The sequence below is a fragment of the Chionomys nivalis genome, chromosome 1 (genome assembly GCF_950005125.1).
Source record: "Chionomys nivalis chromosome 1, mChiNiv1.1, whole genome shotgun sequence".
Taxonomy (NCBI): Eukaryota; Metazoa; Chordata; class Mammalia; order Rodentia; family Cricetidae; genus Chionomys; species Chionomys nivalis.
Genome location: NC_080086.1, coordinates 180397997 through 180470085, shown reverse-complemented (window position 1 = coordinate 180470085; position 72089 = coordinate 180397997).

The window sequence follows — 72089 nt, the reverse complement described above, 5'->3', positions numbered from 1 at the left end:
CCAGGACCTTCTGGCTTTCATGGTTTCCATAGAGAAATCTGGTGTAAGTCTGATAGGTTTACCTTTATAGGTAACTTGACCTTTTTCCTTTGCAGCTCTTCATATTCTTTCTTTATTCTGTATGTTTTGTTTTGATTATTATATGACGAGGAGATGTTTTTTTTTGATCCAGTCGATTCGGTGTTCTATATGCTTCTTGGACCTTCAAAGGAATATCTTTCTTAAGGTTGGGAAAGTTTTCTTCTATAATTTTATTAAATATATTTTCTGGACCATTGAGCTGTACTTCTTCTCCTTCTTCTATCCTTATTATTCTTAGGTTTGATCTTTTTATTGTGTCCCAGATTTCCTGAATGTTTTGTGTTGAGAATTTGTTGGTTATGCTGTTTTCTTTGATCAGAGTGTTTATTTTCTATGGTATCTTCAGTGTCTGAGATTCTTTCTTCTATCTCTTGTAATCTGTTGGTGGTACTTGTCTCTGTAGTTCCTGTTCGTTTATCCAAATTTTCCATCTCCATCCTTCCCTCAGTTTGTGTTTTCTTTATTACTTCCACTTCATTCTTCAAGTCTTGAACTGTTTCCCTTACCTGTTTGATTACTTTTTCTTGTTTCTCTTGGTTTTCTTGGGTATCTTTGAGAGATTTATTCATTTCCTCTACCTTTTTGTTTGTAATCTCTAATTGATTATGGCAGTTTTTCACCTTCTGTTTAAGGTCCTCTATTATTTTCATATAATTCACTTTTGAGTCGAATTCTTCTAATTTTTCTGGATTAGGGTGTACACTTCTTATTTCGGGATTCCTGGATTCTGGTGATGTCACGTTGCCTTTCAAGTTGTTGGGGGGATTCTTGCATTGGCGCCTGCCCATCTCTTCCTTCAAATGGAGCCAGGAGAGGCCTGGTGTCTTGGACCAGTCTTTGCTGTGACTAACTCTCTGGGTGTATCTCCTCAGTGTAAGGGCAGGAACCGTTCCCTACCAGATGAACTCCTCAACACCAAAACAGGGATGCCTGGTATTCCAATGACCCGCGGAAAGAAGGGCAAATGCAGGGAGTAGGGCGGGCTTGAGTAGAACACAGGCGACAATGCAGTACAAGCTGGAGGTGTCTGTGTTCCCTTTTGGGGGTTGCTGAGGCCTGCCCGCTAGGCAGGCACTCACTGCTCTGGTTGGGTAGCCTTAGTGTAGGGGGGTTTGTGCTCTCTACCGGGACAGTCCGCCCCAGGATAGCACACACTCACCTGTCCAGATGGAACTTCTCAGCACCTACACAGGGACTCCTGGTAGCCCCAATGAGCCAGGGACCAAGGGAAGTAGGGCGCAGGCAGAGCTGCAGCAGGAGCCGTCCAGGTGGAACTTCTCAGCACCTACACAGGGACTCCTGGTAGCCACGATGAGCCAGGGCTCTCTCTCTCTTTCTTTCTGACTTTCTCTATCATTTTTCTTTTCTTTCCCAAGTCCACATATATTTTTAAACTCACTTTAAATCATTTAGAGGTTTTTCTCATCTGAATCTGTCTTTATGTATATCTCTCTTTTTCTGAGCCTTTCATTTGCTAAGCGAAATGGCTAGGATTAAAGGTGCTGGCCAATTTCAATATGTTTTAGTTTGACATGAGACACTTAACTCAAGTGACCATTCTGGCTTGCCTTGTTCTGCAAGGGCTTAATGTAGGAGGTGAGTTAACAAAAAAAAAAAAAAAAAAAAAAAAAAAAAAGAAAAAAAGCCTTCCTGAACTTTGTTAATGAATCTATTGAGAGGTAGTGACAAGGGTCAATTGTTTGAAAGCTAACAACCAGGCATATTTAAAGGCAGTGTCTTAGGCTAGGCATGGTAACACATTCCTATAATCCCAACCCTCAGCAAAATCTTGAGTCCCTTTGTAGGGAGGATTTGGATATAAAACAGAAATATTCATATTAAAGACTGAATTAAGCAGGGCGGTGGTGGTGCACGCCTTTAATCCCAGCACTTGGGAGGCAGAGGCAGGCGGATCTCTGTGAGTTCGAGACCAGCCTGGTCTACAAGAGCTAGTTCCAGGATAGGCTCCAAAAACCACAGAGAAACCCTGTCTCAAAAAAAAAAAAACCAAAAAAAAAAAAAAAAAGACTGAATTAATGAGTCCGAATTAAATTAAACTCTGACAGTGTTCAGCGCCCATGGATTCAAGCCTCAACGGATGGTAATATTTTATCATGCAGAACTTCTGGCTGACCTCTTGGAGTGAGGTGGATGTTCTTGATGATGATGCTGGGTCTTGGTGACTTTCATGTAAAGAGCCATGCAGCATGGAACTTTGCGATGAATGGGGTTAGTGAGCATGACAATGGTGTATCCTAGGGTAAATCCAGTCATGTAAGCACAGAAACCGCAATGGGTGGTGTTCGTGACCATGACAAAGGCTTATCCCAGGGTAAAATCCTGTCCTTGTTCTGGCTTCTGTGACAATGAGTCAGTCCCTTGGGCATGTATTCAGTCAGCTGCATTTTGTTTCCACGGCTTCTTCATACCATATCTCTGGAGGTGAAAGCCCCTCCATGAGGCGACCTAGAGATCATCAGAGCTATTTGTGTAGTCTTACTTTTGTAAGACGCTGAGGGGTTCCTGGGAAATAATTTGTACTTCTGAGATATAGAAAGCGGGCATTTTCAGTTTCAAAAACAGCTTATATTGTGTTGGTGCATTTATTCTACCAAATAAATGTGGAGGGGGGGGACGGAGTGGGGGAGAGGGGAAAAGGTGGGAGGGGGGCAGGGGGTGACGGGACACGGAGGGACACACGACAACTCCAGCGGCTAAACACCCAGTGCCAGGCCCACTCCACTTCCTCTTTAGCAATCTGTGTAAGGGAAGTATCTGTGGCAGTGACCCTTCAGTTAGTACATGAACATGAACGAGGAAAGTACGTCCTAAAATTTGTTCTGTAGACACGTGGAAATCACGAACTGACAAACCTCGTCTGTTTGAGGGAGGGCCTCAAATCTGGAGGTGAGAGGCTCTTTCCCGAACAACAGCAAAACAAGGACTCTGCTTTGTTTGAGGTTAAAGTTTTTAAACTTAACCCATACAGTCAATGTTAAGGGGCAACTACAATTTAAGGACTCCCAATCACACAGTCTGGAAACCTGGGCTCCATGCAACAGGTAGCTTGTTTCTCTGCCTTTATACAAACACGCCCCATCAGCCTCTATTTCAAATTTTCTTTCAGACATTTATAGAATACGAGAAAAAACTTTTTCGTTTGTTTGCTTACTCTTGAAATTACATTGTAATTACAGTATGTCTCTTTGCCCTTTCCTCCCTCCAAACCCTTCCACAAACCCCCTCCCTGATCGCCTTCAAATCCATGGCTTCTTTGCAAAAGAGCTTTTGAGGTCCCATAACGCAGCCTTTTCATTTCGGCTGAACACCGCTGGCCTGAGTAATCATCAGAGACAGTTTACAAGCAGAGAAGGAAAGTAGCTTTGAAAAAATACACGACTTAAGGTAGCAAGTACAATTTCTATTGAAAGTCTATGTAGAATTAAAACATTTAGGGAAAAGTGTTTTTTTCCAAAAACTACCAAAAGTAATTTTAAGAAAAAAATATTTTTCTCTTTTAAAAGTAAAATGCTCTGCAATTTAAGGAACCGCTGACAAAGATGCTTCAGGACCCATGCGCCACGACTATTTTAGATTCTTCTGGCACCATCTAGTGACGCAGACAAGCAATAGCATCTGTATTTGACTCAACTATTTTATGCTGCCGCTGACAGTTCCGCTGAGCTTTCTTCAGGGGTAGGTAGAACTCTCTGAGTTCTGCTCTGTGATACTGAGAAAAACCACTTTATAACCCTGATGTGGTTTCAGAATCATTTGAATAAAAAGATGTGGGTCTCAGCAAATATTTCATTTGCGTTTCTATCTTGAAATGCTTATCAATATAGTACAATTTTCCTTTCGATATGTTTTGCATAACGTTTCAGTTCATGTTAGCAGAAGCCTAGAATACACGTTAAATTTAGTATTGAAAATTGAAACAGGATGTTGTGTTAGTGTGGAAAGTTACAAGATGTTAACGAAGTCTTTAAGACTGCTGCACATTTCAATTAGAAAAGGGTACTTTCTTACGAAGACAAGGATGGGGAGTATATGCAAGTGATATTTTTATTGGAGCAAAGGCATGCTAAAGAAGGAGGATGCAGTTGCCTTTGCAAAGGTTGAAAAGCATGAAGGTGTGGGGTGCTGAATACCAACCGCTTAGCATTTTGATTTCTAGTGTTGCAAATATCCTTTCTCAAAGGAACTGTCAAAAGAAAATACATATATCTACCTATTTCCTGATTAAGTAGAGAATGACAATTGTTTGTGAAGACAAAATGATGTGGAGGTGTTAGATACCCAGGGTCCTTGATCGATAAGCTCTGCCAAAAATCACTGTCAGATGAGGCAGAGTCTGAGCAGTGGAACAGCAGGAAGATGTCTGAGAGTCAGCCTGGTCCACTTTGAGACGGGGTGAGTGAGATGCTGGGTCAGACGCTCGGCTATTCATTAGCGATCTCCCACTGAGCTCAAATATGGCTCTTCTTCCTGATTAAGATTTGGTTATATGGGAACTTGGGCATGTGTGTGTGTGTGTGAGAGAGAGAGCATGTGTGTATATGTGTGTATAAAACAATGTATAATTTATATCTATATCTATTTAAATTTAGATGTTTCCCTTTCTTAGTAGCAGTACCTGAGGGTGGAGTGAGCTTTGTGAGAGTAAAGCAAGCCATTAGAGATAGAAATTTAAGCCCAAATTTTAAAAAGTTCAGTTTAAACTCTTACAGTGTTCATAGTTTATAAAACAAACACCTGAAACCTGACCAAAGCTTGGAAATCTGACCCTGTGTGTGTGTGTGTGTGTGTGTGTGTGCGTGCTAGCAATATATATCCTCAGCTATCCCCCGCATTTGCAAACATTCTAGTTTACATGATGAGAACAAACACCTCTTTGGAAAGGCTTGCTATTTTTAAAATGTCTTGTTAATGGCAGGCGTGAAATTTACCTATGAACAGAAGCTTCAGAACTCCAGAAATGTGTCTGCCATTTTTAACCTGATGTTCAACATTCTTTTGCCAGAAGAATGTTTGCTCTCCTTAAAGAAGGTTGACAAAATAAGAACCTTTCAGGATGCATTACTAACCAACAAAAGATGTACTACCGGGCGACTATGACATTGCTGTATATTATCCTGAGAACGGATTTGAAACTACAGCAATTGAGTTCCTACGGAATGAGCCAGAGGCTAAGGTGGGCAGAAAGAAAATTCCGAAGATGCTTGAGCCCACTTCTGGCTGACTACTGTACCAATGAGCAGCAATTTGTTCGCATCAAATTAGGGTTGAGTCTTTTTATTGATAACTTTCATAATTCATGATTGACTTCAGAACTATATTTTTATGTGTCACTTCAGAACGGTGACCACACAGATTGTGAGTTGGAGGTCCCAGAAAGAAGACACCTCATATCAAACATTCTTCAAAAGCAGATTTACTGAGTAAATTGAAGGAAAGCTTCAATGGCTATGGGGCTGATGGAAAGTCGCAGATCTGGAGACTGATTACACTGTATCCTGGGCTTTCTTTAGCTCCTTACAAGCCATTAATTCCCATCTGTGTGTCTGAACTAACATCTCTATGTGTATGAAGTGAGAACTTTGGAAGGTATTAACTTAGCAGACTCCTGGCTTCTAAGCTGACCATGTCATCAGATAGCATCTACGGCTGACAGCAGAGGCTTCTCAGCTTTTCTGTGACCTCCGTACTTGATGGTGTTTTCAACATGGGTGAAAGCTCTGTAGCCACTTTTTTTTCTATAAAGCTTCAGGAAGTTGCCTCCTCATGGGAACATGGAATTTAGATTCACTTAAATGTATTCTGGGCTATGGTCACACATATTTGATTCTAGACCAAACCATCTCTTAAACTCTTTGGGGGTGAAGACTGAATTATTATTATTTTTTTTACATCAAAAAGATATAGCTTGTGGCCAAGTGAGATAGCTCAGTGGGACAATACTTGCTACCAAGTCTGCTACAGTGACTTAAGTTCTGTCCCCATGTCCCTCATGGTAGAAAGAGAACTAACTTTCCCAAGTTTTCTTCTCACCCACACACTCACACTACGGCATGCATGAGACACACATTGGAATGTATATGGCATAATATGTACAATACCTAGATATAGAAAGATGGAAACAAGTCTCTGCTTCAGTTTCTGATTAGCTAATTGGACCATGTGAACAATGGATGGGTTCAGACTTTTTTCAGCTTCCTCAACCAACACTGTTATGTAGTAGACAGAGCATGGGCCACTGAGATAATATAAAGCATACACTTGAAAGTCTTTCCACACCCCTGGGAAGTTGTCTGACTTCTGATTGCATATACTTTCATGTCTATAAAACAATACACATACACACACACATTTAATTTAAAATATTTATTATTTAGTGTGTGTGTGTGTGTATACCACAATCATGTGGAGGTCAAAGGGCAGCCTATGGAGCCGATTCTCTCCTTCCACTATGTCAGATCCAGGGATTGAACTCAGGTCATCAGTCTCGGCCCCTCTACCTGCTGAGCCATCCCTCCTGCCCCAAAGTTCACTATTTTAACTGCAATCTGTTATGAATCCTGCTTCTCCACGGTGACTTCTTTTTTGTCGTTCTGCTTCTCTGTCAAATGGCTATGGTATGTTTGAGATCAAATTGAGGAGGAGTTGAGTTAGTCTAGACTTAAGTACACTTTCATGGTTTTAGTCCTTGCTCTGAGTACAGCTTAGATAGTCCCAGCCATCTTGCACAAGGGTACAAGGTCATATCATAAGGAGCATGAGTCCAACCTCTGGCTCCAGAAGTTTGTGGGTGGTAGAGGAGAAGGAACAAGCTTTAGCAGGTAGAGACATAAACTCCAGCAGAGGAAAGCACTTCAGAGGTGTGCCAGGAAAATGCTATATTTGTTATCACTTTTGTGATATTTATTCCACTCAAATTTGTGATTTTTTTTGTATATTAAGTAAAAATTGATTTTTGTGTCTCATGTTCCATCTGTAATTTTGAATGATTTTATCTATCTATCTATCTATCTATCTATCTATCTATCTATCTATCTATCTATCTATCTCTATTTTAAGGATCCTCTCTCCTCTCTGCTAGCCCCTCTGGCTTGAATGGCACGAATTTCAGATTGTAGAGAATTAGGATAAGCCTTCCACTGAAGACTGAGAAATGATGCTGAGGCTGGCACCATGGCCATCAGAATCCCCATCTCCATTCATTCAGCACCAGAGTTCCACATCAAACCTAGCTTATGCTTGCATAGCAAACATAGCTGCATCATCTTCTAAGCCTTTACTTCCTTCATTCTCTTCTTCTTTCATTCTCTTCATCTTTCCTTTCCTTCCTTTCTTTGTTTCTCTTTTCTCTTTCTTCTCCTCCTCCTCCTCCTCTTCTTCTTCTTCTTCTCCTCCTCCTCCTTGTCCTCCTCCTCCTCATCCTCTTCTGCTTCTGCTCCTCCTCCTTCTCCTCCTCCTCTTCTGCTTCTGCTCCTGCTCCTCCTCCTCCTTCTCTTTATTCTTCTTCCAAAACTTATTTTGTTTGTATTTAGACTATGCAGCTTTTGCTTGCCTGGAAGTTGCTACATAGACCAATCTTGTCTCAGACTTACAGAAATCCATCTGCCTCTTCCTACTAAGCATTAGGATTAAAGCCACGCACCACCAAACCCAGCAAGGCTTATTCTCAAATGTCCAATGAGCTCTAAGACAGCACTTTTTTTCTAGCTCTAAGTGGCATAAAATGTCACCACAGAAAATGAAGCTGTTCAAACAGAAATAGAACCAAAACACTTGGCGTCAATTTACTCTCTATCACACTTCTTCATTCTACCTGTGGCCTGATGTGGGAGTTTCCTCTGGGTGTTGCTTGTATTGACTAATAAATAAAGAAATTGCTTTGGCCTGATAGGGCAGAACTTAGGTATGTAGAGAAGACAGAACTGAATTCTGAGAGGAAGAAAATAGAGTCAGAGGGATGCCATGGATCTGCTGGAGACAGATGTTGGAAGTTTTACCCAGTAAGCCACTGCCATGTGGTGATACACAGATTAATAGAAATGGGTTAAATTAAGATCTAAGAATTAGCCAATAAGAAACTAGAACTAATGGGCCAAGCAGTGTTTTAATAAATACAATTTCTGTGTGGTTATTTCGGGGCTAAGCTAGCCAGACTGCTGGGATGAACAAGCGGGTCCTTCCACTATCAGTGGCCAGGAGAGAATCTTCTCCTTTTGTTTTTGTTGGTGTGGTGGTTTAAAAGAAAATGATCCCCAAAGGGAACAGCCCTATTAGAAGGTGTGACCTTATTGGAGGAAGTGTGTCACTGTGGAGATGGCCTTTGAGGTCTCTTTTTCTCAAGGTTCCCTCGATGTGACAGTCAGTTCACTTCCTGTTGCCTTTGAGTCACCATGCAGGCCTGTCAGCTCCGGCACTACATCTACCTGCACGCCACTATGCTGCCTGTCATGATGACCTCTGAAACTAGTTAAATGTTTACTTTATATGGGTTGACGTGGTCATGGTGTCTCCTCACAGCAAGCAAACCCCAACTAACACAGTTGGAAAGCCCTACTTTCCACGTCTATCTCCTTGGCACACGGTTTGGCCTGTTTCAGGGGCAGCTTCTTGACACCATTTCAGCTGAACATGATGCTTAGCACCTAGCTACAGAAACTGCTTCTTAGTCATTGTCTTTTGGCAACATTTACATTTCCTGCCATCTTTGCCATTCATTATTTCTTTTCCTACTTGATCTGGTCCACTGTGTCTTTTTGTGTCGGTGGTTATTTGATAGTAGCTAATAAGTAATATAAATAAAAAGCGAAACAATCATTTGGATAAGTTGTGGTCAGTAGCAGAGACTCTTTTAAATTAATTCTTGTGTTGTAGGACAGCTTAGATTGAAGAAGGTAGCATATATATTTTGCATATGGATTTTACTATTCACCTCTTACATAAGTATGACATACTTGTTATAATAAATAAATTCTTGTGTTGTAGGACAGCTTAGATTGAAGAAGGTAGCATATATATTTTGCATCTAGATTTTACTATTCACCTCTTATATAAGTATGACATACTTGTTATAATAAATCAACCAGGATTTATAAATGCTCTAGATTTCAAAATTTATTCAGGTTTCCTTAGTTTTTAACTGATATATTTTTCTCTCTGAAGGTCTTTCTAGAATATTTCCTTACTCCAAGCTATTCTTTCCCCTTAGGCTCCTCTTCAGTGCAAGTATCTCAGACTTTCCTTGTTTCTGATGACTTTGACAGTTTTTGAGGCATGTTGGCAGATTTTTTTTTTTTTTTTTTTTTTGTGAACTCCTTCTTGGACTGTGCCATCTTTTCTCAAGATTAGACTCAGACTAGGGGTTCAGGGAGGAAGTTGCAGAGCTAAGGCGCTGTTTTTATCACATCACACACTGTATCTGCCGGATCTCTCTCCTTCTGCTCCCTGCTGCCCTCTACTAACATCTGAATGAACTCCCACTCCCGGGCTCTTTACTGGATGAATGCATGGACAGAAGACCACAGTTTCATTGTTTTCCTATGGTGATGTTTGGTCAAAGTCACTCAGGGATTACCTACAATCTTACTGCTCTTTGACCGTCTCTTCAATCTCTAGAAAGAACAGGTTTTTTATGGACCTTACTCCCCCTCCATACCCATTGGCATAACCAGCTTCTTCAGGTTCACACTTGGGATATATGAAGGGGAAAAGTAATAAAATAACACACACACACACACACAAACACACATATACATACATGTATATATTCACACACAATACACTTAGTCATACATACACATATATGCACATATATGCATACACATTACACATATATACAGACACACACACACACACGCATATCCTCAAACCACACATTGTTAGATTATATAGCTAGATTCTTCCCTTGGGTCCTAAGGTCTCTCTTTTGCCTGACTTCTTTCAGCCCTCCTGTTTCCTCTACTTTATGATTAGCACTGAGGATCTTAGTTGTGCTTAGTGAAGGAATGAGTATCTGCCTGTCTGGTTTACCCCTAGAACTCACTGTCAGCTCTAATACTACCTGAGAATGTTCTCTGTCGCAGGGTGACACTACATTTTTCCATGGAGAAATTACTAAACATTTTTTTTTTATTGGACACATGAGGGGCTTTCGGGCTTGCTTTCATTTATAAATTCTAAAGGGGAAAACTGGGAAACTAGTCTTCCAGGGAAGATGGAAGGAGGGTAAGCGTTCTCTTAACCATTTTAAAATTACAGTTTCATGTTTAAGTCAATGACATGCACACCACTGAGCAGATTAATGAGGTGGGTTTCGTCCCCCATTAGCTGGAAAAAGAAGCCAGCACCAGGCTGGGTAGTTAAAGGATCGGGTTTCTGTGAAATGAAGTACAAGGCTTTACTTCCATGCAACCCTAATGAGAAACTGTCTACAACCATCCAGAAGCAGCCCAACATCTGGCAGAACTCAGAAAATTGCCAGGGACATTACATGTGCCAAGCAATCTGCAATCAGCCATCACATTGCCAACTAAGTAAAAAGGACTCAACTGCCCTCAAATCACAGACTCTTGTGGGCTCTGCGAAACAGCTGACCAAAGCCTCAACATCATAAACTATCACATCTCTCTCAGAAAGTGTAATCGCCAAATTCAGCCAGAGGCTCGGCTTTAACCATGCTTAAAACATCAAGCTTTGTATTACATGAGGACTCAAGATTTTTCCTTTTGAATTACAAAGATTAAATGATTTTATGCAAATACTTGGAAACAACCTTGAAAAGAATGAAATTCTGCATCCAAATATTGCAGCATCTAAATATGCAGACATTAATGTTGGAAATGAGCTGATATTGGGTGAAGTGTTGATACATTAAAGACAGAGTTTCTACTCCTGAAAACAAAGAGAAATAAAAAGAAAAACAAAATTACAGTGTTTTCATTAAAAGTGTAAGACAATTCTTCTCGAAAAGCAACAGTTTTAAAGAGTTTATTATGACGATAACAAGAAATATCGATGAAGAAGAGATTCTCAGATTATCTCAGACAACCAGCTGCTCTCTGAAGGTGGCCCCTGAACCGCTGGTATGCAGTTGAAGTAGAACAGAAAGAACTAACTAGATTGACAAGTTCTCATCCCACCCCTCCCCCATGCCACTGATTCCAAGTCTCTGGGGATGCAGTCTCACAATCGGTGTTTTGACAAGCTCTGCGGGTGACTTTACATCTATGTACATCTCTGAATATCAATATTTCATGCCAAAATAAGAAAAAGTGCAAATATTTTACGTGTGTGCATATAATTCATTTCTTTTTTAAAAACTCAAACAATCTAATAATCTCATTACTTTAATACTTCTATGTTTTCTTAATGAATTGTTATTTTGGTGTAAACTGGATTTCCAAATGCATACTTCACTTTCAATCACACTAATTTCTCTTGATTTCATTATTCATTTGTAGGGTCTTTAGATTTCAACATTTTTTGATTTTTAAAAATTTATTTAATGAATTAAGGTATGAAAAGGAGTTTCCCTTCAAATATGAAATAATAGGAAATACGGAATTTCTAATTGGTTTTATTGACACATTTCAAAATGTCTTTGTAGTAGCAGTCAAAATGGTACAGCGTGCACAGGGTCCTGGCTTCCAGCCTGTCACTATACTAAAAAGACAGACATATAGTTCGTGTATGAGAACATATGACAATCTGCAGAGCTATGGGTGGGACCCAGGCCCTCTGCATACATGTTACAGTTGTGTAGCTCGATGTTCTTGTGGGACTCCTGAGATTGAAGGTGGGGCTGGCTCTCGCTTGCTTTGTGGACCCCTTCCCTCCCACTGTGCTGCCTCCTGTAGCCTTAACTCCAGGGGATGCGCCCAATCTTACTGCATCTTGATATGACATGTTTGGTTGACCTGCCCTTTTCTGAAGGGAAACGAGGAAGAATGGATCTGAAGGAGAGGGGTGGTGGTAAGGAGAGGTTGTGAGAAGGGGGGAGTCCTGTTGGGGTATAATATATAAGAGAAGAATAAACAAAAAAAATTAAAGAAAATGTGTCAAAATAGAGAAAAATGGCACATACATACCAACTCTGCCTCTCATTTCAGTAACACACGCCTTGTGGTTCTTTCCACTGGTGATTTAGAAGTCATCAGCTCTTCAAGTTCACTGGGATCAGAAAATGCTGGATAATGTTTAGCTCTCCTGGGAAAATGAAAGTTAGGGCTGCAGCGCATGACGCCCGCCTGCACTCTATGTGCCACCATACAGTTCGTGAACTGGGCAAGGGGCTGGAGATTGAAATACACAAAGGCTCACAGAGACAGAGACACAGGTCGTCCTTGATGCCAGAATGCCCCAAGAATGCCCCCTTTATTGTGTCTAGGGGCAGCTTACACAGGGATAGCCACTTCCCAGACAAACATACCAGAAACCATTCCCCTGCTATGAGGAACTTCTGAGGGTCTTGTGCTCAGAGCAGCTATAGGCACTCAGATCATGGGGAAACAAGTTGTTTACAAGAAATTCAGGATCTGGGGGTTCACAGCTCCCAACAAGGGCAGTAGAGGAAAGATGTGGACGGGTTGCTGAGCGCTTTCTTATGGGAAAACACAAGACCGAGTGTGGCTAAGCAAAGACCTAAGCTTTCCAACTTTATGTATTCAGGACAATGGATAAGAAGGTGGTCTTGTTAGGACTGTCAGTCAGTCCTCTACATCACATGGTATTGTTCTTTCTATATTTAGAAGAAAAAGAGAAAGGAGGGGAAATACCTCCTTTTAAATGCCCTTCCCAAAACAATCACTTGATTTTCACGTTCTATAAAGGACTTTTTGACAAGAAGATAGACTGTTCAGGTTTTCTTCTCCGCGAACAGGTCTCCTCTTCTCTCTTCTCTTCTCTTCTCTTCTCTTCTCTTCTCTTCTCTTCTCTTCTCTTCTCTTCTCTTCTCTTCTCTTCTCTTCTCTTCTCTTCTCCTCTCCTCTCCTCTCCTCTCCTCTCCTCTCCTCTCCTCTCCTCTCCTCTCCCCTTCCCTTCTCTTTTCTTTTCTCCTCTTCTCTCTTCCTTCCTCCGCCCCTCTCTTCCTTCATCTTTTTTTAAAGAAGCTCACAAACAATTTTATTAAAGTTTAAAAGATAAACCCTAGGTGTGCAAGCTGTAAAGCTCAGCAGCTGCCTGGAGGAAGCAAACTCTTTGAGTTGAGCTGGTATGGGTTGAGCTGGCATGGGTTGAGCTGTTATGGATATCAGCCATGTGGCCACAGGCAGCCACATGATGGGTAGGGAAGCTTTACAGGGAGAATAACAAAGCACAACATATCAGAGAAAGCATACCTAGTCCCGGCCAGACAGAGAAAAGTAAAAGGAACAGTTACACTTCTCTGACTCAGGATCCAGTGGACAGACCCAACAGAACTTCATGGAGTCTTATAGGGACCACACCGCCTAACAAGTTTTTTTTTGTTTGTTTGTTTGTTTTTGTTTTTTTTATCATTTGGAAATTAAGAAGGATGAAGGTGATTAATATTTTAATTCACTAAGACTAATTCTGCCTGATAAGTAAGGAATTGGCTTTTGAGAAAATTATTTAGTTAAAAAAAATAAGCAATGTTTTCTTGGCCATATCAATCATTCAGCATACTTTTATGGAGCCAGCACTATGTGCCATGCCTGATAATAAATCCTGGAGCTAAAAGAGTGTCCAGTGTTTTAAGAAACAAACAACCTAGGAAAGAAGGTTTGCAGACAAATAAATACTGCAGTGAGTCAGTAATGATTGGAAAGGTGTTCGTCCATATATCATGTCTATATACTGGTGAGTGTGTGTGTATGTGTGTCCTTGAATGCACACAGGGGAATGAGGTCATTCACCATACAGTCTGAAAATCTTTGCTGTCTTTTCCTTGCTCTTGCTTTGAGTGACACAAGGCGGTGGCGATGAGGCTAAACTTCTGAGGCAAGGTCCTCCGAGGCCTGGAGGCTCTCTCTAGCTTCCTTTGCAACTCTCACCTCCAGACAGTCCTGTTTTCGTGGTTCCTTTCAACCCTCACGGACATGAAAGAGTGGGAAGTCAGGGTCACTTGGAGAGACCACATCAGCTTCTTGGTTCTTACTGAGTAGAGCCTCCATCTCTGTCACAGTTACCGTTGCTGTGCTGAACAACAGAAGCTACTTCAGGCAAAAAACATTTGTTTTAGCTCATAGTTGGAGGCTAAAGTCAATTGAGGTGGGGAAGTGACAGCAGCAGACTCCTGAGGTGTCTCCAATCAAGAAGGCAAAGCTCTGGATGCAGGCACGGTAGTGCTCAGCTCACTTTCTCCAGCAGTGTAGGATTCCCTTGCCCAGGGAAGAGTACTGCCCCTATTTTATTTACTATATAAATAAAGAGCACTTTATTTATATAGTACTGCCCAAAATTTATATAGCTCTTTCCATGCCAATTAAAATAACCAAGATAATTCTCACAGGCACATTCAGAAGCCCATCTTCCAGATGATTCGAGTTTCTATAAAGCAGACAGTTAAAAATACCACCCCTAACCCAAACAGACTTATGTAGCCCTGTCACTAGGCATGTGCTAAAGAAGCCATTAGAGGATTCTAGCCCGAAGGATGGAGTGCTTCTTAGCTGAAGTCTCAGTTACCATACACAGACTTGAGACGTCTAGACTGAACTGTGTGCAAATGGACTCAGAGAAACCATGATCACTATGAACTCACAGCTGCCTTATCACAGCAGGAGTCCAAGCAAGGATGGCCAGAGCGTGCAGACTCTGATCACTGCTAAGAGCATGGGTTTAGCACTCAACGAGAATGTCAAGTCTATAATCAAGTAGAAACATGTCACTTAGGTAAGCAGGGAGGGAAATTAGTTATGCCACTTAAATATCTGGAAAATTCATTTCTGTGGGCAACACTAATAACTGAAAGTGCTCTTCACAATGTTAACAATAGCCCATCAGTGCTTGCGTAAGAATCATTGAAGCAAAACAAAATCACTCCCCCAAATAAACAAACGGTAAGTGGCTGTTCTGGTAGTCACATGGCCTGGCTTGCCCAGGGTAATTCCACTTATTTCTATTGTCAAAATATCTTTTTTTTTCTTAGCATATATCCTGTATTTCTGTTTCTTTATGTATTTTAAACAAAGAGCATTAATATTAATATCAAATAAGCTATTCTGTTTGGCAGACCTTTGCTTAGGGTTTCTGGTGCAGTGAACAGTACTGACCTAAACTTGTGCTTTATGCGAGTGATTGCCATCTGTTCATGTTTTCAGACAGAACACACAATTACTCTCTTTGTCTCATGATCAGAATGAAAGACTCACTGATAAAATAGAGTGTGATAGATATAAGCAGCAAAAGACAGCTTAGCCCCAGGGTGGAGTGGGACAGAGATCATGTGAGCCTGTGCTCTGTGGTCTATCAGCATCCGAGCCCACAGTACACAGCCTCGACTTCAATCTTCAGAGACACAGACTCTCAGAGCTGATAATCTGCCGTATTCCTGGGAAACAGGAAGTTGTTAGTTACATCGATGAAGGAACTGGGAGAGGGCCTTAGGGTTTTCATTGCTGTGAAGAGACACCATGGTCACAGCAAGTCTTGTAAAGGAAACATTTAACGGGAGTTACTTGTTTACAGTTTCAGAGATTCAGCCCATTATCATCAGGCAGATGTGGGTGCTGGCTCTGAGAGTCCTACATCTTGACTCGGAGGCAACAGAACATGGACTGATTGTCACATTGAGGGAAGCCTGAGAAAAAGGGACCCCCAAGTCTACTCCCACAGTGATACACTTCCTATAACTAAGCCACACCTCCTAACAGTGCCACTCCCTTTGGTAATCATTGTCTTTCAAACCATCACAACAAGTCTTAGCTGTCTATAGGTGTCAACTGAATGCCCTTGCTATAGTAGCTTTGTTATTTGTTATACAGAAACCAGTTTGGCAATTTATTTATACATTGTATTCTAGTTAACTCTTTTGAATTTTTCAGTAAACCTTTCTGATTTCAATAAAATCAAAATAAAACAAACAAATAGCAAATCATTGTGCTGGGCAAAGTGGTGCATGTTTATAGCTACATGGGAAGCTGAGTCAGGATGGCTAGTCAGGGAACAGCTTGGGATACATACCAAGACACTGTCTTTCTTTTTTTTTCTGAGACAGGGTTTCTCTGTAGCTTTGGTGCCTGTCCCGGAACTAGCTCTTGTAGACCAGGCTGGCCTCCAACTTCCAGAGATCCGCCTGCCTCTGCCTTCCGAGTGCTGGGATTAAAGGCGTGTGCCACCACCGCCTGGCTTCAAAACACTGTCTTAAAGTAAAATAAAAATTAAAGTGAAGTGAAATAATGAAACAAATAACCAGTTTGGAATCAAGTAATAGAGTATTTACCGAATTTGGGAAAGGCCCTGGATTCAATTTCCAGTATCACACAAAAAGGAAAACAGGAAAACAAATCAAAGCACATGTGTACTGGCTGGTTTTGTGTGTTGACTTGACACAAGCTAGAGTCATCAAAAGAAACGTCAGCTGAGGAAATGCCTCCTTGAGATCAATCTGTAAGGAATTTTCTTATTTAGTGAGCAATGGAGGATAGCCCAGTCCATGGTGGGTGGTGCCATCCCTGGACTGCTCCTGGGTTCTATAAGAAAGTTGCTTGAGCAAGTCAGGGGAAGCAAGCCAGTAAGCAGCTCCCCTCCATGGCTTCTACGTCAGTTCTTGCTTCTGGGATCCTTCCCTCTTTGAGTTCCTGTCCTGACTTCCTACAGTGATGAGCAACAATGCTGAAGTGTAAGCCTAATAAACCCTTTCCTCTTTAACTTACTCTTTGGCCACCGTGTTTCATCAAAGCAGTAGAAACCCTAACTAAGACAACATGTTTAGTGGAAAGGTAAGTAATTAAATCTGTTTGTCAATAACGATGAGGATGAACATAATGCGTAATTTTTGAAGATGTTTATCATCAACCTTAGATGCAATTGCAGCATCACTGATTATGAAAATCCAGAAGATAAAAATAGTCTGAGGAAACATCAGTGTCTACTGGAGTCATGGACATCTTAAAATAGAGCACATAACTAAATCACCTAAATCAAACTAATCCCTTGAAATTAGTTCCTCTAATTTTTTTCCCTCACAACATAGCCTACTATGTAGCCTAGACTGGAATATATTGTATATCCTATCCTGGCCTTGAATTGTGATCTTCCTCTCTCGCCTCTTGAATGGTGAAACTGTAGGAATTACATGAACCACCATGACCAGCCCAGTTTTCACATATGCTAGAAATGAAGCAATAGCTATTAATGTGCTATCCCATTAGACCATCAAAAACCCTGAAGCTTGCCTATATAGTTGGCATCATATATGTCACATAGAAGTTCAAATAAATAAGTTCTAATGGTTTCATTGTAAATCATCTGGGTATAGTGTCACTTGCCTTTAATCCCAGTACTCAGGAGGCAGAGGCAGGCAGATCTCCGGGAGTTCCAGGCCATCCTGGTATACATAGTGAGTTCTATGACAGTCAAAGCTACAAAGTAAGACCCTGTTTCACAAAATCCAATAAATAAGCAAATAAAAATAAATAAAAATTTAATCCAACCCACAGGATCAGTGAAAAGCTTTTTCAATTTCATTTGTTAAAACTGAAATATCTTACTGTATTAAAGTTAACCCCATAAATTAAGTCTAACATTTAACATTAAGGATCATATATATATATATATATATATATATATATATATATATATTGATGTGGATAAAATATCTGTGTATTGACAGGGTCATAGAGAAATAAGACTGTCACTGCTTCAAGAAACATATGGATGCTGTAGAATAATGCTCTTGTACACTGTAAAGATTTCGTTTAATAAAATGCTGTTTGGCCAATAGCCAGGTAAGAAGTATAGGCAGGGCAACCAGACTAGGAGAATTCTTTGAAGAGGAAAGGCAGAGAGACAGTTGTCAGCCAAATGCAGAGGAAGCAAGATAAGAATGCCTTACTGGGAAAAGGTACCAAGCCACACGGCTAAACATAGATAAGAATTACGGGTTAAGTTGTAAGAGCTAGTTAGTAATAAGCATGAGCCAAAAGGCTAAACAGTTTGTAATTAATATAAGCCTCTATGTGTTTCTTTGGGGCTGAATGGCTGTGGGACCAGGTAGAACAAAAGCTAATGTCTACAAAATGTCTACTCATCATGAGGCTTGAACCCACGATCCTGAGATTAAGAGTCTCATACTCTACCAACTGTGCAGTGAGGTGCATTATATATTGTATTTGTAAAGACTTATGAGTTGCTGGTGCCTAATATGATTTTATTTTCTCATCACTAAAAACCTGAAGCTAACACAATTATGACAAAGTGTTGAATGAGGAGTGTACATCACCAAGGAAGTGTGTGCCTCCATCCTGCTTATCATCAGTGAGACTGATCATCCTCATAAATCCCCTTCAGTGCTTTTACAGTGTTTTTAAACTTAAAAAGATGAACCTTTTATTTTTTTTTTTATACTTCATTCAGAAACCATTGGAAATGCTTAATGGAACAATTACATGGAATGCCAACAATCTCTTGACATTTTTTTTTAATGCTGCAGTATCAAAAATCTTTCCCAGTTTTAGGTCATTCTAATTATAGATTCAAACTCTGCCAAGGGAAAAGCATTGAACTTTAATATGACAAAATAACTAGAAGGGAAAAACTGAACAAAGTCAATGAAAGAACCCAAATGGTGTAAAAAATGTGAAATTCTGTGATTTTGTTTTGGAATATCTTGGATATGGCTTAACTTTTGATATTTTTGGTCTGAAATTCCTGTTAAATTCATCAGTATCGTTTTTCCACCCCAGGTATTACATTTTCACTTTTTAGAAGTTCACTTTGTGTCTTGCTTGTTTTAAAATCTTCCATAACCATCTTTGGGGTTTCATGATTTCTTTTATATTATTGAACAATAACTACATACATGTGATTTTGGAGACTGTTTCTATTGACTTAATTGGACAGTTTTGCTTGGAAACCCATATTAAGAACTTTAACTTCTTGGATACTTGAAGCTTGTCTACTAATGATACTAATAAGCTATATTCTGGGGCTCTGTTACTTGGAGAACATATGAACCTTTGGAAACTTGTTTTTATAGCTCTCTAGGAAAGGCCAGAGCAGGTTTTGTTCTAAACCTGCCCCTACCCCCTGTGTTTGAAGAGAAGTCACAGCCTGGTAACTCCTCTGTACTCTGTTTGAGTGTTAAATTTGTTCCAAGGTTTTTCTTCCAAGTAGGGTTTTCACACAAACTACCTGAAGGCCTGATGGGAAAACTGTGCATCTCTGGAATAGTCTCTTGTATGAGTTTCCTTTCTCTTCATATTGCCTCTTTTCTTTTTATATTGAAAATTGTATTCCCTTGGCCTCCTACGTTCTCATTTCTAACTAAGCCCCCTATTATTCTCATTCAGCTAAGCAAGCCTGCCACTCTCCAGTTCTGGTTGCCCCTCCCTGGAAACTCATCATAGATGGTGTGCAGGTTCGTCTTATATCGACTTGACACAACCTAGAGTTATCTGAAAGGAGGAATCTCACTTGAGAAAATACTTCCATAAGGTTCACTGTGGAGCATTTCCTTCATTAGTGATCGATGAGCAAGCAAGTTAGCAGTATCTCTCCATCAGCCTTGCATCAGGCCCTGTTGTCAGGTTCCTGACCTGGTTGAGTTTCTGTCCTGACTTCCTTCCATGATGATCAGTGATATAGAAGTGAAAATGGAATAAACCCTTCCCTCACCACATTACTTTTGTCATGGTGTTTTATCCCAGCAATAGTAACCCTAATTAAGGCGGTAATGCTGAGCAAATGTATTCCATTTTACATCGAGCTCCTTTGTTCCTCTTCTCTTTTGCATCCTCATCCTGGATTGCTTATTGTTCAAATTCCAGACTCTTTCCTTTATGTATTTTGTCAATTTTGAAGTTTCTTAATGTGCAAGTAAATAGACTTGTTACAAATTTACTGAGGATGGAAGCAGAAGTTTCTGTAAATGGCTTGTAAACAGAATCAGTAGTTATGCCAACCTTAATATGACCTTGTCATCAATTAGCCAGTTAGCATTTCAGTTATTAATATTTTTATCATTTTAAAATTTGTTTCACTTGAAAATTATTTCGGTTTGATTGTCCCACTCCTATCTCTTTTTTTGTCATTACGGAGATTGAACCCAGGGCCTTGTGCACGCTAGGCAAACAAATACTCTAGCACTGAACTGTGCCCACAGCCTAATTATCCCAGTTGGGATGAGAAATTGTCAGTTACTCTAATTCTAGTATTTGTTAATATTTGTTTATTTTGTGGTTTGTGTGTGTGTTTGCATACATACACACACATAAATGCATGTACATTCATTTGTGCATGTGTGAATGCATGCTATCTGAATGCCTCAGAGCTGGAGTTACAGGCAGTTGCAAGTCATCTGATATGATGTGCACTCAACTCAGTTCCTCTGCATAAAAAGTACGGGCACACACACACACATGCAGGCACGCACGCACACACACACACACACACACACAGAGAGAGAGAGAGAGAGAGAGAGAGAGAGAGAAAATAGTGTGTGTTCTTAACCACTGAGCCTCTCCCCTGCTCTAACTCTAATATTTTAGTAATGTATGCTAATGTTCTTGATGTGGGAGGTCCTTCTGTATATGTGTTGCTTTTATTGGTTGATAAATAACCCTTTTTTGGTGAATGGTTTAGCAGCACATAGCCAGGCAGGAAATCTGAAAAGAGATATAGAGAGAGTGGGTTGAGTCCAAGAAACACCATGTAGCTGCCATAAGAGAAAGACATCAGAACTTTACCTGGTAAGCCACAGTTTTGTGATGATACACAGATGAATAGAAATGGGTTAATTTAAGATATAAGAGCAAGGTAGAAATAAGCCTAAGCTGTTGGTCAAAAATGTTGTAATTAATATAGTATCTGTGTGATTATTTGTGTCTGGGCGGCTGGGAAACAAACGAGCAGTCTACATTTACATGTTCTCTTCAAATAATTCATAGAATTTTAAGTTAAATTCTCTCTTTATTTTAAAAAAATGAGAATGTGTCAGATTTTTAGTTCTTTTCACCAGATTCAATAATAACTTCAGTAGTTATATTTTCCAATATCACCCTCAAAATGTTCCCGATTGAGTAGTTTTCAAAATGATCTTTGGGGAAATCTTCATAAGATATAAGGCAACTTGCTGAAGGCTCCACATAACATTGGCATTGCTCAGCTGCAATCTCCTTCCCAGTACCACTTATGTAATGTAGTAAATGCTAGGTGCAGGCTGAGAACAGCAGAGGGCAGAGGCAGATGCTGTCAGAGGGTCTTGAATGGTCTGTGTGTCTGTCCATCAAGAACAGCTAACAGCTGTTTGATGTCTGACCACACGTTATCAGTGGCTTTACATACACAGCCCTCTCTGCCTCTGCATAGCGCCTTCCTTATTTAAACATAGAAAACACTTCAGTGTGTTTCCCAAAGGTCTTTTAGTCCATCGTTGGATGCTTCTGTATTCAGTAGAAGGAATTATCACCTAAAACCCACGCCGGATACAATCCTGGGAGCTCTTGGGAACCCGCGTTCTTTGTCAGGTTGTACAAAGCTACCTGAGCTTGATAGCTTACTGGATTTTCTGACTTGAGTACTTGGTATGCACCAAGCATCGTAATGAGGAAGTTTAACCTGTTATTTTATTCAGTAGTCACCAAAAACTCTACAAAGTAGGCACTTTTGTTTCCCATGTCAGAATACTCAAATGAACAGGGGAAGCGCCAAATAATGTTCAGCTCCTAAGAAGTAGGTCAGGAGCTTGAACTTAGCCAGTTGGGTGGTTGCAGACTATTACACACACACACACACACACACACACACACACACACACACACATATATATATATATATATTTTTTTCCTTTGCATGGCACTTGGTGGCAGAGCAACATGGGAAATTCTGGAGTTGTGGAAAGAATCCTAGGAACTTCAGACAAGTCTTCATGTCTGAAGTTTACCATGTGAGGTAGATGCACAGGAATTGGGGTGGGGTGGGTGAATAAATAAGATTAGAGAGAAAGGATGGATTATTGTGACAAACAGCAGCCATCAGAATGTCACAGTAAGATTTAAGTAGCATTGGGCCATCGTTTTTGGAGAGGAAGTGTCCTCCCCCACCCCTTCCCAAGGCTCATGCATTAAAGCTTGGTTCCTACTTCTGGCAGCATTCAGTGTGGTGATTTGGAGAAATGTCTGCTTCTGTAGGAAACTGCTTTCATTTGATTCAGATTGAGAGTAGACTATCTGAAGGTGGTGAACTGTGAAAGATGAGGCTTGAGGAAGGAATGCGGTCCCCTTTGAAGGAGCTCCTTCCCTGAACCCTTCTGTTCTTCCTTCTTTGCTTCCACACCACCATGAAATGAGCTGCTTTGCTGTGCCATGGTCCTGTTTTAGTGATGTTCTCACTCACCTGAGGCCTAAAGCAATGGAGTCAGCTAGCCATGATTACACGGTATCAGTCGTACCTCTGAAACCATGACCAAAATAAAGATTTTCCCCACTTTAAGTGTTTTTTTTTTAAATCAGAGATCTATCATGACATTAAAAACCCACTAATATCTGTGTGAGTCTGTAATTAGTTTGAGAAAAGGGTTTGTCCTTATTAGTGTTTGTGTTTCTAGGACTTAACTATAGTGGCTCTGACTGCAGAGATGAGAGTGTTAAGGTCTACATCAATAAATGCTGTCTGATGAATAGATGGCTCATTATGTAATTTTATTTACAAACCTAATTTTATAGTCACAGAACTCACAGTGCTAATCCAGAACTGATGTTTTCCAGTCAGTTTAGCAGCTGCACATAAATCTACTGATATTTTAATTATTATCTGCAGCCTCACAGCCCTGCAGTCAAAGCCCCTCTGGCTACTCAGACTGGGACCTGGAGGGCTTTCCACTGTAAACTAAGTCTTAGTCTTTCTGTTTACCAACAAAGATTCAGTAGTTTGGTGTGGATGAGGGTGAAAACTGCTGTATCAAAGAAGCAGAGAAGCAAAACCAGCTGACCTGGCTTTTTTGGCCACCAACCCAGCAAGAGACATGTCTCTTCACTCATGCCGAAACCAAAAAGACTCCCCAAACTCAAGTCCCTCCCCTTTTCATACTGTATGTCTTCTCTATCCCCATTTCTGGCTTTTCTATGGCAAAACGTCCAGTCAGCGAGCCCCTAGCTCCAACCCCTGATTGAGGGTAAACTTTATTTAACAGTCTCAGAGTGTTACAGTGTAATCAAGATTCCCACAACATAGAACCTGCCTTCTGTTTGCTCCCCTCCCCTCTTTTCCATTTTGTTGATCTTTGAAGTCCTAGATAGCATCAGTATCATCCAGGCAAAGAAATCCCAGATATTCAACCATCTCATGCATCTGTTGGCTACTGCACATTGTAACTGATGCTGTGGTTTTGGATAGCTTTTGTCCTCCATGAAGGACCTGTAGTCTTGATGGAGTCACACTCATTACAACCACACGAATGCCTGAATATTTTCATTCTTATTGTATCTCTCTAGGAGTATGATCTGCTGTCATTTCTCTTGTGTCTTCCCAGGAGTCAAAACATTTCTGATTTTTCCTTAACACAACTATAGGCAATTCAGACTCTGTGAGGTTTTCCTCAGGTGCCACAAAAGAATCATCCTCAACTGTCATCCTGACACCATGCTTCCAGCATCCATAGGCTATAGATATCCTAGGAGACAGAGCATCTTTGTCTTTGTTCAGAATCACACAGACTTATTCAGAGTTGACTGAAACCACATTCTTCAGTCTGAGGATTCTCTCAACTATTTTGCACGCTGATTTTAAATCCACAATAATTCTATCTCTCTTGGGTTTTAGAGGCAAAATGATAAATTCCCATTTAAGTATTATGAAACCTTACTTTTTAAACCTCTGTAATAGTATTTGTCTATCAGTTGGAACTTGTTTTATTTAACTTCATGGTATTGTCATTTGTATGGTATGTATGGCAACATACATAACTTATTTTCCCAATAGCGTACATTTGTTTTATCTTTTCAACTATAGGTTAGTTTTGAAAATAAGTTTTAGTAAGTGCAAACTTCCTATAAATGCCAGTGCTCCTTTAACATTTACGTATATCTCATATGTATGCATATTGGTTTTGCAGCCTTCCATCAACCTTTGCCGTGAATGGTTTCTTTGTGAATGAAAAATAGCAAATTTTATGCTAAATTCTTATTTTGTAGGAAAACCATTTCCAACAGAGCAATGATAGTTTTAAAAATGTCAAGAACTATTGTTCAGCAATAGCCATGACCTACTTCTTTCAAACAGTTCTCGCTACTGTAAGATTCTAGAATGACAATAGAATTGGGACAATCTTTAGAAGTTCATGATAATTAGGTTGCAGGTGCCTTTAAAGCTCGGGTTTTTTTTTTTTCCTTTAGTATTAAACACAATGGGGAAAAGAGTTACATGTTGTGTGGCATGTGTCATTAGCTCAGCTACATTGTAGAACAAGTTTAACATCAAATTATATATGCTGTCTTCCTGTGACCTTATCTATATAAAATAGTCCCACATTTGGTAAAACAAGGCTAAGTTAAAAGATGGGATACAACAAACTCACATTTGATAAGTATTAACATGCGACATGTATTTGTCTAATAGAATTTCTGGAAGATCCAAACGCATGCTGCAGAGATACAGCCTCTCTTTTCTTTCATTTAGACTGTGCTGTCGAAACTTTGCCTCTGTTACTGTGAGCGTCTGTATTGTCATTTCTCGACACCACTCTCGTTCCTTTCTAAGTTTCTTCTTTCCCGTGGGCTCTACATGTCTTATTCTCACTTCTGATCCAAGATTGATATTTTCTCCAATTTTCTGAATGTTTTAGAAAATCCAGTGTGGCCCATATGGCTTATTAAAGCATAAGAATGAAAAGTCCCCCCCCCCCCCCCAACACACAAACAAGTTTTAGGTACTCTGGGGATAGTTAACTTACAAAATGATTTTGAAGAGTCAAATATTCTCCAGATTATAACAATTTAAGAAACTCATCAGAGGTAAACTCATCCGAGGTAAAAGGCAAAGGAATGAATGGACTGAAAAGCTGTAAGAGGTCTCGAAATTGGAGCCTAAAAACTAGTTTTGCTATAAATGGTTTATCAGTTGACTGTCCTGTTTAATTCATAGGAAAGGTTTAGTAATGGAATATTCTGACATACTACAATACAGTTGTCCCACTTCCCTTTTTCAGACAGGGTTCTCTGTGCAATAGCCCTGGCTGTCCTGGAACTCACTTTGTAGACCAGGCTGGCCTCAAACTCACAGAGATCTTCCCGGCTCTGCCTCCCAAGTGTTGGTTGCCCTACTTTAAGCAGGTGCTTTCTGTTTATTAGTATCTTAGACTCCTTCACCTCCAGTCTTTCACCACACTGCTGTCCTGTCAGGAAAGAATGTCAAGCATAGTTGAGAGGGGTTGAGGGTCATCCTCGGGATTTAACTCGCTTCCTTTTTTGCCTATGAAGGTCAGTTATTGTCCCATATCAGACCTAGCATCAAATTTACTTGTCTTGCTATTTCATCACTAATTATTTCCTTTCCCCGAAACTGTTAACAACTGAGAGTTTCCAAAGGGATAACCATCCTTTCAAACTAAAATTGTGATGATAACAAAGCATTAGGTAGACAGTCAAGTAAGCTTACCCGTATCAGAGAACACACTTGGGAAGTCAGTGCTGCCTCAGAGAGCCAACAAATTGCCTGGCCATTAACTGAATAGCTGAAGGTGTATCAAACGATGAGCACAGTTCATAGGGTATTACTGAACATTGCTGGTAGTCCACCGGGTTCCCTTTGGCCCACCCTTTAGCTTGTATGTGCTAAGTTCTACCCACTAGGTCTTTGTGATCTTGAGAACACCCCTGGACTCTTGGCACACTGTTCACTGGAACTTTGACATGGCACCCTGCCTACTTCAGACTACATGTAGGTAGGTGGGAGAATTGGGCCAAAGTTGTGGTGCCGGGATTGCAGTTGTCATGAGAATTCTGGTCAGCCTCTCAGGAACAATTTTATGTAGGAAATGATGTGAATAGATTCTTAATAAAATGATATCTGTGTGCCTTATTTCATAGAACCCTGGAAATTTCAGAGACTTTGAAGTCAGCTTTTCTTCAGTCTTATCCTGATATGTGCCTTACTTAGAGAAAACCATAGCTCCACTCTGTGTTAAACAACAATTCATGGAGTTTCATGAGATAAAAAATTCCATTGTCCTTGAAATTCCATCTTTTCCTACCATGAAATTAAAAACAAAATTTTAAATCTCATGCTCAGCAGACTAAACCCTCCAGGTTTTGTTACGTTTCCTTTGGTTTTATTTTATTTGGAAATAGAGAACAATCTGTCATCGTTGTCAGGATAATGGTCTTTCATTCCCTGGAAAACTATTATTATGCTGATTTCTCTTGAGTTGACAAAATAATTCCCTTTGTGTAATTCTTTCCTTTCTGACTATTTAATCATCATGCTATTTTCAGATTCTTTTCAAATCCCCTTTCTTTCTTAGTATACACCCTAGGAAAACATATTAAGTGCTTTCCATACCCTAAATCAGTAACCAGAGCTTGTATTTGATAGTTCCCCTGAACTCCCTGGAAGGTTCCATTCTGCTTTCTTCTGAAGAGGTGCATTAATGCCTGTGTTTTAAGTGTCTACTATTCAGTGAATGAATAGCTGAGGGAAGAAACACAAAAGTGGTGTGCATGCATAGCTATTTTGCTGAATATATTTTCTGTCTTTCAAAAAGTAGAATTGACCTGAAAATAGTGATGCATGTACTGGCACTAGAGAAGTGGAGGTCGTTTATCAAAAATTAGGTGTTCATATGTTTGTGGGTTAAAATCAGGGTCTTCTACTCGGTTCCATTGATCGACTTCTCTGTTTTTATGCCAATACCAAGCTGTTTTCAATATTGAGGCTCTGTAATAGAGTTTGAGGTCAGGGATGGTAATGCCTCCAGACGATCCTTTATTATATAAGATTGTTTTGGCTATCCTGGGTTTTTTGTTTCTCCATATAAAGTTGATTATTGTCCTCTCAAGATCTGTGAAGAATTTTGATGGGATTTTAATGGGGATTGCATTGAATCTATAAATTGCCCTTGGTAGAATTGCCATTTTTACTATGTTGATCCTCCCAATCCAAGAGCAAGGGAGATCCTTCCATTTTCTGGTATCCTCCTCAATTTCTTTCTTCATAGACTTAAAGTCTTGTCAAATATATTCTTCACTTCCTTGGTTAGAGTTACCCCAAGATATTTTATGCTATTTATGGCTATCGTGAAGGGTGATGCTTCTCTGATTTCCATCTCTGCTTCCTTATCCTTTGTGTATAGGAGGGCAACTGATTTTTTGGAATTGATCTTGTATCCTGCAACGCTACTAAAGGTGTTTATCAGCTGAAGGAGTTCTTTGCTGGAGTTTTTGGGGTCGCTTATGTACACTATCATATCATCTGCAAATAATGAAAGTTTAACTTCTTCCTTTCCAATTTGAATCCCTTTGATCCCTTTATGTTGTCTTATTGCTATTGCTAGAATTTCAAGCACTATATTAAAGAGGTATGGAGAGAGTGGACAACCTTGTCGTGTTCCTGATTTTAGTGGAATAGCTTTGAGTTTCTCTCCATTTAATTTGATGTTAGCTGACGGCTTGCTATAAATAGCTTTTATTATACTTAGGTACGACCCTTGTATTCCTAATCTCTCTAAGACCTTTATCATAAAGGGATGTTAAATTTTGTCAAATGCTTTTTCAGCATTATTCAATGGAAAAAAGAGAGCATCTTCAACAAATGGTGCTGGCAGAACTGGTTGTCAACCTGTAGAAGAATGAAAATAGATCCATATCTATCACCATGCACAAAACTCAAGTCCAAATGGATTAAAGACCTCAATATTAGTCTAAACACACTAAACATGATAGAAGAAAAAGTGGGAAGTACTCTACAACATATGGGTACAGGAGATCACTTCCTACGTTATCCCCAGCAGCACAGACATTAAGGACAACATTGAATAAATGGGACCTCCTGAAACTGAGTAGCTTCTGTAAAGCAAAGGACACTGTCACTAAGACAAAAAGGCAACCGGCTGACTGGGAGAAGATCTTCACCAACCCTGCAACAGACAAAGGTCTGATCTCCAAAATATATAAAGAACTCAAGAAACTAGACTTTAAAATGCTAATTAACCCAATAAAAAATGAGGCACTGAACTGAACAGAGAATTCTCAACAGAAGAAATTCAAATGGCCAAAAGACACTTAAGGTCATGCTCAACCTCCTTAACGATAAGGGAAATGCAAAGTAAAACAACTTTGAGATACCATCTTACACCTGTCAGAATGGCTAAAATCAAAAACACCAATGATAGCCTTTGCTGGAGAGGTTGTGGAGAAAGGGGCACACTCATTCATTGCTGGTGGGAATGCAAACTTGTGCAACCACTTTGGAAATCAGTGTGGCGATTTCTCAGGAAATTTGGGATCAACCTACCCCAAGATCCAGTAATACCACTATTGGGAATATACCCAAGAGATGCCCCATCAAATGACAAAAGTATCTGTTCAACTATGTTCATAGCAGCATTGTTTGTAATAGCCAAAACCTGGAAACAACCTAGATGCCCTTCAATGGAGGAATGGATGAAGAAAGTGTGGAATATATACATATTAGAGTACTACTCAGCAGTAAAAAACAATGACTTCTCGAATTTTGCGTGCAAATGGATGGAAATAGAAAACACTATCCTGAGTGAGGTATCCCAGACCCAAAAAGAGGAACATGGGATGTACTCACTCATAATCGGTGTCTAGCCATAAATAAAGGACATTGAGCATATAATTTGTGATCCTAGAGAAGCTAAATAAGAAAGTGAACCCAAAGAAAATCATATAGTCATCCGCCTGGAGAGGGGAAGTAGACAAGATTGCAGGGCAAAAACTGGGAACTTGCGGGTGAGGTGGCATGGGGCAAAGGGGAAATGGGATGAGAAACATGAGAAGGGGAGGATGGGAGGAGCTCGGGGGATTGGGATGGTTGGGATATAGGAAGGGAGGATACGGGAGCAGCGAAGTATATATCCTAACTAAGGGAGCCATCTTAGGGTTGGCAAGAGACTTGACTCTAGAGGGGTTCGCAGGTGTCCAGGGAGATGTCCCCAGCTGGTACCTTGGGCAACTGAGGAGAGGGAACCTGAAATGACCCTATCCTATACTGATGAATATCTTACATATCACCTTAGAACCTTCATCTGGCGATGGATTGAGGTAGAGACAGAGACTCAGTTTGGAGCAACGGTCTGAGCTCTTAAGGTCCAAATGAGGAGCAGAAGGAGGGAGAACACGAGCAAGGAAATCAGGACCACCAGGGATGCACCCACCCACTGTGACAGTGGAACTGATTTATTGGGAGCCCACCAAGGCCAGCTCGTCTGGGACTGAATAAGCATGGGTTGAAACTGGACTCTCTGAGCATGGCGGACAATGAAGGCTGATGAGAAGCCAAGGACAATGGCACTAGGTTTCGATCCTAATACATGAACTGGCTTTGTGGGAGCTTAGCCTGTTTAGATGCTCACCTTCCTGGACGTAGATAGAAGACCTTCGTCTTCCAGCAGGGCAGAGAATTTGGACTGCTCTTCAGTATCGAGAGGGAGGGGCAATGGTGTGGGGGGTGGAGAAGAGGAGTGGGGATAGGGGGATGGGAGTGGGGGGAGGGGGCAATATTTGCGATGAGGGGAAGGAAATGGGAAACGGGGAGCAGGTGGAAATATTAATTAAAAAAGAATAAAAAAAAGAGAAGTGGAGGTCGGAGGATCTGGACTTCAAGGTCATCTTCAGATACACAGTGAATTTGATGTTAATCTAGGATAATTTATCGAAAACAGAAAAAAAGCAACATAAATATACCATTTTATCTTTGAACTAGTAGAATCATGGAAGGATAAGCAACTTGGGCTATTGCAAAAAGCATTCAAGATTCAGGTTTGGATCTTACCTCTTCTTTCTTCAACCGTTGGTAGGCTCTTAATCAAGTGCCTTATTTCTCCATGAAATTTCTCCTCTTTGCTAACAAAATGGACATCTGAGGAAGAGTTGTGGAACCTGTTTTTAAGATGAATGTCACAACTCTATAGCCCAGAATTTTACCCAATGTCATCAAAACTTTCAGTTTCAGGAGAACCTAAGATAGCTTAGTGGTTTGAAAGAAAATGGCTACCAAAACAAGTGTCACTAATTAGGAAATGCGGCCTTGTTAGAGTAGGTGTGATCTTGTTGAAGGAAGTGTGTCACTGTGGGGAAGGCATTGAGGTCGTTTATGCTCAAGCCATGCCCAGTGTCACAATTGCTTTTGCTGCCTGTAGATCAAGATGTAGAACTCTCAGCTCCTTCTCCAGTACCATGTCTGCCTGTGTACTACCTTGTTTCCCACCATGATAATAATGGACTAAACCTCTGAAACTGTAAACCAGTCCCAATTAAATGTTTTCCTTTATAAGAGTTGCCGTGGTTATTGTGTCTCTTCACACCAACAGAGACTGTACCAGTCTTGGCAGCAAGGCTTTGACTTTCTGGAGAGGATGCTGTCTCAGTAGTGGCTCTGATTGAGAACTCATTGACTCCCACAAATTTACTGATTCATTCGTGATAATTTGTGCAGTTAGCTACTGGGTTTATACACTGTGCTGTGAATTTCTTTGAACAGATCATGAACAAGTCCTTTGATCTCCAGGAGCTTCAGTTTCTATATCGTTAACAAAACGAGAAAGGTGGAACAAAGAATACAAAGGTCACTTTTAAAATTTTGTGATTCTGGCATTTATTTAGACGAGATCATGAGAAACTAGGGAAAGAAAGTAAAAATACTTGCAATAGCTAAGATACAAAGAAGGAGCAATGAAAGTATAGATTTAAGGGTTGAGATAGAGCTCATTTGGTAGAGTGCTTACCTAGAATACATGAGCCTCTGAGCTCAGTCTCCAGAATAAATTCGGTATGTTGTCCTATATCAGGAATATCATACTGCAGAGAAAGAAAGCCAGTGGATCAGTAGTCCAAGGACATCTTTAGTACATAGTGAGTTTGAAGTCAGCTTGAGCTACATGAGACCCTGTCTCAAAAACAAAAGCAAAAAACAAACATAACAAAGTAAGCCCAGGATAACTTTCAAGAAAGATTCCTATAGTTAAACTCAATTTGAAAAACAAGGGGAAAAGTTTTGTTCTTTTAACATATCTTGGGAATTTGGATTCCCCAGAACAGTTTACAAAACTCATTGGCATTTCACCCAGCCATGCACATAAACAGTATGTTCCTACAATTACTTCTAATTATACTTGCCTGTAACCATTGAACTAGACATTTTGTTGAAAGAAGAAAGAAGGCTGTACCTAAAAGGGGGATTCAGCTGGGGATTGGAGAGATGACTCAGTGGTTCAGAGTACTTGTTCTTACAGAGGTGTAGCATGATTAATAAAAAATCCGGAGACAGAAATTGGGGATCAAAAGAAGGTCAGAAAAGCAAAACAGCCAGCCACTGGCTCTTAATTCTACCTCAGTCTGAAGTGGTGATCCTGCCTCCAGGATTTCAAAATAAGATTGTGTGTGAGAGCTGTCTCCTCCTGTTTTACATTCCTCTCTTGGGCTGGAGTTAAAGGCATGCATCACTATTGCCTGATTTCTAAGGCAAACCAGGGTGGCTCCTGGGATTAAAGGTGTATGTCACCACTGCCTGGTCTGTAAGATTGCTCAGTGTGGCTGTTTTACTCTCTGAACTTCAGGCAAGCTTTCCTTATTAAAATACAAATGAAATGTCACTACACAGAGAACATTGGTTTAGCTCCTGACACTCACGTGGGAGTTCAGAACCATCCACTTCCTGGACATCCAATGCCTTCTATTGAACTCTGTGGACTCTAGGCATGCACATACATACACGCAGACAAAACATACACACATATAAAATAAATTAAGAAATTAAGGGGGCTCGAGATATGGCTTGAATGTTAAGAGGCCTGACTACTCTTCCAGAGGTTCCAAGTTTAATTTCCAGCACCCACCCACCCACGTGATGCCTCACACCCATCTGTAACTCCAGTTCCAGGAGAGAGGACATCCTCTTCTGAACTCTGTGGACACTGCACACACATGGTGTACAGGCACACAGGAAAGCAAAACACCCATATACATAACATTCAAGACAAAACAAAGGTAGATGACAGTTGGTATTGGCAGTACACGCCTTTAATGCCATCAGTGGGGAGGAAGAGGCAGGCAGATCTCTGTGAGTACAGGACCTGCCTGGTCAATAGAGCTGGTGTCAGGACAGCCAAGGCTACACAAATAAACCGTCTTGAAAATCGAGCAACCAAACCAAATATGAAATTAAGAAAAACAAGGGTTCAACAGGTTGCGGTGAAGGGGATTAACAATGCTACTTCTTTTCTTTTTGTGGTTATGCATTTTATATTAGGTAGGTTTATTTTCCAAGACTGGAATTATTTTCTACAAAGATAGATTTGCCAGGGCCCCTGTTGAGAGACAAAGCATTAAAACCCATAGTGTGCTTTCTTTTACCTTCTGTACAGCTTAAATATCCAAGAAAAATTGCTTCATTTTCTCTCAGTCTACTACACATATGTTGTTAGACAGAAAATGTACTTCTACCTAAAGGGGGCCCACCTTTCCTTTTTCATTCAGTGGTAATACCCGTCATTCAAATAATACACCAATTCTCAGCAATATGACTATTAATCCAAGAACTTCGTTCTCCTTTACTACAAATTTGATAATCACTCTGTAAGAAAACACTGTATACATAGCACATATAGAAATATTGCAGAACTATCTATGGTTACAACATTTATGATGATATAGAAGAAACAGAGAACAAACATTAAAATTAAGAGTATGTTAAAACCTTGCTGAAGTAGACATCTATACTATTTTCCAGGGCATGTTTTGGCAGAGAAGGATGTGGTATTATCATGTAGCAAATGTGAAGTCTCTACCCTAAAACAGAATAGATTAGATAATTCAGCAGGGCAATCTTAAGTAGCTGAAATTCACCTAACAATCATATGAAGACTTACACATTCATGGCTTGAATTCTGTCTCCTACTCTCATTACATATGCTACCCAGACAAGTTTATTTGAAACCTCTGGCCCCTAGACTCCTCACCAGTAACATGAAGAGAATAATACATATCTTATTTGGGGGATTAACTAGACACACACACAAAGCATGTGGCTTAGATCTGCCATGCATTCTGTGTTCATTTGTATGCCCTCCTCTCATTCTAAAGTTATACTGCAGAGGAAAGGTCACCCATTTTTCTAACAAAGAGAATCATTAATGCTAGTGAGCCTATCAAAAATGTTATTTCTTAGGAATGGTGGAAGTTTATTCATGAGTCTATTATTTCCCTTACAAAGAACTATCCATGAAACTTGGGGCTGAAGATTTTCAGTCAGTATTAATCACCAATGAAACAATGTAATAGTAAAAACCAAGCTGGGAAAAATATGTTTAGTGAATGCGCCCCTGTATTGTCACTCTTTCCTGAACACGACAATGCCTCTGTGGATTTCTCCTCTCCTTTGCTGCCAACCCATTCTTCTATGTCCCTCCTTCTCTTTATTCATGTTTTCACTGTTTCTGACCTCCTACCCCTGGAGCTCCATCACCAACAAACTCCCTTGAAGCTTTATTTGTACTTCTTATGATGAGGTCCCATAACACCTGTAAAAAGGATCTGTTGCCTGGGTTTCCTTTGCCTCAGTGTCTGTGCAACTGTGGGAACTGGTAACATGGAGAAAAGCAGAAGAGGAGGGGTGGATGGGAGGAGGGCAGGGGATGACAGAGGAACAGAAGGAGCTAGAGAAGGTTCGCCTTTTCATGTATAAACTTCCTATTCAACGAATAGGGACAGTAGGAGATATCAGAGAATTACATGGCGAAGAAACAGGAAGCTTTTAGCTATAATGACAACTATCTGATGGCACTGTTTGAAGGGAGCTAGAGAATATGTTAAATTACATGTTATCTAGACCCCATCTCCCAGTAGGTGTCAGTAGTGGAAGTTACCAACACCCGTGTCCCAGCAGCTGTGAAACCATCTTAATTCTCCAAAGGAGAATTTATCTCATTTCCAGACTTCCACACACTCTCCTGCCTTCGCCTGGTGTCAAGGATGAGCTGGAGCCAAAGGCCCTTCAGGATGCCGTGGGTTGGAACGAGGAGTGCCAGACTTCGGTTTCCTGTCAGGGTCATGCTCGGTGAGGCCATCAATGAACTGGCACCAGAGCTCTCAGGAAGTTGAGGCTGGGGAATAAAGCCTAATAGTTTCCCTATAAAGCTATGATCAAATGTTCCAGACAACGAGATGTGAAATGCTTTGATTACTGTACCAGCATGTACCTTGCAAAAGAGAAGCAAGTGCTGCTCGGAGTGCCTGCTGTCTGATGCCCTTTATTGACTTGTTTTCTGCTTCTCATTTGAGGGGCATATAGGTAGCTATAATAATAAGAAACTTGTAGGCTTGAGTCACCAGCTCTTGCAGCCCTCCTGACACATTTTTTATGCCCTGTTCTCCCTGTTGAGATTCCAGGAAGAACAGCTTGTCTAGTTCATTCTGGAATAAACCCTTTCTGTGTGTGGCTATTACCCTTCAGACTTAGACTTACACAGCATTTCCCTGGGATAATATCTCTGTCCATCCTTCAAAGATTTAGGTGTTGCTGCTATGTCCCTATTTGGCCTAGCACTCTGTACAGTTCTAGTCCTGATACTGCTTTCATGATAATTGCTGGCTTTATTGATTTTCTTCTCCGCTTGCCAGCACGCTCTATGAAAAAGGAAATGCTGTATTCTTTGTATCATCTAGAAATATCCCTATATAAATATATGAATAAATAGTAACAATTATAAAATTGTACAATGTTCCCCAAACCCAACAACTGACATCAAGTAATTAGAAAAGTAGAGAAAAGCAACGGCATCGTAATTCCCTGAAATTCACTGACAAATGTGTTTTCCCAAGGAATTTTTATAGTGTCAGACACTAAGAGAGGTCGGGAAGGCAGAGAACTGTGGGTATATATGGCTTCTGGCTTTGGAATGAACAGGGTTTCTGAGGAGAGCCATTAATGGATGTGGTAGAACAGGGAGAAGAGTCCAGAGGGAGAGGAGGGAAGGGAAGTGACTCGTCAGGGTAGCCCTGTGGATCCCTGTTTCTTGAGAACCTGGAGCTAGATGAGAGTCGTGAGAGTACTTGTGGGTGTGTCTCCGCATGTCTGGGTTATGTCTATGTTATGTACCAATTTATCTCTATGTATGCATGTATGGGCCCATGTTTCCCCATTCATTTTCTGTGTGTGTGTGTGTGCATGTGTGCATAAAATGCTTAAGTAGAACAGACTTATCTATATTCCTAATTCAAGAAAAGAATTAGTAGAAGGATCTTTAGTCACACCTTGGACCTAGTGGGAAGAAGAGAAAATGAAGTTTCTAATTTTTGCCTGTGAGAGTATAGTAATAATGTCTTTGTTGTCATATTTTATTTATACCTCCATGTGTTGATTATATAGATTAGTTCCCAAATTACTGACCATATCATTCCCTTGCAACATTCTTACCTTTCTGTAGCTTGATTTCTAAAGATTTGGGAAAATGAGGCAACATTTCAAGGCCCGTGATATTCTTTGAGTTTCATAAAGACAACAAATTAATGTCTCCATTTTTACATGAAACAATTTTCATACTGCCTGGTGAGAAAAATCCCAAGAGAAACTTGAACAAGTTATCAAGTGATATATTCGTGCATTGGAAGTAGAAGTACACTCAGGTATACCATAAATAAATTTAGAGCAGCCAAATTAAAAATGTATAAGATAATAAAGTTGAAATGTGTGCTCTTGGCTTGAAACTTTTAATATTGTTCATTTAAAAGAACCTTGGCAGGATTCATCGGGAACTGCTGAAGAATCCATATTAGAAAAAGTTAGCCACTGTGTTTCATCACTGTCTAAATTCCTTGGTGACATGGAGACTTGCTGAATTTATATTTGTTAGAATACAGTGCAATAGAGAATCTTTAGAATGACGTCTTTTGTAAAAGAATATCCCTGCTCTGAAGAAGTGATTAATCATGAAAAGGAGAAAAAAAGAAACCCTCTTCTCACTGCCCTCCATTTGAAATACTTTCTCAGTGGAGCTAATAAAGACATATAGGCAACAACTTCAACGTTGGGGAATTAGAGGTATTTTCACTGAATAGTCTTTCAAAACATATATTGAATAGAAAATACAGGCACATGCAAAACACTTAAACTATGGAAAATGAAATTCTTTTGAAAAGAAACCTTCTGTACCTCTTTTCCCAGTCAACAACTTCTCGTGTTGGAAGTAGCCTCTTACATGAATCAGTTCCTTGGAGCCTTTCTGGAGACATGCTTTGCACTTGTAAGTATTTACATACTTATAACTTCTCTTTTGTAAAGTAGATACATATCGTCATTCACTTTGCTTTTTTCCCCTCCAGAATGGCCTTTAAGGTTAAAGATTATAAGCAAGATAATCGTGGGCATCCTTTGTTTTCAGACCGATGAGTCAGAAATGACCAGTGGTACATGTGCCATCCCTTGCCTGCCATCCATCAACATGTGTGGACATTTCTGTTTTCTGCTGGGCCGAGAGGAAAAATAAGGAAGGAATTTGGGTTGTGGAGGCTGTGGCTGTGGGGAGCTAAGGATAGGAGTGGCTTTGGCCCTACACTAAGTTGTACTACCCATGCCAAGAAAAGGAATGGTCAGAATAATAATGGTACTCTTTTAGGTTTTGCTTTTGAAAGGGGAAGGTGTTAAACTGATTTGGAGGATTATGGAAAATAGGAGATGTCCCACAGTTAATTTCTGTAAAAGAATCACTTTAGAGGCTTGGTTAGCAGATGTGGCATGCAATATGTGAGAAGACCATTTCCTCTATTTCCCCTGGGAACCCAGCAATGATCTGACACCCTTCAAATCTGGAAACAGAGAATTTGGAAAATTATAGGTGAGAGCAGGAAAGGACAAAAAACACAGACACCACACAGTTATAGACTGGGCTGTGGCCGTGTGTATGACACCCTTTTGGTAAACTCCCTAAAATATCTTGGGGACACTTGAGGTTTTGAAGCTCATGCCAACATAATTTAGACATAAGTGGAATGCAAGTGTTTTTTAGACAATTGGGTCTATATAAAAATGGAAACTATTAAATATAGAACATATGCAATATGTTATAGAAAAGTTTAGGTTTCAAAGCAATAGACACCCACCTATTTTAAGTTGGAGTCTTGGAACATTTCTAAGTAAGAATAGGAGAAGCTCATTCATAGTCTCCTCATTTTAAGCAGGAATGTCCAAGCATGAGAAGAGGGTTGCAAAGTGACTTTTCAAGATGCTTTTTTGCAGAACTGTGCTGAGGGTCCATCAATCCTATAAGGGCAAGTTCTGACAGATACCTGCCCCTCTTGTCAGGACGATTCTTCCACTGGCATACTTTAATAGTCAGATAAGTATTCCTTCAGGTTGAAGTGGACCAGTGTCTGAATCTCCTAAGGAATCTCAAGTGTGAAAGATTATCAGGGCAGCTGAGTCAGAGTGGTTATATTTGGGACTCTTCCAGAGCTCTCAGACTTGGGCTAAGATGAAATATGCATTTTCTGTGAATGTGTTGTAGGCCATGGATACGAGGGTCAGTCTTGTATTTTTAGGTTCTTTTAGATGATGAGTTGAAAGTATCGTTACATTGTGAGAGGTTAAGAGAAACGTGTTACTAGGTAGCACCTGGGGCCAGAGATTGTCAAGTGTTTACTAAATAAATAATTATCTTTAATTTTGTGTGTATATGTATGTGTTTGTATAGTTTATATGTACAACCTGGGTTAAGGAGTCTGTCAAGGACAGAAAGGGCCTTGTATCCCTTGGATCTGGAGTTACAGATGGTTGTGAGCCACCACATGGATCCTCTGTAAGAGAAGAAAGTGCTTTTAACCACTGAGCCCCTTAGGTGGGTGTTTTGTTGAGAAACAGAGGATTTACAAGGTAACTCTTCGTACAGTCAGCTGTAAATGAATGCTGAGCCTACAAACACAGAACCTCTGCTCTCTTAATTTTTGCTATCACTCTTGGTTGTACATCTAGAAGGCCAGAAATTTTGGAGGCTGGCAAGCATGATGGAGTGAGGGAAGAAGAGGAAGGAAATCCTGGGTGAGAAGGGGAGGAGCTTGCTACAGTCCATGGTGAGGGGAAGACTTCAACTGCATGGGAATAAACGTCGTAACTGTTGTGCAGCTAGCAGTAACTGCAGTAAACAGAAGTTTTCATTTTTCGCTTATCAGCAGGGGAGAAGATAGCTGCACTAAATACATCAAGGCAGTGCTAAAGGTGCACATCCCTGTGAGCTGTCTGTGACAGGTAGTGCATGCCTGTTTGATGGAGGAGTTTCATTTAATAAAGAAACTGCCTTGGCCCATTTATAGGCCAGCCCTTAGGTGGGTGGAGTAAACAGAACAGAACGCTGGGAGAAAGGAGCCGAGTCAGAGAGTCGCCATGATTCTCCCACTCCAGACAGATGCAGGTTAAGATCTTCCCTGGTAAGCCAGCTCATGGTGCTACACAGAATATTAGAAATGGGTTAGATCAATATGTAAGAGCTAGCCAATAAGAGGCTAGAACTAATGGGCCAGGCAGTGTTTAAAAAAACACAGTTTCCATGTAATTATTTTGGGGCATAAGCCATGCGGGTGGCCGGGTGCCGGGGACGCAGCCCCGCCGCTCATATTACAACAGCTGTTGACATGGAGACATGGAGACAAAACAGAGGAAATCCTTGTCATTGTCAGTGCTTCTCTTCTCTTTTCACGGGTCCTTCACTTAAGTGTTTTTCTTTTTTGCAGAGGCACTGACCCTTTCCATTATGGCTTCCATATCATTTCTTCCCTGAATGCTTTCAGACTTCTTTAATTCTCTTGGGTATTGTCCTGGCCACTATTTCTGCTTTTAGCAGGCTGCTTTGCTCATTATTCATGAATGACACTGGCACTAGTTCTCATTTCACTATTTTCTTATTTTCAGGAAGTACAGAGCTTCATGAAGGGTAGGGTAAGAGTGCCATCCTCTGGTTCCCATGAATACCTGTGAGTCATGGTGGCCACACTCTGACTATTCAATAACTTTTAATTCACTGGAGTTTTTTCGGTGACCCCTGGACACAGAAACTCTTACTTGACAGTGTCCAACAAGAGTCAACTGTGGATCACCGAGTTAAAACAGGTCATCAGTTTGGGCAGGTTTTAAGGGACCACTTTAGAAATCCCTGAGAACTTATGAATATGAAATCATGGTCCAAGTAGGCAAAGAATCAAGTGTTAGCTTTTCATCTTGACTTCTGGACTTTTGTGTTTGTGTGTTGGCTTAGGAAAATGACTTTATGAAGGAGGACAGTGATGCCACCCACCCACTAGGGGAAATCAAAGGAATAACATTTAGCAAAGTCCTGGTGTCAACCAAGTATTTACTAAGTACAAATCATCATCATCATCATTGTAATCCTTACCGATTTTATTTTTTAAAATTTTTTAATCTATGTTCTAGGGCTCTTAAATGCCTCTTCCTCTTCTTTTTCTTTCTTTTATCTTAGCCTTCCTTCCTGTCTTCCTTCTTTTTCTTCTCCTCCTTTTTTTTTTGTCAATGATCTTTTGACTTAGAAGCATTTTTCTTTCTAGTGGAGTGGTTCTCATCCTCTCTAACACTGTGACCCTTTAATGCAATTTCTTATGTTGTGGAGACCCCCTACATAAAATTATTTTCGTGGCTACGTCATAACTGCGATTTTGCTACTGTTATGAACCATAATGTAAATATTTTTGGAGATAGAGGTTTGTTTGCCAAAGAGCTTGTGATCCACTGGTTGAGAACCACAATTCTAGTGCAGGGATTTGCCACAAACCATCCTTAAAGACAGATTAAATGACTTTCAAATAATAATACAGAAAACTGTCCCCTGTGACACACAGCATTCAACTCCCTTCCTATTACTTTAATAGTAAAGCTATAAAAGGGAGAGAATATGACTGGCGTGGGGAGTCCTTCTGCATGTGTTGCTTTTATTGGTTAATAAATAAAGAATCTGCCTTGGCCTGTGATAGGGTAGAAGTAGACGGGGAAAAGTAAACTGAATTCTGGGAGAAAGAAGGCAGAGTCGGAGAGATGCCATGGAGCTGCCAGAGGAGAAACACAAGATGAAAGTTGGAACCTTTCCAGTAGGCCATAACCCTCATGGTAAAATATAAAATAATAGAAATTGGTTAATTTAAGAGATAAGAGGGAGCTAGAAATATGCTTAAGCTATTGGCCAAGGAGTGTTTTAAATAATATAGTTTGTGAGTGATTATTTTTGGTCTTGGCAGCTGAGAAACAACGAACAGCCTCCTACTACACAGGACTGAGTTCTAGCTATTACATCAGTAGGGTGTCTTCAGATTTCAAACCCTCATTTCATATACTTGGCTATTTTTCATTTTTCCACACTTTCGTACTGATTCATTTCTGAGCACATGGAGAGGTTTAAGAGACAATTTTTTTAAAATTTTTTTTTATGGTGAGGTGATAGTAGTTTTGGATTCTTGCTGAGAAGCCTCCACTTATATGGGAATCCCCAATATGTGATATTCTCCAAAGTATGTTAGCATTAAAAGCCTCTATGCTTCTCCTTCTTTCAGGTAGAACTAGGATGCCTAGTTTGCATATTATTGATGCATTTTAGCCCCTGATAATGGGATAGAATGAAAAGTAACATTTAACGGAATAGTTCCTTGTATCATCACTGTGGTGAATTGAGTCATTGGGAGGTCAGATGTGGACCATGTCTTTCATAAGGATTTTAAAACATATAGTGAAGAAATGCAACCTTTTTGGAAGCATGCCAGTATGTTTCTAACTTGCTTTGGTTTCATGACACTAAATTAGAGTGTCTCATAAGGGGAAATAAATCTGTTGTGATTTATCAGTCCTTTGAAATTTTAATAACTTACTCTTTTGGTTACAGGTTCTGTCTCATGGACTTAGAAGGGTTATGCCATTTAGGAAAACATGATAAATGCATTCAAACTTTTTCTCAGTTTGGTGGGTGACTGTCAGAACTTGTGGATGGATGGGGGACTGTGACAGATTTTTGTGTTAACCCAATAGTGCTGCTCCTCTGCTAGCCAATGCTTTTAGTTTAAATTCTAGTTCTGGCAAAATTCGTAATTCTAACAAGTATAAATTAAAGTAATGACAATAATGGTTATAAATTCTCATTTTCACTATGTTTCTCAGGAATAAGGATTCTTGGGTCAATCAACTTTCAGTTTTGAGACCTATCTCTCATCTGCCGCATGTGCTATAGCAGGAAAGAGCATCAACATTCAAGGGCTGAATACTTTTGCTTTTGAGTGCTTCTTCCTACTATTCAAAGATTTATTTCTTTCTTTTTTCTTTTTTTTTTTTTGATTTTTCGAGACAGGGTTTCTCCGTAGCTTTTGGTTCCTGTCCTGGAACTAGCTCTTGTAGACCAGGCTGGCCTCGAACTCACAGAGATCCACCTGTCTCTGCCTCCCGAGTGCTGGGATTAAAGGCGTGCGCCACCACCGCCCGGCTCAAAGATTTCTTTGAGTCTCCCCTTTTTTCCAATTCAAAGTCTGTTTAGTCACTCATGCATCAGAAAGAATGAAACTTTCTATGGTGTTTTAAAAATTCAATTTGTATTCAAGCATTTCACTGTGCTTCTTTAAACCCCAAAGAGTCTGCAGGAAATTTTTCAGCAGCAGCAGAAAGATGTATACATTATAAAACAATGAGACCAACTACAAGGCTGTCAGTACCTAGTTCATTACCAGGACTGATGGGCTGACTAAATTAGCTTCACAGAGAGTTTATGTGTGGGCAGATGCAATACTTTATAAATGTTCTACTAAAGTAGGAATTTAAATAAGTGAGCATTGAGGTAACATAGATTTAAAATTAAGAGATACATACTATAAGCAAGTCTGAAACACTTTTGTAGCTAACAGAGGAATTTCAGAAGAGGATTTTTTTTATTCTTTTTTTTTATTTATTTATTAAAGATTTCTGCCTCCTCCCCACCACCACCTCCCATTTCCCTCCCCCAATCAAGTCCCCCTCCCTCATCAGCCCTAAGAGCAATCAGGGTTTCCTGCCCTGTGGGAAGTCCAAAGACCATCCACCTCCATCCCGGACTAGTAAGAGGAGTATCCAAACTGCCTAGGCTCCCACAAAGCCAGTACGTGCAGTAGGATAAAAAACCCATTGCCATTGTTCTTGAGTTCTCAGTATTCCTCATTGTCCGCTATGTTGATCAACTTATAAAGACCAACAGCACAAGAAGTTCAAGACTCCACTCATGGCAAAAGGATAAAAAGAACCATGTTTAGGTTTAAAAAGTGACAGTTACCCACAATCCTTATTGTACACACAGAAATAAACACACACACACACACACACACACACACACACACACACACACAATATGTCCCTGACAACACCTAAATAAGGGGCCAGGTTGCTACAATAAACTGTAGCCCTTTCCGTTGTTAAGGAGCCAATTACAAGTCTTTATTCTGGGAAAAACAGAAAGAAAATTCCATACCTCCTAGAAAGGGAGTTAATTAAAAAAACAAACCTACTATATAAGTCTGTCAGGGAAGAGAGATGAGCCTCCACTGAGAGATTGCTCAGACCTTTGGGAGACTGTCTTGATTGTTAAGTAATAGAAGAGGGCTCAGCCAACTCAGTACATCCATGATCTTTGGATATATAAGAAAGATAGCTAAGAATGATCTTGAAAGTGAACCACAAATAATGTAATGTCTTTCCATTTTTTCTTTCAGTTTCCTGCTTGAGTTCCTGCCCTGACTTTACTCAGTGATGGACCATGATATGGACATATGTAGGCGGAGGCTGCTTATTCATTTCCCGGCTGCCCAGACTGGAATAACAACACAGAAACTATATTAATTACAACACTAATAGCTTATGCATATTTCTAGCTAACTCTTACATCTTAAATTTACCTATTTCTATTAATCTGTGAATCACCACAAGGCAATGGCCTACCGGTTCTGACTGGCTTCTGGCATCCGTCTCTTTCGGCAGTTAGGTGTCTCCCTGACTCCACCTACTTTTTCTTTATATCTCTGTTCTGATCTCCCACCTGGCTTTACTCTACTAAGCCATTAGCTGAAACAACTTCTTTAATAACCAATGGTAATAAAACATATCCATAGCATACCGAGGGGAATCCCACATCAGACATATAAGCCAAATACGTCTTCTCCTCCTATAAGTTGTTTTTGTCTATCCATGGTGTTTAATTATAGCAACAGAGATAAATAAAGACTATTTCCACATAGGCCTCATTTCATAATATCATCCAAAAATCAGTACCTCCTAAAAGTTTATCTCTAAATGCTTTCACTGCAGGGTTAAAGCATTGACATGTAGATTTTTGGGGAAATAATCAGCTTGTAGTCTCTTACCTTACCCTGACTTAACTGTCATACCTTTGATATGAGAGATGAAGTACTGCCTCTAAACAATAGCAGGGATTGTTGTGTTTATAATTTTGAAAGTGAGAATGGCAACTGGGGAGAATTCTCAGAGCAGAAAAAGCCAAAAAGTGGTGCAGTTTTGAGAAAATTTTCCAGGCTAGTTAAGGGACCCCCCCAAGCCATAGTTTCCCAGTGAAGAATCCTGCATCTTGTCACCAGGAAGACATATACCACACTCATGAATCTCAAGGAGGTCAGGTGAAATTCACACATGATGATGGTGGTAGGGGACCCAGAAGGGCTGCCTCTGGGCTGTCAATCAGCTCTCCTGCTGCAGAGAATTTTATTTTAGCCACACATTTCCATGGCTGCTGCACTGCGCTTCCTATCCTGTGCAGATATACTTGACTCTACAAGCTTGGAAGCCACTCCCCTGTGTTTCCTATGGGCTAGTCTTTAAGAAGAAACCCAGAAGAGGGAAGTTAGTGGTGTGAAGCAGAGTACAAGGCTCCACAGGTGGTACATTGGTTCACCTCACTATCTTCATTTTCTGGTCTGCACCTTCCCCAAGTTTTCTCATCATTCCAAATGCACGCTCACCCCACACCTCAGCTTGCACCATGCAGATCAACCATTTATCTGGTGGAGGAAGTCTTCCTTCACTTGAAAGCCTTGGTGATCGTAGTCTTTCTACAGGGTGACTGTGACTGCGCATTCAAGGCTGTGAAGGATAAAGGGAGTGTCAGGAACACCTGTGGAGATTGGTTCTAGTTTTGTGATATTTGGAAATCATGATTAATATGGGATTCCAAGTGTGTGAGTGAGTGGGTCTCTGATAGCTTGTGCCTTCTCTTGGTTTGTCCTGTCCAACTTTAATGTGATAGTTTAGTTTAATCTTATATTTTATTTTGTTGTATTTTAATATATCTCTTTGAAGCATGTTCTTATCTAATGAGAGACAGAAAGGGAATGGATCTGGACGGAAGGGTGTGTTATATAATCTGCTGACCTGGTCTGTGGCCTGGTTACCCTGTCCCTTTAAGAAATAAGCCCCACCCACTCCCAATCTTCCCCTTGGATCTCCTGCCTACTGTCCAGTAAGCTTTCTTTCTATTCCTCTTCTGAAGAGGTAACTACTGCTTCTCTCTCTTCTCCTTCCACCTCCCCTCCCCCATCCCTTTCTCTTTCCCCTACACAACCCACTAAATAAAATCTGTATTCAAACTCTCTCTGCATGGCATATCTGTCTGTCTCCCACCGAGATTTCAGTCCACCCACCAGGGGACCCTCCGAAGCCTTGGGTGACTCTTCACTGCCCCATCGAGGCCTCGGGTGACCTGCCACCCCATCCCTCGTCGGACAGGCCTCGGGTCATTTACATGTTTTTATAAATGATAATATTGGTGCATGACTGGGCCAGGCTTTCTCCACGTTCCCTCCTGCCTGCGGGTGGGCGGGCTGGCAGAGAACACGTGAAGACCCTGGATGTAGACCATTTTCCAAAATTCTGTACCTGCTGGATCACTGCAAATGTTAAGGTTTCCTTCTCCAAGTTGGCTTTTGCTCACATTCATCTCTGGTTGTTCCCCACAACTAAAAACTGAGATTTGGCACCACTGTCATCGCCACTGTTTGGACTTTTTGTCTTCTATCCGACCACTCAGAAGTGGTCCTTTCTGGCTCCCAATTCCTGTACCGGCGGGTCTTAAAATTTGCTTGACCTAGCTCTCAACCCTTGCACTATTCAGGAGATGTCCTGATCAGTTGCCTTTGGGTTTTTGCCTTTCTCACATTTTTAGCCACAGGAAACAGACTCTCCAAAACTATCCGTCCAGACTCTCACATGGTGTCTTTTACAGACTTTAAAACCTCTGCCTTACTTACAGATTCCTAACGTTACCCACCTTCGCCCTAACAAGTGACCTATGTGCCCTTAAATGACAACCTAACGTGGGAGCTTTCTAATTACTATCAGCAAACAGGACTGCCAGTGTCCCGCCTGCATCTCACGCCTGTCTGCTTTTTCTATTGCTGGGCAGCCGCATTCCCACCCACCTCAAAACGCTCTTTTTCTTGCTCATATTTTTTTTTCTCGCTCCTATTCCTTCTATTCTATCTCTGCCACCACTACCACTGGTCCTACAAAAACCGGCAAGATTAGTCAGATCTGCAAAACAGCTGTTTCCAGTTCCAGCCCTTGCTCCTGGTTGCAGCTGGCAGCACAGTGGCTCATGGTGCTGAGTAATTGTCCTGTCTACTTCATGTATGAAAGAATGTGTGAATGGTGCGGCCACATGGACGTAATTCCGTTTTAAATGTATGTTTTACATGGCCTCGATGTCGCTCTTGTTAATTGTATCTGTTTAAAATTCCCTCTGTGGCTCTGGAAATGTGGTTTCTCTATACAACACATGACCACTGCCATTTTGACTAAGGTCAGGTGACCTCATCACCATCTTGATCAAGGGCAGGGCAAATGATCAAGCCCCACCATCTTGACTAAGGTATTCATTCCCTAGACTCACAGTTTACTTACGTTTCTGTCTCCAAATTCCTCTTATTAACTCTGTTACATATGTGTTTTGTGTAATGGCATGCTTTCGGTACAGCCCACCAGAGCATCCACCTCTCCCAACTCCAGTTTTTTATGTGTGTGTGTGTGTGTGTGTGTATGTGCATTCATGTGACCTGAGTTAACTATGTATAAACAGAAGTTGGCTTTAACTCTGTGGAAGAGTAAAGGAAGGAAAACCATAATCAGAATATTTTATGTGAGAAAAAAATCCAAGAAAAGGAAAACAAGAAATACACACACATAATACCACCACCACCACCTCCACTATCACCACTACCACCACCAAGCAAACCTATTTATTCAGTAGAGTTAAGAAAAGTCTATTTGAAATCTTCCACACTGTAGCATACCTGAGACTTCATCTTGACAGAAGGAAAGGATTCCTGACAATGGAGCTCATCACTGAAGGCCATGACAAGAATCTTTTGGCCTCATCTTTTCATTCTAAGTAGGTTAGTGGGAAAGGTACTCAGCTTCGTTTTCCGTCTTTGAGTTCATCATGGAAGCTCCATTACATCTCTGCACAATTCTTTGTACTAATTATTTGCTGAAGAAAAAAAAAAAAGACTGTAACAAATGTTTGCATATAAGAAGACAATGGTGAGTCTACTGTTCTTGTAGATGACCACGGGAATTAAAGCATGTTCATTCGTGGCCAGTGTTATAATGTGTCTGGCCTACGGGGATGTACCATATTCAGCACGTGCCATATTACCCATTAAAAAGCCCTGCTTCATGACGGTCCCTTATGTCTGTTTCCAATAAGCTGCTGAAGACGCATAAGCCGAAGGTCTGACTACGTCACTATTTCCGGAAACCACAGTAAATTTTCTGGCAATTAGGAACACCCCATTGATGGAGGCTGAACCGCAAATCAGCCTCAGGCCGTTGCTGTAGAATTGGCAACAAAAATGCCCAAGGAGCTGAGGTTTTGTTCCAGGGCCTTCTTTCCCATCTCACTGGCTTCTATAATCCCCTTTCAGGGGGAGGTGGTGCCAGAATGTCACTTCCTCCACCACACATTAGGGAGCAATGAAGTTCTCCGAGTTTATCCTGTGTCTTCCGAAACCAAGTAGCTCCCATTCTAAGACTTTCAAACAAAATTCAAAACAGTGCTCTTGGAGCAGAATTTCAAGGGAGGCCCCTGCTCAGTCCGCCAGCTTCTTGGTTTCCAGTCAAAGGAACTCCAGCTTTAGCCTTTTGAAACCTGGTTCAAGGAAAATACCAATCTCATACTAGTTTGAATCGCATTTCCTCTGTCCACACAGCTTCTGTAGCCTTGCCAGAAAGAGCACTTACCCCTCTACTTCCTGATAAAAAAAAAAAAAAACCTGGCTGGCCTATTTTAATATGCTAATTATCTCCATCTGTAAGTGCTTCCTAGCCTTTTTAGCTTTTTTTTTTGGCTCAAACTTAAATCCCAACAATTCTTCCAAGTGGGCAAGGGTTAGGGGGTGGGGGAAGCATTACAGCCAGAAACCAAGGTGCATAAAGATAGAACGAAACCTTTCGATGGCTACAAATGAATGTGGGCATCACACTTTGATCAGAATTTCAATCCTAAGTATTTTTAAAGATAATGAATTTATGTGGACTTGGTTTTTGAGCTATGACGAACGACGCCCAGCATACTTAAATCAGGAGAGCCTTTCTTAGTCTCTCCCAGACATGGAAAAAAAGCAGCATGCTATCCTGGTTAAGACTTCGGGCTTTGTACAGACCACAACTATATTCTGTCCTCAGACCATGTGTTTAGCTGTAAAAATTGCATGGGCTACCACATGAAATCTCATACTGTGTGAGGCAGAAAATAATAACGTCCTTGGAAAATGAACTACATTTTCAAAATAATATGTTTTCTTTGGCCGCTTGGAATTTGTTTTTAAATTTGAGAGGCAGGATTAAGGCAAAACTCCATCCTTCTCAGCAGAAGCAACACTTCTTATTTCCTGCTTGGGCTGGAAAAAGACAGACCAAACGAAGACTGGCATCAGCGATTGACATGTGTGTGAGCATAACCGCTTCAGAATATTTGTATTTTATCTATTTATTTTTTAGTTTGAGATAGGGTCTCACTTCGCAGCCCTGGCTGGCCTGGAGCTCTCTATGCAGATCAGGCAAATGTTGAATACACAGAGATCTGCCTGCCTCTGCCCCCAAGTGCTGAGGTTAAAGTCTTGTGTCCACTGCCAGGCCTGGCCCAGGTTCAAAGTCCTTGAAGCTGTTTCACAAGAAACAAGCTTTGATTTTCTTGTATTTAAAAATCATATAACACATTTATTCTCACTGTTTTATAAAATTAAAAATAAATCTGTTTTTAGCTAACAGTTAAAAGCATAAGAATTATATATGCTAATGAGTATAAAATAATGCGTTGATAAATCCACACATTAAAAAATGTTTGTGTGTGGTTAAACATGTCTGTCTCTTCAAACTGTTGTTGCTTTATGGCAAAAAGTATTCAAAATACTCTACTCTAGTTTTTAAGATGTAGTATGGATGTAGTTTTTCCGTAGATTGAGTTACCTTAATGTTCAACAACACGTCAGAATTTCATTCTCTTTGCAAACTGTAGCTTAGTACTTGTTGGTCAATCTTTCCATGGCTTACTCTCCCTTTATGCTTCCCAGCCTTTGATAATTATCATTCTTCTCAAAACGCCACATGGAAGTGAGACCATGTGTTCTTTGTCTTTAGTGCCTTGCTTCTTTCATTTACCACAATGTTTTCCAAACCCACTCACACTGATGCAAAGGACAGGATTTCTTTCTTTTCACAACCGACTAATCTACCATTGTATACACATGCTGCATACATGCCCATTCCTTAAGAAACTTTGAGGTTGTTTCTGTTTCTCTGTTATTATAAATAGTGTACTGATTACTTTTATGTCTACTTAACACAAGCTAGAGTCAGTTTCGAAGAAGGAGCCACAGTTGAGAAAATGCCCTTTCCAGACTGGGTTTTGGACAAGCTTGTGGTGCATTTTCTTGATTGAAAATTGATGTGGGAGGTCTCAACTCACTGTGGGTGGTGCTATCCCTGGGCTGATGGTCCCGGATGCTATTAGAAAGCAGGCTGAGCAAGCCTTGAAGAGCAAGCCAGTAAGTAGTGTTCCTCTGTGGTTTCTGTGTCACCTCTCGCTTTCAGGCTCCTAGCCTGAGTTTCTGGCCTGATTTCTCTTCTCGATGGACCATGACTGGGACATGTGAGACAAAATTACTCTCAAAGTTACTTGTGTCCATGGTGTTCTTATGAAAACAGCAGAAAGCCTAACTAAGACAAGTGGTGTTGCGGTAAACTGCACTGGGCTACACATATTTCCTTCTGATCTTTCTTCATTCTCTCCTTCCTTCTCTCTCTCCTTCCTCCTTCCCTGAGTTCTTCCCTTCCTCCCTCCCTGTCCCTATTGCTTGTTTGTATATCCACTATTTGAATTGCTGGGCACAGGACACATATATGGTGGTTTAATTTCCATTTGGGGGAGGAGCTTGCTTCCATACTGTCTTCTATAACGCTGCTATGAACTTAGCTGCCACTCACCCACCAGCACGTGTCATCATCTGTCTTTCTGACACAGAACAAGGACAAGGCTGTGGTGATGTCTCATTTAGTGTTGCTTTGTATTTCTAGGATGGTTAGCCCCTTGCTGTGTCTTTCTTTTGTTCAGGATGAATTGGCATTTTAGACTTTTTTGTGTGCTTTTATACACATTTTTATTATTTTTCTAGTTCTGTGAAGAACATCATTGCAATTTTGATAGGGTTTGCATTCACTCTGTGGATGACAGGTTCTGCCAGAATCTTACTATTTATTCTCCTTTATACGTAGGGCATGGCTTCCCATTTGCCTGTAAACTATCTGATTTCTCCATTGATGTCTTATAGCCATATTAGCACAGAGATTTTGTCTCTTTGGTTAAACTTATTCCTAGGTATTTTATGTATTATGAATCTATATTTAGGATTGCTCTCTTTTTCTCCCCCTACCCTTCTGTGTATATGTTTAGGTGCATGTATGTGTATGCTCTCTCTCCCTCTTATGTTTCAAGATAGGGTCTCTTACTTGAACCTGAGGATCACCATTTTGGCTATACTGTCTGGCCAGCAAATCCCTGGGATGTGCTGCCTTTTTCCTTTGCCTAGCACGAGGGATGTAGCTGTCACTCCTGGAGTTCACAGAATCTGGAGTTCAACAACTGGACATAAATATACTCAAATGTATTATTATTTTTAAAGCTCAAAATATATAAAAGTAAGTACATGGAGTAAACTACTTTTTATTCCATTCCCAGAGATGACTATTGGGAACAACTAGGCAATCTTCAACTTCTGCATTTCAAATTATCCATCTATCATCTACCTACCTACCTACCTACCTACCTACCTACCCAACTACTTTGCTATTTAGTATAAACAGTGGGCCGGACACTATCTCCTCTGAATATAAAGCATTTTCATTTTGTCATATATTTTTGGAAGGTTTATTTTGGGAGGTGGGGAGATGGCTCAGTTGGTTAAGTGCTCGCTGAGCAAACATGAAAATCTGAATTCAATTCATGAGAATGCATAACAAAATCAAGCATAATAGCATGAATCTGTAATACCTGTGTTGGGAGGTGAAGGTGGTGAGCCTCAAACTCACTGACCATCCTGTATAGCTGAATTGTTGAGTTCTAGGTTGAGTGAAAGACCATATTTCAAAGAATAACATGGAGAGAAATTGAAGAAAACTGTTAAATCTGACCTCTGACCTCCATACCCACAAGCCTGCATGAGTGTGTGTGCACTCATGCACGCACGCACACACACACACGACAGGAACATGTGCATGCGTATATAGAGCAGAAAGAATCTACAATAATAAAATGTAATTCTAAAATCTAGACTGAAGATGGCTGTTTTTCAATTGTATTTATAACTTAAAAAATCTTCATCAGTAACAGGAAAATTTAATGAAAAGTTAAATAAAAACCCTAGCAGAATACGTACTTTTCTGTTTGTGGTAGCGCGTAAGTTTAAGCATATAAATATTGTTGTCATCCCAATTTTTAAAATATTTTTATGGGTATGAATGTTTTGCCTGCATGTATGTGTGTGCACTGTCTGTGCTTGGTACCGAAGTAAAAGACCAATGTCTGATTCTCCGTAAGCCAACAGGTAGGTGATGGAAACTAAACCTGGATCTACTACAAGAGCAGCAAGTGCTCTTAAACTTTGACCCAGCTCTCCAGCCCGCACCATTCCCATTTTATTCCACTCTGTAATGAGAAATCTAAACAAATCTTTTCAAAAGCAAGTCTGTAGTAGTCTTAGGAGCTTCCACTCGTTCTTGAGAATACTCAGTTCCTCCGAAGGCTGCAAATATGACTGTGCCAAAGCTCAGCAACTGCTTTTGAAACTGCGAAGAAATTCTGTCACTAGCTTTTCTCTCCCCATCTTTCCTTCATGCTATTTAGAGCATTTATAAGACTTAAAAATTGGCTACATTACCCAGGAAATTGGGAACTCGGAGACATCAGACATCAAAGAAAAGAGCAAGTGTCCACGAGAAAAGTCAGCTACAAGAGGGAGATGTCTGTTGATGCAAATACTGGTCTTGTCTGAGCAGGCTTAGACTCAGTTTATTCTCCCCTTTCCACTGTTCCCTAAATTTGAAAAACCAAACATTTCCTGTAGCTATAAGTTAAATCATATTGATCAAGTCATTTTGATCTGAGGTCAAAGTGGCAGTATAGTCACACAAAGCTCTTCCTCTTCTATTGGATTATACTTTTTATAACCATTGAGGGAATTTTTTTTTGTTTGGCCAGCTAATTCATGCATTTTTCATTAAGTTAAAAAATTCTTTTGGAGCTTTACATTAGTTGTTTTATTTATTATTAAATATTCATTGTAGAGAATTTGGAGATATACACGCAAAGACAAAATTTGAACCACAAGCTGGTTCATTCTTTCTATTTCCTATTCTGCAGTGTTCTCCCAGTCTGAAGGGGGTAATATACACTTCCTGTGCTTAGGCGGAATCTTCCTTAGGGAAGACTGATTCTCCCTTTGGAAGCAGTCATTAATTCATTGGCTATAGTTCTTCATCTGGGGAGGAGCCTTGTGGAATTTCCTCCATTGGCATTGGTTTTATTTAGTCTACACATTGTTGAGATTGCATGGATGAAGTTTCCTGTCCTATAGAGAAGACATATCTTATAGTAGCAGATATCCTGAGCCTCGGGCTGTTACAGTTTTTCGGTCTTCCTCTTGCCTGAGCCTTAGGTAAAAGATTGTGTTGCAGATGTGTCAGTTTGGGCTGGGCACCACATGCTCAATTGCTCTTTGAATTTTGGCCAGCTCAGGCTTTCTATAATGATCTACAGGGAAAAGAAGCTTCTTTGATATGGAGTGAGAGCTACACTTACCTATGGGTAGAAGGATGAGTATTCACAATGCAGTTAGAAATTGTATTGGCTTAGGAAGGTGGCATTAATAAGTTCTGGTCTAGATTACATGGCCTCATCAGTCATGGGTAGCTGGATAGCCTTACAGTCGCAGGCATGAACTCCCTCCTACTGAGGAAGTCTTCAGTCCAATCAGACAGCTGCTGGTTAGCACCGAAATACAAGGACTACCTTTGTAGGTTTGGACGTATCTTGCCATGTTGGTTATCTTTGCGTTTTGTAGGCATCACAGCTGGGCAGGAATACCAGTTGCTTTCATGCCTTGGCGGATTGATTAGTACTACACAGTCTAACAAGAGCTAGTCTCCAGGAAGGAGGCTTTCAAGTAAGGCCCATCTTGATTCCTCCAATTCCTGTATCTCAAGAGTGTGGTGTCGTCAGCAGAACAGAATCACTTTCAAATTCTGGGAGGCAACCAAGGGCAACTACAATAGTCTATTATTTAAAGGGTCTCGTGGACTCTCCTGAGCTTGAAAGGAGGGTCCTCCTGCCTGGTTACTAGGGTTTGTGTTGAGTAGACGATTGTTCTTGGAGGGAGTATTAAATAACAAGAGGCACAACTTCAGCTAAACTGTGTATACTCATACCCTTCAATATGTTATACATAATTTTAGGTAAATACAAAAATACAATTTCCTGGGTTTTTTCAAACACCCTTAGTGCTATTTATATTTTCTCCACCCCCTGTGTATATCTATTCCCCCTCCAGAGTTAAAGCTCCCCATCTCTGTTTCTCTCATTTCTCCCTTTATAGCACCTGCAGCCTCCTGTTCTCCTCTCCAGAGTCCCTTCTCCTATTCCATAAACCACATTATAAATAACAGAATGTTCACTCTTGGGTGATAAGTTCTGATTAGTCTAGAACAGCTGTGAGCTATGGAATATTATTCCTATGTTTAAGTGTGTGACCTAAGAGCTGGCCTATCACATATCTTCTGAGGGTTCTAGCAAGATGTTGTTTCTTCTTAAACAGCGTAGATTTTAGGAGGAAACCTTTTTGGTGACATCCATTTTGCTTCCTTCTTTGACCACAAGAGTGTGAGTGTGTAAGATTCAGAAGTGTGAAAGGCCATGCTGAATGATCAGGCGACAATGTGAAAGCCAAAGACCACACACAACAGAACAAAAGATTGAAAATAATTTTATTCAAGGACAGAGCTGAGCTATGGAACTAGCACTAGGTGTAGCCTGAGACTTTCTGCCCAAATAATTGCCACTACCCTGTTTTCAGTGGCTTTAACTCAGTAATGCTGATTAACCTTAAGTCATTCAAACGGATACCAATATTAGGTATACTTTTAGCGTACTGAAAATATATATTATATACATAATGCTTATATATATAATGTTTTACAACATTATAATGATTTGGATCACATGAAATGTACAGTTTAAAAAGTCTGATAAATTGTGTTGAGAGTTCTTCATCAAATGCATCTTCTCAGAGCTCAGGGAATCCCACAGAAGAGGAGTTGGAAAGATTATAAAACTCAGAGGGGCTGGAGGATATCAGGAGAACAAGGCCCCCTGACCCAAATAAGCAAGGTGCATATGAGCTCACAAAGACAGAACCAGCAAGCATGGGGCCTACCTCTGTCTGGACCAGTTCTCTGAGTATATACTATAGCTATTAGCTTAGTATTTTTATAAGGTTCCTGATGGTGAGAAAGAGTGGGTCTCTGACTCTTTTTTTTTAATATTCTCTTTCTTTTTAAAAAAGATTTATTTATTTATTAATAAATAAATAAATGTTTATAAATGTTCTGTCTACATATATGCCTACTAGTCAGAAGATGGCACCAGATATCCTTATAGATGGTTGTGAGCTGGAAATTGAACTCAGGACCTCTGGAAAGGCAGCAGGTGTTCTTAGTCTCTGAGCTATCTCTCCAGCTCAGGTCTCTGTTTCTTGTGCCTGCTCTTGGGACTCTTTTCCTCCTGTTGGGCTGCTATGCCCAACTTTGGTATGATAGCCTTTGCTTCAACTTTTTATATTTTATTTCGTTATGTTTGGTTGTTATCTCTTAGAAGTCTGTTCTTTTCTAATGAGAATGTGGATCTACAGAGGAGGATGCTAGGGACCAGTCTACTGCTGAGCTATATCTCCATCCCTTTATGTTTTGAGAAGGGTTTGTGCTGTGTAGCTTGGGTTTGACTTAAATTCTTGTTCCTCCTGCCTGCCTCCTGCGTATAGGGATCACAGGTGTGTATCACTATGTTTGGCAATAAATACTTTGATGAGAAAATAATCGTCCTTTGAAGTTTTTTCTTTAGGAAATAGCGGGAGCGAGGTCGCTGCTCTGTACCTCTTAAAGTACGTTCTTTCATGTTGTCTGAGAAGGAGCTAATCTGCCATTTCTCTTACCTGCACAGTTGTGCACCACTGGGCAGTGCCACAGTCAACCATCTTCCCAGCCTCACAATGCAGCGGCACTTTGTGTTGGAAAACCAGCAGCAGCTTGAGCAGTCATGCCTCAAGGTCCTGAATAGCATTGTTCATTACAACAGGTCTTGGGTAGAGGCTGTGCTATCAAGACTGATCCTCTGTGAGTGTGCACTCAAGTGTTCTCAAATGCATTTATATTTTTTGCTTGTGCTTGTATTATGAGTGTCATGTCTCTTCTGAATAAGGTACCTGTGTTCTAGGCATAAAGGCAGACAACAATCAGAATTGTTTGATTGCTTTAATTTAGTAAGACCATACATTATTTCCCAATGATGAAAACATTTTAAATTTTTGCTTTTTATAGATATCTTTGTTACTTTTCTTAATGCTGTGAGAAAGTATCTCAAAAAAGCAAGTTAAATAAGGAAGAGCTATTTTTGCTTTCAGTTCGAGGGTACATGCCATCATTTCTGGGAGGTCACCGTGGCAGGAGCGTGAGGCAGCTGGGCACATTTGTTCACGGTGAAGAGCCAGAGGGAGTGGACTGCTTAGCTTTTATACTTAGCTCAGTACCCAACCCATGGAAGACTACCATCCACATTTATGTGGGTATTACTTTATAATTACTTCAGTTAACCCAACCTAGAAGCTACCTCAGCGCCATGGTGAGAAGTTGACCTCTAGGTGACTTGAGAGCCTGTCAGGTTAGCAATCAATATTAAGCATCAATTACGCAATCTTGTCTTACCAAATTTTGCCCATAACTACATTAGTGTAGAATCTAATTCAGCTTGAGTTTGCTATTCTCTCTGCTAGGAAAGGCTTCCTGCATGTTTACCCTTCTGAGATGTTTGGCAGGAATGCATAATATGTTCTCTTGATAGATTCTATTTGTATTGCAGAGCAATTTAAACATACATGTGGATTAATATAAAAGAAAGGGCCATTGTGGACTCAAACACCAGATGGATTCTATATAAAACCTCATCCTACAAGGGGTTTATTTTGGAAAGATTCAATTATCCAAAGCATGGTGACACATTCCAATTTGTTGCTAGAGCTTTGGTTCTCATAGAATTCGTTGCTTTCTTTGGTGCTATTACTCAGTACACAGGATGCTATTAAATTGAGCACAATGTTGTTATTCCTATTTTGTATTATTACACATTTTATATGACTGCTGAATAAATTTAAATAATATTTTAGCTATAGAATGGCCATGTTCCTGGCAGTTTTGGTTGGCTTGTAGAAAAAAAAAGTCTGTATTTGCCACAAAACTCAATCCCTCACCTGCTAATAGATTCCTGGTTATTAATCTTAGGAATGAGTTTGTCCTGTATGCTCAGCGAAAGGGTGAAGGTGTAAAGTCTATGGAGCTGGCTAAGCTCAGCATCGGGGAATGAGGGTTCCCGTCCCAGTCACGCCACCTCCTATGCCTTGGCCTACATCATCCCTTGCTCTCATCCATATGGTAGGTGTCTGGAAGATTCCCAGGTCATCTGAGTGACTGGGTCATTTGGGTAGGGAAGGTCATGGAAGCAAGCTGAACACTGTCCCCAGGTAATGTACTGGAGTGTGCCATTATTACCAGATGCTGTGCTCTGTAAAAGTTGTCAAGAAGGACAAAAATAACAAAAAGAAAACAGAGAGAAAGAGAGAGAAAGAAAAAGAGGAGGAGGAGGAGGCTGAGGAGGACGAGGAAGATAAGGAGGAGGAAAAGGAGGGAAGGAAATAAATGAAGTCAACATGCCCCCCAGTTCAGAATTCTTACTATATTGCCTGTTTATCCAGCAAGGAATGAAATCTAGGATTCTTTTTATATACGGATCTGATTTATTTTGTATATAAGCCAGATGATTTCATGCCATCTTAATATTACTTCCCCTCAAAGACGAATGGGTCAACATTGTGGTTTGACTTGGTATATTGGTTACTAGTCTCCTCAGTAAAACAGTCTCCTTTGGGGACTGGAAAACTGGCTCAGTGGTTAAAAGCACTTGCTCCTCTTTTGGAGGATCTAGATTTGGTGCTTGCAGAGGACCTGGATTTGATTCCACATGACAGCTCACAAACACCTGTAACTTCAGTCTCAGGAGAGTCAATGTCCCCTTCTGACTTCCTCAGACACCAGCATTCACATGGTACACAGACTTCCACACAAAGAAAACATTCATATAAAATTAATAAAATAAGTAAATATAAAAGAATAAAAAATAAAATCTTTAAAAAAGACAGACTACCAAATAAAAACAATTTAAAGAAGGAAGAAATGGATTATATTGGCTTAAAATTTGAGAGTATATAATAAATCATGGTGGGAAAGATGTGGTCAGAGGGGCATGAGGTGGAAAGTTACAACGTATCTGCATATAGTATATAGGGAGAAGAACACTGGAGCTTAGCTAGCTTGTTCCTTTTCTATCTTTAATTCAATTTATAACCCTATCTTGTGGGATTATGCCACTCAGTTAAGTCTCTCTGGAAATGCCTTTACAGATTCATCTAAACATGTATTTCACTAGTCTTTCCCTCCCTCCCTTTTTCCCTCCCTCCCTCCCTCCCTCCCTCCCTCCCTTCCTCCCTCCCTCCCTCCCTCTCTCCCTCCCTCCCTTCTTTTCCTCTTCCTTCTTTCTTTCTGAGAGGAAATCATGTATCTCCGGATAGCTCCAAACTAACCGTGCAGCAAACCATGACCTTAAATCCTTAACATTTTAACCCTCTTGCTCCCACCCCTCTATTCTTGGATTATAGGCATGTGCACCACAGCTGTGAGACTGAGCCCAGGATTTCATGTGTGTTCTGTAAGCACTTTACCAATGGAATCTCTTTCCTACTCCCTACATGGCCCTCCATCTAAGCAAATCAGTAGTGTAAATTATCCATAACACCTAGTTTGGAACAGAACTCTGAAAATTGGTAGAAATAATATTTACACATTTGAGATAGATGGCAAAAATGGTAAAGCTAGCCGGTGGTGCTTAAATAGTTGTATGTTTGATTTTTACTAGGGACAGTCAATAAAAATTAGTTAAAAAACAAAGGAAGCTAAGTTAAAAAGCAATGCGTACACTCTCATCTTTGGGGAAATGCAAAAGACGTAAGGCGAGAAGCAGGCATTTTGTTTCAACATGCTGTTCATGGTGCCACAGGAGGTAGAAAAGCTGCCCCTGCACAGCAGACACACAGCACAGCACAGATACCTCTGTGGCACATCACAGTCTGAAATCTGAGACAGCAGACCACTACAGAACAGTAGCCTGTGCCAGCATCACACAGAGCCACCACACCTACCTTCTGAATAGGTTCCCTTTCCTCTCTTTGTGTGAAAGTTTTGGTAAAAACAAAACAAAACAACAAGTTGACTAAAGGTAAAGATGCTAACTGTCAAGTTGAGACTCAAATTCCCAATTAGATATTCAATAGACCCTTAATTCATAACATTTATGCAATTTACATTCTAGGTAACCTGTATTGAAAAGCATGGTTTTTCCTGGTTTCCTTCTCTTTCATGACATTGTTTTATTATCATGTATGCTATTATCTGCATCGTGGATACTCTGTGCTGTCTTGTTTAGTGTGATACAGTGTTTACCATTAGTATATATTGACTGCTAATTGTTTCTATTCCCAGGTCCCTGCCTCCATATTTTATTCACTGTCCACCTCATATTCACGAACAGAGAGTGTGGCACCATTTATCTAATACTCATGAGGGCAAACAGGGACTGTTCACTATTCATAGTCTTATGGTTCTTCCCTCCCATAACCGATTTTCCCCTTGTAGCTATTATTTGAAGAAGCATTATAATTGTACTCCTTAAATGTAAGGGTGTTAGCATTAATGCCAATAGATAATTAGACAATCAATAACTTGAGAGAGAATAAATGTCTGGTAAGACATGAAAAAAATAGAGGTTAAAAATGTTGCCCTATGCAGAAGATAATAAGTTGACAGTTGACCACATTGCATGGACTCAGGAAGAAACTGAGTAAATGATGTAACTTTGTAACCAGGGACGCAGATGTCACATAACAGAAAGATGCTGTGCATAGCTCCCATCTGAAGACCATTTTATGACTTTGAAATCTACAGCTATACCTCAGCTTCCATGCTTTCCAGTAATAACCATTTATCTTGTTCTCTAAGAATATTTTTTTTAGAGATTTAATTTATGTTGCTTGGAAGATTTTTTTTTAACGATTTGTGTTTATATCTTCTAGACTCTTTGATGTGTCAAAACCAAATGTGTCTTTCTGGCCTTTTGGCAGAATTGGAATTGGCCTCAAGAAAATTTAATGATTCAGGTTTGCTTTAATACAAGAATAATAACTTTTTTCATCTACTGCCATCTGCTCCACCCTTGAGCTTTTAAACCCATCTGACTCATGAACCTTGAGTTCTCTGGGAAATAAAAGCCTCTTCTTTTGCTACAGTGGTCCTGGCTGTGGCTACATCACCAACTGTGAACATGGGATGACTGCTTTGATGACTTTTCTTCTTTGTCATCCCTTACTGGTTTCATGATCTGTCCTTGGTTTTGAAGGTCACTTAGAGGAATTAGGATACAGGTGTTCTCTGCAAGCTTCCATTCAACCAAGATCTTCAGTATTTGGTTCTTATAAGTATAGCATCTTGTCTCTTTTAGTTTCAATTTTTCAAGACCCAAACTTACCATGAACATCTGATGGAGGAAGGTCATTTGTCAATAAACAAACTGCCTTGGCCCATTTATAGGCCAGCCCTTAGGTGGGTGGAGTAAACAGACAGGATGCTGGGAAAAAGAAGCCGAGTCAAGGAGTCGCCATGATTCTCCCACTCCAGACAGACGCAGGTTAAGATCCTCCCTGCACCAATCTACTTCAAGAGGAAGATGGGCACCGAAGAGGCTCCTTAAGGAGTTTGATAGCCATTTGAGCAAGAAACTGCTCTTGCCTGGACTGTTTCATAAACTGGACACAGAGAACCCGCAGAAAGAGGACTGCTGAACTTGCCTAAAGTCTGCTGGATACTATAGGCCTGAAGGCTGAAGATGGATGCCCCAACAGTACAAAAGAACTTTGGGTGACTGTCCAGGCAGTGAGATGTCTCTGTCATTTCTAGAGTTTAGAAGTTGCTTACTTTTTGTTTGCTTAGGTAATATTGTATTCTTCTGGAGTCTTTGATGGAGTTGAATAATAGATAGATAGTTATAGTTTTCCTTAGTTATGATAAAGATAAAATAGATGTAAATATTGTAATTTTTACTTGATAACTGTTTTGTTATATGTAATTTTGCTATGTTAAAGTTAAAGCCTTCCTTTTTTTTTTTTTGTTTAAACAGAAAAAAGGGAAATGATGGAGGAAGGTCATTTGTCAATAAACAAACTGCCTTGGCCCATTTGATAGGCTACCCCTTAGGTGGGTGGAGTAGACAGAATAGAATGCTGGGAGGAAGAAGAAGTGAGCTCAGATGCAAGGCAGCTCCTCTCTGGAGCAGACACCATGCTCCCCTCTCCCCGGCAGACGCGATAAAGCTCCGACCCAGGATGGACGTAGGCTAGAATCTTCCCGGTAAGCGCACCTTGGGGTGCTACATACATGAACAGAAATGGGCCAAGCAGTGTTTAAAAGAATAGAGTTTGTGTGTCGTTATTTGGGGGCATAAGCTAGCCAGGCAACCATGAGCCGGGCTGTGGGAAGAGGCCCGCAGCTTCCTACTACAAACATCCAAATAGGACACTGATGTTCTTACCTGAAGAATATACCAGGCATTTTGGGGGAAGGGTTGCTTGTTTGTTCCCAGTCACCCGGCTAGCTTAGACCTGAAATAATTACACAGAAGCTGTATTAACTAAATCACTGCTTGGCCTATTAGCTCTAGTTCCTTATTGGCTAACTCTTACATATGAATTTAACCCATTTCTATTAATATGTGTATCACTATGTGGCAGTGGCTTAACGGCAAAGTTTCGGCATGTCTGACTCTGGTGGCTCCGTTGCATCTCCCTGACTCCACCTTCCTCCTCTCTTGCTAGAGGCCAAGCCAGTTCTTTATTCATTAACCAATAAAAGCAACAGATAGACAGAAGGACATCCCACACCACAGGACATTATGAGGTAATTTGTATTTGATTCCAGGTTCAGATAATAATTTCGTGTTTGCAAAGTGGTAAAGATAACTTTCCCAGATGGGAAAAACTCAAGCTTTAAAAAAAGCAAAGTGTTGAATAATGTGAGATCAATAATTGTAGAAAGATTTTTCAGATATAGTTACGAAGATAGAGAATGTGGTCCATTTTCTAATCTCTGGAATGGTACATTGCATGGTCAAGAAAGACTGTATTTTCTGCACTGAATTCATAGGAACAAGTACGTGATTTTACCAAGAGATGGCATATGTGTTCACAAGGTACTTACATAGCTCAATTTTCTCTGTTTGAGTTTAGGCATAATGTGCAAAGGCTTGGCTAATATTGTTGTGCCTACAAACCAGAGAATGGGAGTGGTTCAGAGACACCAATCCTGACACCTATTGAGGTCTCTGCTACTTCAGAAAAAGATGCTACTGCTTAGAGTGCATTAGGGCTTGAGATGATTTCTACAGAAACAAATCCACTGTGAAGGGAGCATGTTTCTGAAGCTTACAAAGCATGATTCAGAATAAAGGACAGGAAATAATGTTTATTACTATTCCCAGGGAATGACTGGCAAAGTAAAAAAACTGTGTGGGTAGTATGTGTGTGTGTTGGCGCAGGTGGGGAGAAATAATACCCCTGCATCCCATTTTTCTCATAGGAGGCATGAGTTCCACCTTGAAAGTTTGAGGGACTTATAGTTCCCTTGGGTTCTAGGCAGGCAGGACTTCTGTAATAGTATAAGGAGGACTTCATGGTAACAGGTCTTCTCCAAGAGGGCTAGCTGTCTAGTGCCGTGAGGGCTTAAGGATTCTCCGGAGGGGTAATTTATCCTGCTAAGACAAGGTAGGGCCAGTCTCATAGAAGGCTGAAATTGAGTTTCTTTCTTCAGATAGCCAAAAGACTCAGTTGATTTTCTAGGCAAACTCAGAGAGATTCCGAGTTATTTTCAAGTAACCTTGCATGTTGCACCAGATCTCCTGAGTTGAAAGAGACAAATGATTAGACTTACAGAATCATGCAGTGGGTTTTGTTTTGCTCTAGCTTCATACATGTATCATTCTCATTTCTACCAGAAGGGATCAGGACCTGGAAATCCTTTGTGAGATTTGTGGGTGGATTATACCATCATTGAAGGGCTGGATACAGCAGCTTGTGCTGCTAGGACGTCACAAATTGTACAGAATATAAAAGGTGGCCATAGCACATAATTTTGCATGTTTATTTATATTTTTTCTCTGACCAATCAATCCACGACATGCTTCAGTGGTGCTGCACAAAACTCAGTACTTTTTAACTGCAACCATAACAAAGTAACTTAAACTTCTGCCCTAAAGAAGATTTTTTTCTTTAATTAGGAGGCCAACTAAATAGCATTAAAACCTTCTGAGAACCATATGGTACTGAACACCACAGGGACTGTCTGTCTCTGTAGTTCTTCTTTACTCTGTATATTGTGTTTATTTCTTCAATAGAGTACTCTGTATATGAAAATACATCTTCCCCAAGATTCACACTGGCATCATTGCAGATTTCTCTTCACTGCAAAACAACAACAACAACAACAAAAAAAAAAACCAAAAACAAACAGAAAAAAAAGCATTTTTCCCTTTGTTCCAATAAAGAAATAAATTCAGGAATAGATTCTAACTGACACATATGGAAATTAGTGTCCATATAGGAAAAGTAACAAGGAAAGATGCTGGTTGTGACAGCCCTGGAGGAAGTATGTGTCTGGAGCAGGATGGAGGCCCAGAGGGGAAGACAAAGTGGAAACCCTTGCATCACAAAGGAGAGGTACCTAGCAGGGACCGGCACAGTCACTGTGTTGTGTAGCTGTTAAACTCTTCATTCAGAAACTGCCTCCACAGTAATAGGAGCTTTGCCTATCAAGTCCACACACTATACTTGAGTTTGTACCAAGGCAGAAGCCCCAGAAGAAGGGATTCTCAAAACAAGACCTTGCTATTATTGAGAAGGCTTCCATCTCCCCTTGGAAGGCAACATCTCTTAAGGGGTTAAATTTTTCTGCATGGTTTTCATTTTCTAATTCTGTCTTCCTTTGGATGGTTACAGCTTTAATTTTATTTCTTGGGAGTGCATTTAAATGTCCATGAGCGCAATTAAAATTTCTTTCTTTAATGTTTCAAAACAAACTTCAATCATATTTTTCCACGAAGACAGTTTTCCTAGCAGTCCCTGAAGCTAGGCAGTGTTTTTCATAAAAGATTTGAATTGCAGATGAAGCTATGACACAATTCTCTGAAACATTTGGGTTCAAAAATGCTCACATGTAAGCATTTTGCTAAATTTTTTGAACTTTGGGGTGTGTTAATTAATGAAAAGGAACAAGTCCCTGTCCACTTGAGTGGCACGAGAAATGAGGCTGAGTGAATTGGTGAGTGGGAAAATAACTGTGAACTTGAAACCAAATCACAGTTTTCAAAACTTATCTAAGCCACATTCACACAGAATACCAAAGCTCATATATTTTGGGACCCATAAAGAGAAACAAGGACCCAGACCATGGATATGGCCTTTGGTACTACTTGGGCACAAATTTCTTACAAGCTTTACACAACGTGTTTACCTTCCGGATGACTTAATTCTCTCGTGAGATCCAGAAGAGATTTGGCGCTAATAGTGTGAAGAGCCGAGTCTATACATGCTTACAATGAGAACAAAAGGGATTCAATTAGGTAAGACCATCGTGACCATCGTCCAATTTCCCCCTTTCCCCCTACTTTCTGATTTAAGGGGCTTGGTATGGTTCATACGGGCACTTTGTTAACAATTTGCATTTTTTTTTTTTTTTTTTTTTTTTTTTTTTTTTTTTGCGAAAATTTCTGTCTCATCCTCCAGTCTGTCACAAGCAGCAGTTAGAAAAGGCAGATGCCGCGGTCAGGGCTCTGCCGCCCTGCTGTCGGGAGTTGGCTGTATGAATGTAGGGGCCAGGCTTTCCTCATCAGTACTACGACAAGCAGCTGGGCACTTGCCTATCAGCCCATCTGCCAGCACCAAGCAAAAGCACATAAGTATTTCCTAGGCAATGCAGGGACCATGACAAAGATAATGAGCTTGGGTAATGAGGTGCTCTTTCCCCTCAGATATCTTAGCTTTGCAGAATATTTATTGGTAAGAAAATACCATGAAAGAAATTTGAACATTTAAACAGACCGAAATGAAAACTTTTTTTTTTTTCTTTTTGGGAAAGCTGAAATCTTATAATAGAAAAGATACCTTTCAACACTGGAAAGGAATATTAGGCGCCATTTGATTTCTCCTCTTAGATGTATGAGCTGCAGAGCATTCCAGACAAGTGTTATCCAGTTTCGGTCTGAGCTCCTTCTTGTGATAGAAAACAAGCCTTTTTGGTAATAGCATAGTTAGGAAGGCTAGAAATGAAGTTTATAAAACAACAACACTTCCCAAAGATGTTTCTGGAGAGAGATGGCTAGAGGAAGTCCATCACAGCCTCCGTTTTGCTCTGTGATTCAGGCAGGCTCCTCTTTCTTTGATGTGGATGCTTCTTTGAACATAGGGTTGCTACATCAATTTAGAGATCTTCCAGACGCTATAAGATAGCTAAGAGCTTCTCTTTGAGAACAAATTTGGGAACTTTTAAAAAAAAAATGTAGATTCAAAATTGGATGAGGTGTTTCAATGTAGATTTTTAAAAAATGTAGATTCAAAATTGGATGGGGCTGAGGCAGGAAGTCATCCATGGGTTCAAAGCTGACATGCATGTTATAATAGAAAGTTTTAGGTAGCTGTAACTACAGAATGATATCAGGTTATGAAAAGCCAACCAACCAACCAATCAACCAACCAGGTAGCCAGACAAACACCAAAGGAAAAAATTGTGGATTTAAATACCTCTAAAAATGGCATTTAAAAAAAAAGTTTCCATAATAGAAAAAGCTGGTACCGCCTATGAGTATAGACGTATAGCGGAAACCGAGAAATTATAGTCTCCACTTGTTTCTGATGAACATTGAAAGGAAGAGACTATCGTTCTGCATTGTCCCTTTCCCATTTGTTTCCTATTTTCTCATCTCAATTGCCAAGGGCATAAATCACCTTACCTTTCCCCTAGCAAACATTTACATATGGCACCTTCCTAATTCAAAAAGACAAAATCATCTGAGATGCCCAAAAATCTGGAATATTTTCGGCACTAGTAATTCTTCGTGTGGAAAATCCCATGATACTAAACATTGCTTTATGTACAAACTTATTTAAAATATTATATAAAATTATATTAAAACTATGGATATAAAGTACACGCAAGACATAAATGAATTCTGTGTTTACACCTGGGTCCTAGTCCAAAGGCATCTCATTATATAAATGCAAGTAGTCCAGAATCTAGAGAAATAAAAGTCCCAAGTGTTTTATATAAGAGACATTCATCCTCTAACAAATTATCTTTACTTTAATACTTAAAAATCCTGACTTGGATATTGTTTCAGAGCGCAACCTACGGAAACTGCCTCTTGATCATGTGGACATTTGCAGTGTTACTGGACATGCTGACCTTCTTGTGCACTCTAGCTTACCCGAGGTAGCAGATGCTGTCATGCTTCTCACGTCCCTTGCACTCACCTTTACAGTCATTCCCAGAGCCTGTCTCTGGGGACACCCTGACTACACATACCTAAGAGTGGCTAACATAGGTTGCTGAGGCCAGAACATCATCTGGGGATGATGGGAGATGAAAATTAGGTATTCTAGTTGCCCAACTGGCAGTCAATTCACAATCAGATTTCATGGGTTGAACTGGGGGAGCAGTTTGTAGGATCTCTTTTCTGATGCCTCATTCCCTAGCACAAGGGATAGAAATCCTTGTTTCCAAGCCTGCTTCTTGGGGAGCTCAAAATAACACATCTAGAATAACCTGAAAACACAGAGACTATGTTAATCATGCTTTTCCTTCCTTCTTCTTAACCAAAAGGAATTAATGTGTAGTTTGTTTGCATTCAGTTATATTAGAGTTTGATTAAAACAGACCTATAAATATAAAAAAATTGGGTCAATAAATCTATGCTCTCCATCCTCAATGTGATGTTGACTGCTCTTTAAAAGATTCATAACTTTGTTGAAAACACCATGAAGACAGAAGCATTGCTCGACTTTTGTGGTGTGGAACGGCGATCATTACATTATAAAGGGCTATTTGCCGTCTGTTTCCCTTAATAGTGGGTAACTCAAAGTCAACTGTGATTAGCAAATACATAGTGAGTGCCTAGCATGTTGTAGGCATGGTGGACAGAGTCAGCTCTATTCGTGGTGCCTCACGTGGAAAGAAAGAACTCTGATCTAAGTTAAAGATACACAGAAAATGTCCTGAGTTCTCATTAGAGAAGGTTTATTTATGGACCAAAAGTAAGAATAAGAATTAGCTTTGTCAAGAATGGAAATCCAAACTTCCCAAGCACCAGGAATGAAAGGTAGGTGTGGATGAATGGGATACACGCGAACACCAAACCATTCGTTATAACTAGTGTGCCAAAGTTCACTCCTGGGTACAATGGGGTAAACGGTGATGCATAGGAAGGTGTAGATGTAGCTCACTTAGAGAAGAGGAGGTTTTTATTAGGCCTCTGTTGCATGCTGGTAGTCAAAGAGGAATGATGAAGAGATAACTATGTTTAAGAATTGAGAAAGGGGACACCCATGGGACCAGGTCAGGGAGAGCAACCTCTGTTGGAGCAGGCCTGAGACAGCAGCCTCCACAGGAGCAGGCCAGAGTCAGAGACCTCTGTGGGAGCAGCCTAAATGACATCTGTGATTGCAGAACAGCCTCTGAGAGTGACAACCAACCTCTGGGAACACCGAGTGACCTTCAGGAGTGACTGGAACCGTGACCATGACTCCACCACGAAGAGTAACCATCTGAACCTTGTATTCACCAGAGAAATGTCCCCACCTACACCAATCAGAGGAAGAGATGGGTAGAGAAGGTAAAACACATTCAACACCACAAAGAACAACATGACACAACAAAAACTAGTGATCCTAAAACAGTAAGACTTAAATACCTCAATACAGATGAAACCAAAGAAAATGACCTAAAAAATAACTTTAGGAGAATGTTTGAGGCCCTTAAAGAGGAAATGAAATGGAGGAAACTAGGAACAACTTCCATCAGTTTTAGGCAGGCACTACTTGCATTACATAGTTTCAATTGTTGTGTTAATCACAGTTGCCCTTGACTCCATCTGACAGATTCCAAACATGTATGTGATTTATCTGACTCAAATACCAGAGATAAGGATAGGAAAATCAAATCCCTATGGTACTCCAAAAACCTGCTCAGATTCTTGTCCCATCATCCATACTGGACAAATAATGTTTACAAGATTCCCATCACACTCTCCTTATTCTTGCTTACACTCCAGATGAGAATAAAGGGAAACTTGGTTTACACGAAATTAATAATATCATCGTCTTGCTAGAGTTCCATATCTTGCTTGCATCTTGCATTGGTAGACTCTCATACCATTGGTTGTCTCTGTATCACATGGTCTTTTTCACTTCAAGGAAACCCAAGGCTTTGAGAGTATAGCTGCAAGGATTAACACTCCCAAATGCAGAGAATTTCACGAATACTGAAAGGCAGCAATCAATGCATCTAAAGACATCTGAAGAAGTATCATTAGACCAGACTGAGGAATGTATGAAGAGAACAAGTTCAACAATATTCAAAAATGTTTTCTGAAAACATTCATCTATGAATTGATATAAAATAAGGAGAACAGGAAGAAATTCTGGGACTGTGTCTATAAATTCAACAGCTGCTAGTGTTATTGAAAGAGACTTTTGCTTGTGTGGCTTACGAAGTCAGAGTGAGGATCCTGAAACCATCTCGTTTTATTCTCTACCAGAAGCAGTACAATTTGACTTCAATTTCAAATGTAAATTTTAGAATCGGGGTCAATTAAGCTCTTTAACTTGCTACTGTGTGTTAAAAATGTGACATATTTAGGGGTGCTATTAAAATATTTAAAAACTGATACAGCCTGGGCACTATCTAATCAAAATACATGTCAGATGCTAAATAGAAAAAAAAAACATGTTGGCTGGATGTCACTTCTGGATCTAATGGATTCACCTTTGAATGTTTTGGGTTTTTTTATTATTATTATTATTTTTATTTTTTTGGTCCCAGAGTCATTTTTCCTTCATCACTTGTCAGATGATTCTCTTTTTCAGTCAGGATGAGAATTCATTTGTATAAGACAGATAATGGAACAGGTGAATGTCCCCTGACTTCTACTGTGCTGTCTCTAATACACATTAGTCATAGGGAGTTCAGTCGCAACATTTTTGTAAAAGCTACAAAGTAATTTTTCCCACAAAAGCAATTGTTTTTTGTAGTGATATTTTGTTTCTGTATTAACAAATAAGCCTGCCTAAGAACAGAGTGCAGAGCTATGTCACTAGAGGCCGGACAGTGGTGGCACACACCATTAATCCCAGGACCTGGGAGACAGATGGATCTCTGTTAGTTCAAAGCCACCCTGGGCTACATGAAACTGATCCAGTCTAATAGAGAAACAGAGCTCATACAAAGGTGATCCCAGCACTTGTGGTCCCAACACTAGAGAGGTGGAGACAGGAGTGATATGGCTGGGCTGAGAGAGGCATGTAAGGCAGGAGAAGACAGGAGCTCAATGCAGTCTGAGGAGGCAGGATGAGGTCAGGGTCATCCATTTGTTCTGTACATTAGTAGAGGTAAGAACTCTAGGGGCTGGCCTCTCTGCTTCTCTAAATCTCCAGCTTTCACTCCCTGAAAGGTGACTCTGAGGTTTTATTACTAAGGCCAATTGAAATTCATGCTACAGTTTTTAGCTTGGTATATTTAAGTATTGACGTGTCAGGGTGATAAAGAAAACATGTATTTAAAGCATTTTTAGTGCATGTCAAATCAGGAAGTATGAGCTGTTTTTTTAACAATGATATCCAAAGTCATCAAATGAGGTATTCTTAGAAAACAGCAGGACAGTTTTTATGTGAAATCATTAAATCATACATTCTTGCAATCAACAGGCATTAAGCTAATGACTGTACTAATTTACACAATAACCTCCAAGGATTGTGAAAAAGTGGAAAATGCAAATCTCCGAAGCTTTCATTTATAGTATGCTTTGAAATGTCAGGATTTTAGGAGGCTAGAATAGATTAATGGTGGTCAGATGTGATCAATAGCGGAACCACAAGGAAGGAGACACAGGCAGCTACTAAAACCATCAATGTGAGGTCGCCTGGGATCCTGCTGATGTGGGCAAATTGGTTATTTTAACATTGTTAGTAGGTACATGACCAAACACGACTGATTAATTTGCAGATAATCTATACACACACCAACACACACACACACACACACACACACACACACACATGCACACTCTCTCTCACACACAGAAATCAAAATAAAATATAGTGTTGTAAACGTGGCCAACAGTCCATAACAGATGCCAGCATCCTGGTCGTTACACTATACCCCAATTTTTTAAAACTTTTCTCCTAGAAGAATCATGTAAGTGGTCTCTGTATTATTTTTCATGACTGACTTCCAGTGGACACAAGTGGTCTCTCTGTTACATCACACAACTGACTGCCAGTGGTCATCTTTCTTAGTAAAATTTTCTATTGAAGAATTCTAAGAAGTTAGGCGGTGGTGACGCATGCCTTTAATCCCAGCACTTGGGAGGCAGAAGCAGGTGGATCTCTGTGAGTTCAAGGCCAGTCTGGTCTACAAGAGATAGTTCCAGGACAGGAGAAGCCCTGTCTCAAAAAAAAAAAAAAAAAAAAAGAAAAGAAAAGAAAAAAAAGAAAAAAGAATTCTGAGAGCCTATGGTAGGAATAAACAATATGATACAAAGTAGACACAGAAGAGATAGGAAGAAATTTTTCAGAGATGATGAGAGAGGTTAGAAAGTAGGGAAGCAGCCGAAAGACCTGTGATAGAAAGGGACCCTGGGCACGGTGGGGACAGCAGAAGTCACCAGTGGTCTCCAAGTATTAGAAAGTCGCCATGAAGCTGGATGCCTCAGATTCTGGAAGAGGATAGATTGTATTTTCTTTTTGCAATATCCTTTGATTGATGAATTTAAAATACATGGTGACATCACAGAAGCCATCTCAGGTACGACTCTGTCAGTACAGATTTGATTTAAAGACAGACTATATTTTGAAGGTCAAGATAAATAAAGAAAAAAAGTTTATCAGTATGTATTAGTTACTTTTTTTGTGATTGTGATACAACACCCACAGACAACTTAAAAGTAGGATTTATTTTATTCTTAATAGTTTCAAAGGATTCTGACAATGATCACTCGGTCCCCCCTACACATAAGGAGGACATTATGGAAGTAGAGCAAACTCACTTGATGGACAGGAAGCAGAGAAAGGAGAACCAGGGCAACATGTATCCCAGGGACACACCCCCAGTGACTCACCTACTTTCTCCAAAGGACCCATCTTCTATTTTTCATCACTTCTTAATAAAGTAGTGGTAGTCAAAATCCATCAAGAGATTAAGTTATTGGTTAGCCTGGAGTTCTCAGTGTCTGACCATCTCTGGAAACTCTCTCATGGACACCAGAGATGTGCTTTTCTGGTCTCTTTGGTGTTCCTTAATCTGACCAAATTGACAATCATAATTGACCATCACACAAGATAGTGCTTACGGCAGTCATTCAGTATTGCATGTCATGGGGAGAAATTTCTCAGGCTTCAAACAAGAATTCAAATTGTAGCTTCATTTTCTTGTGTTCAAATCATTTTCTACCTCTAGATGATGAAAAAAGATTCTTAGGCCGGGCGGTGGTGGCGCACGCCTTTAATCCCAGCACTCGGGAGGCAGAGGCAGGCGGATCTCTGTGAGTTCGAGTCCAGCCTGGTCTACAAGAGCTAGTTCCAGGACAGGCTCCAAAACCACAGAGAAACCTTGTCTCGAAAAACCAAAAAAAAAAAAAAAAAAAAAAAAAAAAAAAAAAAAAAAAGATTCTTAGTCTACCAGCTACAAATAGACTCCATCAAGATTTGCTCCATAAACCAGTTAGCATAGGCAAGCATAGGGACAGCTTAGCAACCTGTGTGACCTCAGCTGGCCTTGGCTACATGCACAGTCTTTTCTCTGACAAAGTGCTTAGCTACCCAGGAAGCCTGCATCAAACTTTGCCTCATTTCTGGTAACAGGGGAGGCAAACATGGGGACAATTAGCTCTTGATTGTCAGTTCTTCACAGCACTACTGTCATAGCCTTGTTCTTCCTAGTCTTCCTTCTGGGTGAGTGCAGAACATTTGAATGGCCCCTGTCACCTCAAAATGTGTAGCTGCTGCTTCTGGATCCATGGTAAACTCCAGGGTTTTGGTGCAGCCCTAGGCCTCAGGTGGGACTACAAGTACTGAGCCATTCTACCAAACAATCACAAATAATGAGGTCTCTTACACGCTTTCATCTGATGAAAACTTTTCTAGTTCACAGCTGGGTAAGACTGGTGATTACTTTTCTCCCCTGGCAGCTGTGGGGCTCCTTTTAGCACCATGAAATCTAGCTAGTAGGCATGAAGCTTCTTATCGTGGCTTGAAATCTCAACAGTCCATCACTCGAATATATGGTGTTTTAGTAATGGCATCTTACTATCAAGCTCTAGAAGGTAACCAAGAGCAATGGCAATAATCTGTAATATTTGCATATATTTTACCAACATGATATTTTTATTGATTATTTGG